The sequence below is a fragment of the Arachis ipaensis genome, chromosome B7, assembly GCF_059453495.1.
Source record: "Arachis ipaensis isolate K30076 ecotype BB chromosome B7, ASM5945349v1, whole genome shotgun sequence".
In the NCBI taxonomy this organism is placed as follows: Eukaryota; Viridiplantae; Streptophyta; class Magnoliopsida; order Fabales; family Fabaceae; genus Arachis; species Arachis ipaensis.
In genome coordinates this window covers 26,894,151-26,966,239 of record NC_142442.1, presented here as the reverse complement: position 1 = coordinate 26,966,239, position 72,089 = coordinate 26,894,151, and the positions used below count along the sequence as shown (strand labels likewise).

Below are 72,089 nucleotides of genomic sequence, written 5' to 3'. Positions count from 1 at the left end.
ACTCATGTCAAGCTTCAAAGTTGTGTCAAATCCACCATAACTCTTGTTCTTCAAAAAGTGTATGCATTCATGAGTCACCAGCACGTTATTACTGATAAGCCTTCTCTAGATAAACATACTTTGGTTGTCGCTTATGAGTCGACATATCAGAGGCTGCAATCTGTGAACTATTACCTTAGATATAATCTTATAGAACATTGTGCTTAGGTTGATCAGTCTTATCTCTCCCATGGTCGAAGCATTTTGAGTCTTTGGAATTAGACATATCTGAGTGTGGTTGAAACTTTTTAACATTTTACTTCCTCCAAAAAAACTCTTGACCACTTTACATACATCAATCTTCAACGTCTCCCAGTAAAATTGATAGAACTTTGTAGTGAACCCAACATCCCCAGAAGCAGCTTCGAGGTTGATGGAGAACACTGCTCTTTTAATTACTTCTTCACTAACCGAACATGTGAGGTTTTGGTTATTAGCTGAAGTCACCTTCTGATCAAAATCTATTAAGAGATGAGATAGATTTTGAGGAATTTTTGTCTTGAAAATCTCTTTAAAATATCTCTGGGCTCTAGCTCCAATTGTTGTTGGGATAGTACATCAATGACCTTTTTCATCCTCCAATATCTACAACTTGTTCCTCCTATTTTTGTCTTTATTTTTTGAGTGAAAAATTTAGTACTTTGATCCCTCCCAATTCAACCACTTGACTCTAGATTTTTGTCTTGAAAAGCTCCTTAAAATATCTCTGAGCTCTAGCTCTAATTGTTGTCGGGGTAGTACATCAATTACTTTCTTCATCTTCCAACATTTACAACTTGTTCCTCCTATTCTTGTCTTTATTTTTTGAGTGAAAAATCTAGTATTTTAATCCCCTTTCTAATTCTTTCATATTATAGGCATTGTTCAATTATTCCTCTTTTTTGCAGAATTTCCTCCCTTTTAACATTTTCTGGGTTTTCTTTTGCTACTCTCAATTTAGTTTCTAGTGTATGTTTCAAACATTCTCTTCGAGTTACTGGCCCCTAAAGCTTGCCATTTCACCATTTCAGTGCTGTACCATTTTAATTTTTGAAACAATTGAAACATAAGATAGCCTTGAATGTTCATATGTCATGCTTCCTTCACAATTATATTTATCTGCTCCTCCGCATGCCACCTTTCTTGAAACCTGAACCGTCTCTCAGTTTTGAAAGATTTAGGGTTCGATTGAAGTAGTAAGGGTTTGTGGTCTGAGTCATTATCCTCCAAGTGAGTAATGGTAGCTATAGGGTATTTCTCCCTAAGTCTGATCGAAATGAGTGCTTTGTCTAGCCTCTCACGAATTGCTCTCTCTCGATAGCTTCTATTCCACCATGTAAATTTGTCCCCTATAAAACCCATATTTGCCAATCTGCCTTGATTAATAAAATTTTAAAACTTCTACATAGATTGAGGAAACTTTTCCCTCACTCACTTCTTTTTCATGACCAACCATTATAGCATTCATATCCCCAATAACCAGATATCTATCCCCAGCTCTCCTTATTAAGTCCAATATCCTTATATATTGATGATCTCTAATCTGATTGTAGTTATTTAAGTGCACATTTATCATATCCTATTTAATTTGCTTCTCATATTCCTGAACATTAAAGTATATGAAAAAATTATGGCAACTTTTAATTTCTACTTTAACGTCCTCCTTCCATGCTAAAGTCAGTCCATTACTTGTGCTATTGGGGTTGAATCAACACACTATTAGAAAATCACATTTCCTCTTCTGAGTCTTCACAAACGAGTGTTGATTCTTAGTTTTGCATAAGAACAAGAACTCGAAAAAATGGGAATTCTTTATCCCTTTAATGTTGTGAACTTTCAGGAGTTTTTGTAAAATCTGGTAATTCATTATCTTCATGACCACTGGGGTGCCAAATTTGGGCTGGCACTCTCTAGCCTTTCAACACCTCTACTCTTCTGTTTTTCTACTTCCATACTCTCCCTTCTTTCTCCAAAACATCTGTTTCACGCTTATTTTCTGTTATTTTGTTGTATAAATCAGTTTCAGCTCCTTTTCTAACTAGATATTTAAGCTTCTATCTCTTAGTACCTCCTCTTTTTACTTCCACTTTGCTGTCCATGTGAAAGGATCCAAAGTCACCTAGCTAGCTTGATTTCCTTTTCTGCATTTTTTAATATCATTGTAATAAATTTTTAGTGATAATAATATAATAGCTACTATATGTCTTATTTAATTTATATTTTGTGACAATTATATATTTGTTCATTGTTATTATATCTTATAATTATAATTATATACTTTTTGTAACTATTAAAAAGGTCTTTGCTAATAATTATGTAATTGCCGCTAAAATCTTTTAACGACAAAATATAAAACAACTAATGTCCAATTGAACAAAACAAATTAACAATAAAAACTAAAATAGACAACATTTTAAATTTTATTAGATAAAAAATTAAGAACCAAAAACAAAAGATAATTGTTTATAGCGAGTAAACTCTTATTAAGCCAGTTGTTTTAATAATTTTGGATCTTAATTATATACTTTACTAATTTTTTCATCTAACAAAAATCCAAATTGGATCTTATAATATGGAGATATAGTTATTTTATTTTATGAAATTATGTAGACCGAAATTAAAATTAGGCGAGTTCCAAGTATGGAAAGCCTTATCTACTAAAGGAGGAAAGGGCACATCACATGTGGTACCCTGCGACAGAGAGTGAGATAGTACTTAGTAGAACCATTTATCTTGTCTCCCATGTTTTCCTTTATGCTCAGGATAAAAACATAAAACATTGTTAAATTTTAAAATTGTGGTGCACAACAAATTACTGCTAGACTTGGGTCCTGGCTAAGATATGTAGACAAAGAAGTTAGAACGATGGGAACATGTATATGAATATGATGAACCCACGTGTATGTATAGATTCTAGAGATATATTTACCTAACATATATTTAGTTTAAGCTTATCCTTTTTGTCTTGTGATCAACTTTTATTATTTATTAATATATAACGCTTATGTAACTTTTATGAATTTTAAAGTGCATTATATTCTTCCTGAACAATTATTGAGTTTGTGAATCACATTAGTTATGAGAGTAGTGAGCCCAGCAAAGTGGGAAATACTGTTGTAAACTTTTCTCTTACTGACCATTTTGACCACTCTTGCCGCGGAAACTTAAACCTTTGAAGTGGTGTGTGTTATACTAAAATTAGATTAGCTAGATTTGTAACATAGATCTTAATTTTAATTATAATTATTTAAAAAAGCCAAACTGAATTAAAAATTTTAGTGTTACGTTGTATTTATTGAAAAAGTATTAGATGGATTGCACTTTTTAATTTTAATGGTACTATTTAAATATTTGATTTAGTTTAAATTTCATAGAAATTAAAAAAAAATCATAATTATTCTGTACCAATTCTTATATAACAATATTTTTAGGTGTTTGTTACGGTACGATGATAAATGCATACGTATCGATGCGTTTAAAATATGGACAAATAACAATAAGACATGTGGAATTTATTTTCCACGTCAATATTTAATTTTTTCTTTTTTAAATATATAGTATATCACCATTTTTACTAAAACACCATTTTAATTAAATAAAAATAAAAAACATTTATTTATTTAATTTTATAAAAAGACTTAAACATCCTTCCTTTATTTGATTAGACAAAAATACCCTTTTAAATTAATCAAATTTTAGAATTCAATTAATCCTAATTTTATAGTTTCAAATAATTGAAACAACAAAGCAAAAACATATTAAAAAAAAATCAAAATTGTTCTTCATCTATGTTAAACATATTAAAAAAACAAAAAACCAAAATTATTCTTCATCTGGGTATCTCGGTTCAGAAACCTTCTCGTTCATGCCTCATCGAATACATAAAATCAGTGCCGGCCCTCTCCTCTAAGATCGGCAACGACTTTGACACCTTGTCCGTCAAAGAAGTTGGAGTTGGCAACCTTAACTTCGTCTTCATCGTTCTCAATTCCACAGGTTCTTTTGTCATCAAGCAGGTATATATATATATATATATATATATATATATATATATATATATATGGAGAAAAAAACTTCTCCCCACTGATCCAAAAATCGTGGGAACTCGCAAATTTAGTTTATTTGGTAGCTTTCAATTCAAAGTTCGATTTTTTTATTTTAAGGCTTTGACTTATATTCGCTGCATTGGGGAGTCATGGCGGATGACGAAGGAGAGAGCATATTTTGAATACTTGGGGCTGAAAGAAGAGGGTCGCTTGAGCCCTGAGCATGTTCCTGAAGTTTACCACTTTGACTGTTGATAAACCACTATTTTATGATTCATCTTGTGCTCAATTGAGTGTTTTTATCAATTCTTCACCCACTTATTTATAAAATTTGTATGGTTTTACAATTCCTTCCTTATTATATGATATATGTGAAAACATGTTTCCTATGCCTTGAAAATATTAATTTTAATTATCCTTTATTACCATTTGATACCGTGATCTGTGTGTTAAGTATTTCCAGGCTTTATAGGGCAGGGATGGCTTAGAGGACAGAAAGGAAACATGCAAAAATGGAAGGAAAGCACAAAATGGAGTTTTTGAAGAAATAGCAGCGATGCGCACGCATGGACGACGCGGACGCGTGCCTCGCGCAGAACACAGGTGACGCGCACGCATGGACGACGCAAACGTGCGCCAAGCAAAAAGCACAAGCGACGCGTACGCGTGACTGACGCGTACGCGTGACAAGGAAAAACTCCAGATGACGCGCACGCGTGACGAACGTCACGTGCAGAAAATTGCAGAAGTCACCCCAGCGATTTCTGGGCCCTTTTTCGGTCCAAATCCAAGCCCAGAAACACAGAATAGAAGCCAGAGAATGGGGGAATCAAAGCAACAATTGATACAACATTCATAATTCATAATTTTAGGTTTAGATGTAGTTTTAGAGAGAGAGAGGCTCTCTCCTCTCTCTTAGGATTTAGGATTAAGATTTCTCTTAGATTTTAGGATTAGGATTCCTTCGTTTTCTCCAATTCCAGGTTCAATATTCCTTTACTTTATGTTCTCTTCTACTTTTATTTACTCTAATGCTTTTACTTGTTAATTACTTATGTTGCCAAATTGGCTTATAAACTCTTCATGTTAGATTTGAATATTCTATTTAATGCAATTTGAGGTATTTCAGACTTAAGATTGTTTTCTTCCATTTATTATATAAATAATTTAGATTTTTCCCTTTTGTCTTTGGTTAAGTAATTGGTGACACTTGAGTTGTCAAACTCAGCGGTCGATTGAGAATTGGAAATTGCTGATTGATTTGGATCCCTCTAAAGCTAGTCTTTCCATAGGAGTTGACTAGGACTTGAGGAATCAAGTTAATTAGTCTAATTGACTTTCCTTTATTTAATAAGGGTTAACTAAGTGGGAGCAACAACAATTCTTATCACATCTGATAAGGATAACTAGGATGGGATTTCCAGTTCTTATACCTTGCCAAAAGTTTTTATAATTATTGATTTATTTTTCTTGCCATTTAAATTACTTGTTCCCTATTTCAAAAACCCAAAAATACACCTTTTTCCATAACTAATAATAAATCATACTTCCCTGCAATCCCTTGAGAGACGACCCGAGGTTTAAATACTTCGATTATAAATTTTATTAGGTTTTGTTACTTGTGACAACCAAACTTTTGTAGGAAAGAATTCTTTGCTGGTTTAGAAACTATACTTACAACGCGATTATATTTGTGAATTTCTTTACTAGCAGAAATCCCGATCGTCAAAATGGCGCCGTTGCCGGGGAATTGCAATTGTGTGCCTTATTATTGGTTATTATAAATATTTTCTTTTCCCTGTTTATTTGTTTTTATTTTCGTTCTTAATTTTTATTAGCTACTATGAGTTCTCACCCCTATCGCTTTGAGTTTGGTTCCAATGCTGTTGAAAGGAATGTAAGCTATAACAGGAACATGCATCAAGGTCAAAACAATCAAAGATGGAAGGAGCTACGAGGATCTGATCAATCCTTTAGGCAACAACACCTTCCAAGATACCATGGACGACGACCATTCCACAATGCATGCCAAGATAATAGTTATGGTGGACCCTTTCGTGACAACCGACACCCACCAAATTACTATGGTCAAGAGCCATTCCGAGGTGCGTACCAAGATGATAGATATGATGGACCCCCTTGTAGTTACCAACAAGCCCCATCATATGCCTACAAACCACCTCCTCAACATAGCTTTGAACCACCACACTCACAAGCCACCTACCACCATTCATCCCCGTATGACCCTAACCTATATCCACCCCAATTCCAATCCAATTACTCCCAAGAACCACCGCTTTTCTATACACCATGTCCATATCCATCAAACCAAGAATCAAAGGAGCGTCTCAAGGAAATAGTGGAAAAATTTCATGCAACCCTTCACTAACTGGAGCAAGCGATCAATCGATTACCTTCCCGACGTTCAGACACTCAAGGAACCCCCATGGCTTCATGTGGACAATCTAACGAAGAACGTAGCATGAAGGAGATACTAGAAACTCCGGTGGATAGTAAGGAGCATGACTTTATACTGGAACAAGTGGAGGAAGCCAAAATTATTGAAGAAGAAGAATTGGTTAAAGACTTAGGTGATGCTGAACCTCCATGGGAATCCAGAGTTTTGGAAAATTCCATCGAGAAATCTGCAATCAATGCTAAGGAGGATAGTGCACAACCCCCAAAGCAGGTATCCTATGAAGAACTGGACGGAACAACTAAAGAAGCGAGTTTCCTTGATAATGATAATCACGAGTCAAGTTCTCCTAGTAATGAACTTGCATCCGCAAGTGAATTCTTTGAGATAGAAGAATCTTCTTCAAGTGAATACAAAGATGATGTGGAGGTAGACTTTTCTCAGCCTCCAACTTATGACTTGAGTGATGAGGAAGAAATCGAAGACTTTGATCAAGACGTGGTTGCAGTTGAAGAATTTTGCAAGGACGTGGAGGAATTCACAGAAGAATACAAGGGAACAGAGCTTGCAAGACCATTGGAAACACCTATTCCAAGGCCATTACCACCCAATACCAACTTCAAGTGGATAAAATCCTTAGCCTTTGTCTTTACTTTTTCACTTGAATATGGTTTGCTTGAAACAGATGGCCAGCTTAGAGCTCTCTGTGGCTTTAAGAGTAAGAGAAAAATGGTTAGCAATCAGAGTTGGTACGCAAGATCCAATAAGATTCCACACTTCAATTTGAGGTGCAAGGATTGGTGTAGAGTCCGATTGAATGGGTCTCGGAAACTGTTTGGTCATTTTAGTGAGAATTTGAATTCCGTACCACTCAGCTGGAAAAATGCAGATCAAGACAAAAATGGGTGTAAAAGTAAGGTCTGGGACCCCGGAATTCATTCTGGCAATCAGCACTCTTGGGACCTAGTCATCTGCTTTAACTTGCTTAAAGGCTTTATGTGCCTAGTTTGGGATCCGGAGGCCATTGGAATTACAAACATTGGTGGAGATTCCTGGATGAGTTCAAGCACAAGCCACCATAACAAAGGACTCCCCAAATGTCCAACTTAAGGACTTTAACTAAAAGTGCTAGCTGGAAGACAACCCACCATGGTATGATCATTTCTTTTTCAATTCTAATTTTATTTTGTTTTGTTTGTTTTTAAGTTTTATTTTATTCTATTTTATTTTATAGAACCTGGAATTATTCATAACATCCATATCAGGATTGCTTTTTGCATTCTGTATATAAAAATAAAGCACCCCACGCATGCACATGGACCACGCGTGGGCGTCGACTCAAGATCGACGTAACAATCCAATGCCCAGAAAGTTGGGCTGGAATCCTGCAGCTGGTATGTGTTAGGCACAATTTGGGCCACGCGTTCGCATCAATGACGTGAACGCGTCACTTTCACTTCACACACACCACGCGAAAGCGTGGGCGACGCGTACGCGTCGCATGGAAATTATTGCCCCCTCAATTGAAACAAAGAGTTGTGCCAAAACAACATTGGAATTGTGCGTTTAGCACAATTCTGAGCAACGCGTACGCGTGCTCGACGCGTACGCGTCCTTTTCATTACCCCTCACTCACGCGTTCGCGTCAATGACGCGTCCGCGTCATTACTTCTCCGCTTCAACCACGTGTTCGCGTGACCCACGTGTTCGCGTGGATTTGAATCCACTTACCCCCTTCGACGCGGAACCCTAACCCCTTTTGAGTCCCAATTTTTCCCACCATCTCCTCCCTTACAGCCCTCTCTTCTCCCTCTTCTGCAACCACCACAGCCTAAACTGCCCCACCCCATCACCGACCCACCACCGCGCCACCTCACTAGAACCGCCGGCCACCACGACCCCCACAGCCCCCCCTCCTCGCCCCCTTCTCATCTTCTCCCCTCCATACCCCTCTCTCTTCCCCAACCACTGAACCGCCGCCCTGCCTCCATCCAGAACCATCGCCGTGCCACCTTCTAGCGCCGCTGCGTCGCAACCACCACTACCACACCACCACCATCTCTCTGAGTTCAATCTATGTACCTCAGCCCACCACCGAGACACCAGCAGCACATCTTTTCGGAGATGACACTTCTTCACACCCAGCTTGATTGACCATCGAAGACGATGCTATTATTTAAGTGTGGGGAGGTCGCCATCTCTGGCGAATCTTTTTGGTGAACTACTTTTAGACTCTTCTATCTTATTTTGCTTATTTTCTATATTTTTACTTTATTTTATCTTATCTTATTTGTCTTTCAGTACTTGCACATTTTTCTTTTGCTGTATTTTTACTTTATTTCTACATTTTGTACTTTGGACTGTATATATCTTAGATATTTAGCTTAATTTTCACTTTTAGCTTACTAGTTGTGATATAGAAAATATAGATTCATTAGTTTAGTTTACCCTTTTAGCATATAATAATTTGGTTTAATTGAAAATAAAAAGAGTAAACTAGAAACTTTAGTGTAACAGAATCACAACAATCCACACACTATATATATAGCAATAAATGTTGGTTAATTGACAATATTTTTTAAGAAAAATACTCAATTTTATAAGAGCCATTCTAAGATTCACATTGAGTTGAATGGGAACCCTTGATTTCTACTTGCATGATATACATAACTGATATATAGTTTCTGAGCCAAAGAACACACAATCCGTGAGTTTTTGAGCTTAATTGCATGGTTACATTCAACCATAAATTGTATTCCTGTTTGTTTCGCCCTTCTTTTCTATGCTTGCAATCTTTACTTTGTTTCAGTCTATACGTCCAATATAGAATATATTTACATACTTGCATGTGATTGAGGCCATCATTTAAATTTTTGCTCACTTATCCCAAATAAGCCTACCTTTTACGTCACCCTTGTTAGCCCCCTTGAGCCTTTTAATCCTCATTTATTCTGTTCTATAACCACATTACTAGCCTTAAGCAGAAAAATAAATTAAAAATTCCAAGTTGAATCCTTGGTTAGCTTAAGATAGAGATTGTGTATCAACTAAGTGTGGGGAAATTTATGGGAACATGGGATGATAGGAAAAATGTATTAAGTTGATCAAATTATTTGAAGTTTGGGTATATGCTCATGTGAAATCAAAATAATTAAAATACCATGTGCATTGATATATTGTCTTTATATTTCAAAAAAAAAAAGAAAATAATAATAATAATAATTTAAGTAATTTAAATAAGGGGACAAAATTACCCCAATGCAAAATTAAGTTGATAGAAGAATCAATGCACATGGGACAAAATAAAAAAAAATTGGTGCATGAGTATGTAATACAAAAGTGGAAAAATTGGGTAGCTAGGCAAAATTTCTAAATTATATAGAGTATGTATATGTTAGGTGAGATCTTAGACTAATCAAGGATTCAATTTATAGCTCACTTAGCCTTATATATATACCATCACCTTTACCTTAAGCCCCATTACAACTTTGAAAAAGACCTCATGATGTTTGTATGTATACATTAAATATTTGTTGATTGGTTAGATGAAGAACAAAGTTTTAGAAAGCATGACTAGAAAAGAATAGAGTGATTAGCCCCAAACACTGAGTGATTAGAGAGTAAACACAAATCCAGTGAGGGTTCAATGGCTCAATTCCATATATCCATGCTTAATTATTAGTTATCTTGCAAGTTTGTGAACTCTTTTAACTCAACTCAATTGTGAATGTGTTTTAATGTGGTTTGGCCTTAGTTATACATATATGATTCCTTGAAAATATGAATCAACTTAGCCACATGTAAGCTTTATATATATAAGTGAATAGTAATTAGAATTGCATGATTCATTTAGGTAGCTTGCATTTAGAATAGATTACATTGCATAAGATTCCACTATTCTACCTTCATTCTTTCCTCTTGAATTAAGCATGAGGACATGCTAATGTTTAAGTGTGGGGAGGTTGATAAACCACTATTTTATGATTCATCTTGTGCTCAATTGAGTGTTTTTATCAATTCTTCACCCACTTATTCATATAATTTGCATGGTTTTACAATTCCTTCCTTATTATATGATATATGTGAAAACATGTTTCCTATGCCTTGAAAATATTAATTTTAATTATCCTTTATTACCATTCGATGCCGTGATCTGTGTGTTAAGTATTTCCAGGCTTTATAGGGCAGGGATGGCTTAGAGGACAGAAAGAAAACATGCAAAAAGGGAAGGAAAGCACAAAATGGAGTTTTTAAAGAAATGGCAGCGTCGCGCACGCATGGACGACGCAAACGCGCGCCAAGCAAAAAGCACAAGCGACGCGTACGCGTGACTGACGCGTACGCGTGACAAGGAAAAACTCCAGATGACGCGCACGTGTGACCCACGCGCACGCGTGACGGACGCCACGTGCAAAAAATTGCAGAAGTTGCCCCCGGCGATTTCTGGGCCCTTTTTCGGTCCAAATCCAAGCCCAGAAACACAGAATAGAAGCCAGAGAATGGGGGAATCAAAGCAAAAATTAATACAACATTCATAATTCATAATTTTAGGTTTAGATGTAGTTTTAGAGAGAGAGAGGCTCTCTCCTCTCTCTTAGGATTTAGGATTAGGATTTCTCTTAGATTTTAGGATTAGGATTCCTTCATTTTCTCCAATTCCAGGTTCAATGTTCCTTTAATTTATGTTTTCTTCTACTTTTATTTACTCTAATGCTTTTACTTGTTAATTACTTATGTTGCCAAATTGGCTTATAAACTCTTCATGTTAGATTTGAATATTCTATTTAATACAATTTGAGGTATTTCAGACTTAAGATTGTTTTCTTTCATTTATTATATAAATAATTTAGATTTTTCTCTTTTGTCTTTGGTTAAGTAATTGGTGACACTTGAGTTGTCAAACTCAACGGTTGATTGAGAATTGGAAATTGCTGATTGATTTGGATCCCTCTAAAACTAGTCTTTCCATAGGAGTTGACTAGGACTTGAGGAATCAAGTTAATTAGTCCACTTGACTTTCCTTTATTTAGTAAGGGTTAACTAAGTGGGAGCAACAACAATTCTTATCACATCTGATAAGGATAACTAGGATGGGATTTCCAGTTCTTATACCTTGCCAAAAGTTTTTATAATTATTGATTTATTTTTCTTGCCATTTAAATTATTTGTTCCCTATTTCAAAAACCAAAAAATACACCTTTGTCTATAACCAATAATAAATCATACTTCCCTGCAATTTCTTGAGAGACAACCCGAGGTTTAAATATTTCGGTTATAAATTTTATTGGGTTTTGTTACTTGTGACAACCAAACTTTTGTACGAAAAGATTCTTTGCTGGTTTAGAAACTATACTTACAACGCGATTATATTTGTGAATTTCTTTACTAGCAGAAATCTTGATCGTCAACCGTACAATGTCATTGATCGGCATACGTTACTTGGAACCGCCACATATAATATTAAGAAAAGGGTCGATAGCTGGAATTCAGTACCCTTTGCTTACAGAGCACATGGCTGATTTCATGGCCAAGACACTCTTTTTCACTTCTCTCCTTTTCCGTACAACTTCCGAGCACAAAAGGGATGGTATGTGTGAGCTTTCCCGTTGTTACTCTTTTCTTTAGCAATTGTTGATTAATTCACACTCCTCAAACTCATTTTTTGGACAATTCGATATATTTGTTAATCGGAGAAATAAGAAGATTGTTTATTTGTCTTCACTGATTGATAGTATCACCTTTATCAATCTATTACTCTGCTTCAAAGTTGATTGAGCTAAAACTGGTTATTTTATTTCAGTTTTGCATTAGAAAAAATATTTCCCTTCCCTCGTTTGGTTGCGTGTGCTTTGCTTATTCAGTTATTTGTGCTTGTGGAAGTTTACCTCTGTAGTTTATTCTCCATTTGAAAATGAGTGATAAGTGATAAACTGATATTCTACTTGTGAGTATGAGGAACGTTGTTGCATATTGATGTTGCCTTAAGCTGAATTCATGCTGGCTCCATGCAGTTGCCGAATATTGTGGTAATGTGGAGTTATGCAGACTCACTGAGCAGGTCATGTTCTCTGACCCTTATAAAGTTTCTCAATATAATCGTTGGACTTCCCCTTATCTCAATCGTGATGCTGAGGCTGTTCGGGAAGACAATCTGCTGAAGCTTGAAGTTGCTGAGCTGAAATCCAAGTATTATGACCAACACACTTCTTTTACTACATTATGTGTAGCAATTGTGATGTTAGGCTTTTTATACTTTATAAGAATGTACATTTTTGTAAGTTCTGTGAGAGGGCCCAGGCTCTAATACATGGAGATCTACATACTGGTTCTGTTATGGTTACTCGTGAATCAACACAAGTTATTGATCCAGAATTTGCATTTTATGGACCAATGGGTTTTGATATTGGAGCATTCCTGGGAAATTTGATTCTGGCTTACTTTTCTCAAGATGGACATGCAGATCAAGCAAATGATCAAAAAGTAGGTTTCCTTCTTTATGTATATTGGTTGTGTACTCTTGTGGCTCTTTGTGACTTCTGCACTTAGCATAGTCCAAAGTTTTTTATCAGAAAAAAAAAGAAGGAATGAAACAGAAAAACACACAAGCATACACACCCCTATTCTGCATAATCTAATTTAAACGCTTTTGATTCTCTTTGGTTCTTTTCGGAGGGCAAATCTGTGCATTTTTACAGTTTTGAAATACCTTGGACTGTTCTGTTGTTTTGTCCTGCCTTGTCTTGTTTGTGTAGTGCTAGTGACTTTGCCTTATTATACTAATGAAGAGAAGAATTTTCTGGTGTGCATGTGCACATTGGTGAGCTATCAGATTTATATCATGTGAAATCCAAGAAGTCGTAGAGATAGTTTACAGAAATATGAGCTGTAGTTATAAAACAAGACTTGGTAGGATGCCAATTATAACTATCATTTTCTTTTGCTGTATTATTTCTCTTCATTTTGCTGGACTTGTGGCTCTGGTAATGTTATTGCTTAGGACTGCAGCATCAATGACAAGTTGGGATTTGTTATAGTTGTGCATTTAGTAATAATTGTGAAGACCGTTGATTGCTGGGGCTAAAGTGTGTTGTTTATTGTTTGATATATACTGATATTTACATTATGCAGGCGTACAAGGAGTGGATTCTTAAGACAATTGAAGATACCTGGAATCTTTTCCATCACAAATTCACTGCTCTTTGGGATGAGCACAGACATGGTGCGGGTGAGGCATATCTTCCAGCTATATATAACAATCCTGAGGTTCAGCTGCTTGTACAGAAGAAATACATGACAGATTTGTTTCATGTTAGTCTTGGGTTTGGTGCTGCCAAAATGATAAGGTGAAATTGCTGATCATCATTTTTAACTAGAATCCTATATGTTTAATGGGACTTATTTTGTTAGTTAGATATAAAACTATTTGAGAACTTATGCTTAAATTGGGCAATTGACTTGATCAGACACTTTTTGACCAAAATGGCGACAATTTTGATTGTAGTTTGCATTCTTCCTATAAAAAATATGGAATGGTAATATTAGAATGTGTCTTTTGCATGACTCTAGTCTAAAGTGCTCGTGTGAGGAAACATATTAGGTATAAAATTCAGTGACAATGTTGGAATTGCTCTCTACTTTTTAATGTGTATATAATCATTTACACTGATGTTTAGTTGAGGAACTTGTGATTCACAGTTTAGTCCCTACAATGTTCTGAAAGAAGGCATATACACTTATTGGGCTCCAGAGGAGTATCAATCAAGGTGGATATTATACATAGATCTTCAAGAACTAGTATCCTTTAATGTTCTGCAACTACAAGAGCCTATTCAAATGGGACAAAGAGTGAGTGAGTTTCGCCTCGAGGCATTGCAACAAGATGGTGTATGGAAGAGAGTTACAAATGGCACCACAATTGGATATCAGAGGCTTTTGTTGTTTCCAAAAGTAAAATCTCAGCATTTGATGCTTGTTATTGACAAGTCTAGAGCTAATCCACTGATCTCATACTTGGGGATCTACATGGATCCAGTTACCATTTGGAGCAGCATATATGATGATACAATATTAACAAGCCATTTCAATGCCATTCAAGTTATTCATATTATCACACAAGACAACTCTCATACTCCTACTTCAACAGCTACAATGTAAACTTGCTCAGTTATTTTTCTTGTAATTGTATGTTACACGGAAATAGAAGAAAATTTTTTGCTCATTTATGTATGTGTGAATTGGTATCTGTTTTTCTCCCCATGTATTTTGTAGAATCTTGTAGAGGACTCGTCTCTCAATAAGGAGAGCAGTAATCTGTGCAAATTGCTGTGTAATTTACTTTCATAGTATCAAGAACAAATCTTCCAAGTTCTAATAGTCATTAACTTGCACGCATTGGCCTTCAAAATTCCTAAGATAATTTTTTTTTGTTGACATGTTTATTAATAAATCAAAGAAATTAATAAGTTCAACAATATGTATAAACTAAAACTTCAGTAAATTAAAAAATGAACTAAGTGCAAAACTCATTCTTTTACTTGTTCTATTTTAATTTGCTCATATCATAATATCCTTTTTAATTGGATTTTATTTATTTATTCATTATTTTCTTAGTAGATTGGAACTTTAAAAGGGTTGATAGAGATATTCATAGTAATTGAGGATGGAAGCAGCAATGATGGTAATCTTCTACCCCCTTCATTTGGAATTTGGATTATCCAAGCTCTCAATGATGTAGAGCGTGAATATAGAATTTATACTGTGAAAGATTCCTTCTCCCCCCCCCCCCTTTTGGGTCCTGGCGTCCTGCATTCAGCTTTGAACCTGGTTTGTATCTGCAGGTGTGACTGTAAATGAGATTCTGGAGGGAGAGATGTTCACTATGACTCTAACCAAGCCCCTCAATGGCAATGCTAGACATCTAAGGCTTGCATCGGCTGTTCCTTTGAGCTCTACATTTCAGCCCATCATTAAGGTTTTAAGAGAATACTACACATCATCACGTACTAGTTCATAGTCACAATTTTTTTGTGTAAAAATTTTAAGTGAAAATTATTTTACAGTGGCATAATTAACAAGAAGGTGGAAAATCAATGATAGTTATTTTCATTTTATGTTAGCCATGATTCATGAGAAAGAAATATTAGCTCCATTTAGTTTACTTGTTTGGATGGTGTCTCCATACTGAAAACTCTCTATTTCATTATACAGCCTTTGTGTGTGATTTTTAGTCCTTTTTTTTTTTAATATCTGTGCCAGTTAATGGCATGACAAAGTAAAAGAGAAAAGAAAAAGATCATTCACTGAGGATCATGGCATCATGCTGAACTAACATATTTATTCAAAGATTTATTTCTAAATGAATAAAATCAAATACAGATTTGCGCACAATTTCAGGGATAGTAGTAGAAGCTAGACAATCCCAAATATTATGCATGGAGCCATGCCCACAAGTTAATATGATCACAAGCTATGCCTTGTTATTTTTGCTTTGAGTCCATCATTTAGGAGAGACATTAGCTCCACTCTTTTTCGGTGTTAGTTTCCCTTGCATCCAGTTTGTTAGCATCTGAAGTGCAGCTTTTGGTTGATCCATGGGAATCATGTGCCCAGCTTCATTCACCTGTTTTTTCACAAAATAAAGTTATCAAAAGTGGATATAACAGTGTCAGCTCAAGAACACACCCTTGAACACAAACCTTGAGGAACGCAAGAGGTCCATGGCTTTTAAGAGTCCCTGCTGCTGCGCCATCTACAAAAAATGGGACAGTAGAAGCTGCTCCAAACTCCTTTTGACCTGACCACTCCATTGCATGAACCCACCTTGAATTCCCTGAGCAATGAGAAACAAAAGCATTAAGAATATTGATCATTGCACTTCTTTTTTTGTCCTTCCGACACAACCAACTTTAGCTTCAAATTAATTGAGTTGGCTGCAAAAAGCTTACCAAGCCAATTGCATATGAGATCTTCTTCTCCAGCATATACAAGAACCTGGATTCCATCCTCAAGAAGAGCCAGGAATATGGTGATAAGTCTTCAAAAACCCTGCAATGAGATTGCGAAAATGTTTGCTTCCGGCAGGTGGCTCGTATGGAAAATAAGAACTATTTTTTAAAGTGCTTGCAAGATAAGCTAAAAAAGGAATCTTCTCATCGGCAACAGAATCATCCTCAAAGGACAAATCTAGAGAGCTGCTGATCCCTTGAAATCCATTTTTAAGAAACTCAAAAATAACTTTGATCTGTCATATACAAATGGATTTTGCATCAATTTCCTTCAGGGAACAGATATTATCTTCTTGAAATATCAAGCTTTAGAAAAGCACCCACTTGGGTAGGATTACGAAGTTGACAACTGTAAACTGATAAAGCATGGGAAATTCTGCTCCAAAGTGTTTCTCAATCATCCCTTGCAGCGCAGCTCTGAACCATGAAACAAATATTTACACAGTTGGCAATGACACTATGTTCTTGAATTCCAATATTTCCATCCACTCAATGCTGAAACATTCATCACATCTTCTAAGAATTTCCTTCACAGCCTTAACAGAAAGGTATATCAAAGGCACATTGAATGAATCCACTTTTTCTTCACTAATCACTCCCTGCATTAATGATAATTAATCAATCAATTTGTTTCACTCTTCATTAGTAATCAAATAATCATTCAATAAAAAATTAAAACATAAAACATTCAAATATTCAGTAATCAAATAATCATTGAACATGGCATAAATAAAAAACGCAGAAGAAGTTAGCAGTGAACTGACCGTCGAAGTCTAAGGTTTTTTTCTTGGTTGAGCTTCTGCTCTCTGAACTCGAAGGAAGGAAACTGGAATGGAGATGGGTTTTTCTTCTAAGCAGTCTGAGAAGAGGGGGGCAGAATCGTAACGGAGACAGAGGCCAGGCGACGAACACAACTCAGAAGACGGTGGTGGGTTGGAAGAATCTGCGACGACCAGACGAAGACGATGGTGACTGAGCGCCCGACGGACGGCAGCAGGAGCGCGATGGAGCAGATGAATACCAGGAACTGACGCGCCGAGCTCGAGGAAGAAGAAGCTGCGATTCTTGAAGGAGGAAGAAGCATGGACGACCAGACGACGATGGTAGTGCCTGAGAGCGACGGACGGCGACAGTCCTTGCGGCAGTGGTGGAGAAGCTAGGGTTTCCTGTTTCAACTTCCTTTTTTGATTTGGGGAGAAGCTGTTAAGATGGGGGTTTGGGATGAAGACTGAAGGTAAGGGGAAGGAAGGTCATCCGTGCGGGAACCAAAACGACATATTTTAATCCAAAACGATGGCGTCTTGCATGCGACGCACAGTGAGACAGATGAGAGAGATTAAGGAGAAGAGAGACGAGAAGGTTTCTGAACACAGATGAAGAACAATTTTGGTTTGTTATTATTTTAATATGTTTAACACAGATGAAAAACAATTTTGATTTTTTATTTTTTTAATATGTTTTTGTTTTGTTGTTTCAATTATTTGAAACTATAAAATTAGGATTAATTGAATTCTAAAATTTCATTAATTTAAAAGGGTATTTTTGTCTAATCAAATAAAAGAAGGATGTTTAAATATTTTTATAAAATTAAATAAATAAATGTTTTTTTATTTTTATTTAATTAAAATGGTGTTTTAGTAAAAGTGGTGATATACTATATATTTAAAAAAAAAAAATTAAATGCTGACGTGGAAAATAAATTCCACATGTCTTATTATTATTTGTCCATATTTTAAACGTATCGATACGTATGCATTTATCATCGTACTGTAGCAAACACCTTAATATTATTACTAACATCCAATAGACGACACTGACATGCCTGTTAGATTTTTTTTTCTAATTTTTTTTTTTATATATTTTGCATACTTATTACTAATTTAAAAAATAAATATTTTTATAAATTTGGCCAACTGACAGTAATTTGTGATGAAATACATTAGACATCCTAGAAAATTAACATTTTTAGTAAAAAAAATAGAAAATTAATTAACAGTAATAATAGAAAGACAAAAAAAAATTAAAAATTTTATTTTATTTAGTATTTATTTATTATGGAATACATTAAATAAAGACAAAAATAATAAGTTTTGATAGGTTTTAACTAATATTTTTAAGTTACGAAATATTTTTAATTAATAAATATTGATTTAAAATATGAGATAACTATATGGAGAAAAAAATATTGGATATCAAATATTTCTCATAAATATATATGATTCCAAAAGAAAATTCAATTAAGAGATAAATATCAAAAGTAGTAACTAGGAATGGATCTATGTATTTTGTTGTGAGAGCAAGTATCCCACCTACAATTTGAAAAATTTGTTAGTGGTATATGATAATAATATCTATTTATTTTCATTAAATAATTAAATTTGATCCCACAATAAATTTTTATTCAAATTTTGATTTTTAATAGTTAATTTAAGAATTTTATATTAAATGTCTATTAGAATGATTAATTCTCAATTTAAATAAGATTGATATTTTTTTTAAATTAACTCGAAAAAATATTATTTAACTTTTTTTGAAATTTTTTCAGTAAAAACTGCATTAATTGAAAGTATTTTCTCAACTATAAATATCAGTAAGAGTTGACTACTAATTGTATGAGAAGTAAATTTTTAAATAATTATTTAGTGACATATATAGAAAGACAGATATTTCGATTGTATTGTTAAGTAAAGGATTACTCAGTTTTTTTAAAATATAAAACCTAAAAATAAAATTCTAAATTAGATGTTATTATTTAAATTATTATTCTAGTGTTTTAATTTATAAATTAGATATTTTAAAAATTAATCATATTTTATAATAATAATTATTTGTACATAAAAAAAAGTTGTCTATATAAAATATATATTAAAATATAAAATACATATTAAAAATAAATTAAATAATACACATATTTATATATAAATATATAATAATTAATAGATAATTTAATAACTGAGTTTATATACACGTTATAGTAGTTTTATTATTATAAAAATTCTTATTATGTTATATATATTTTACTTTTATTGTCAAAATTTTTTGAATCTCTCACTAATAGTAACAATATATTCTAAGATCATTAATATAGCATTATCTTATTATAAGAAAACAATAAAATGGAGCCAAAAATATTAAATGTGGTCTAAAATGTCTTTAAAGATGAAATTAAGGGGGAATGGATTAAAATGGTAAACGATAATATATATTCAAATGAGAATCCATGAATGTAGTATAAAAAATGAGAATGCATGTAGACAATTCGAACCAATAAAGATTAACGGAAGAGATTTTCTCTATATAAATATAGGCATAATAATTATGGATCATCGATCAATTTGACTACGAAAATTAAAAAAAAGTAATAATTAAGAGTCTTAATTTATTTTTTAATATTTAAAATTATGAAATTTTAAATATATATTACTTTTTTATCCCAAAAAAATTATTATTCTTTTAACTTTTAAATAAAAATTTTGAGCTTTTTATTTGTTTGATGTTTTAGAAATATATATATTAAAATTTTTACATTTTTAAATATTAAGAGAATAAAATAAAAAAATTAGAAGTTCCATTTATTATCTTTAAAAAAAAAATACAGTTGGAATGGTAAATACCACTATGTCCAAAATTAAAACAAGGAATAATTTGTCATATTTTCTATAAGCATATATAGGGGTGCTTCTAGAAGACATAGTGATAAGCAAGTATTCATAAAGTAAGTGACATTGATTTTTAGATTTGTTGTTGCGTGCATGATACTTTTACCTGGTGTATATTTCCATTCTTATTAAAGGATTAAGTTTCCTCTTTTTTTCTTTTTCCATGTCTGAAGACAAGATATATTTTAGCCTTTTGAAAAAAATTAGACGAGTACATGTAAAAAATACTCTGATACTTATGTTATTATCAGTATGAGAAGTATATTGGATTTTTTTAAATAAAAAATTTTTATTTATTAGAATATACCGTTTGTAACATTTTTACTAAAATTCATCATATCTTTTATCTCGTTTATAATATAAACGAAATAAAAATAGACATATCTTGTTTATGCTGTAAATGAGATAAGACCCAACAAGGTAGATGTGTATATTTCGTTTACATTGTAAATGAGATACGTGTATTCTTATTTGTTTACTCTTTAAACAAGATATATATATATATATATATATATATATATATATATATATATATATATATATATATAATGTTTACAGTATAAACGAGATACGTTTCGACAAATTTTTAGCAGCTATAAAAGGATGTGCAGCCTTTTCTATTCTCCACAAACATTTCACTTCTTCTTCTCTTCCATTTTTCTTTTGAAAAATAAGTCAAAATGTCTAGTAGTAGTGGATATGTGGTTGTAAATGTATATCCCAATTGCCATATGAGAAACAGTGATACTGGCATGATATTTGAGTGCCAGAATCCCATTCTGTTGCGTACCCAGTGAATAAGTTCTTTATCGGAGTTGAAAAGTCTGATATTGGGTAGTATTGGTGGTAGCGGGAGAAAAGAGATTGGAAGGATGGGGTATTAGCACAGATGAAAAATTGAGTTTTTCAATTTTGTCTATTTTGCCTCCATGGCAACGAGCATGTGCACCTCATGTTTGATATCCATGGGAGAATCATGGCAGAACAAGTGATGGAGCTTTCTACGGAGGTAGGTGAGATATTGGTGGCGGTAGATCTGGCCAATCGAATTTTGTGCAAGACGACCCTCCTCTCGCACCACCACTGCTACATGCAGTGGAAGACATGGACATTGATGGTGGGATTCTGACGAGGAGTATGTTGCGGATAACAACGACAGTAGTTTTTCTGAAAACCATGTATGTGTTATTTCGTTAGGGAGGTGCATAAGGTTGGAGGAGCGTACAAGTGTTTAGCACCCACCCTGTCCCAAGACCATCGACAGTTGGACAACAGTCTCATCTACAGTGTCATCCTGCCGTTGATACAATCCAGCCCATCCGTCAATATTTCTGTTCTACAAGATGTAGTTAGGCAAAGCTATCACTTCAAACCCTCATACAAAAAGGTCTGGATGGCAAAGTAAAAGGCTATTACGCAGATGTATGGTGATTGGGAGGAGTCATACAATAAGGTGCCGAGGTTGCTGCAAGCACTGCAGAGTTGTTGTCCCAGAACGATATGTGAGTTTAGGGCTGTACCGTACTATGATTGTCACCTTTATGGTGCGTGATAGTAGCATGTTTGATAAAGTATTTTGGGCCTTCCCTACCTGTGTGGAGGCTTTCAAGCATTGCAAACCATTCGTCTCCGTCGATGGCATGCGTTTGTATGGCAAATATGCTGGTGTTTTGCTCATTGCAGTGGCACAAGATGGTAATAATAATTTCCTTCCTGTAGCATTTGCAATTGTTGAGTTTGAGACCACCGAGCCTTGGTCTTTCTTCCTTACTAATCTGAGATGACATGTGACTCCATAAGATGGTCTGTTAATTATTTCTGATAGATCCCATGTTATCAAGGCTGCACTGAGAGCCGATGATAGTGGTTGGCAGCCTCCTAGAGCGTTTCATGCTTATTGTGTCAGGCACATAGCGGCGAACTTCATGTCTCATTTCAAGTCTGCCAAGGGAAAGACATATCTCATAAATGCTGCTTATAATCCAAACCAGGCTGAGTACAAGTGGTACATGGATGCCTTGAGAGGTTTGTCGCGAGAGATAGCAGATTGGGCTGGTAGGTTCAACAAAGAGATCTGGCTACAATACTGCAGCAACGGTCGAAGGTTTGGGCACATGATAACAAATCTCTCCAAGTGCATGAATACAGTACTTAAGGGTATACATTATTTACCTATTTCAGCCATTGTGCGACGCACCTACGAGAGGCTGCAGCAGTTGTTTGTCAGGAAGGGAAGGGAGGCACATGCACAACTTGGGGCGGGGAATAAATTTTTTCAATGGCTGATAGCTGCTGTTGAGAAGAACAAAGAGGGGATATTGAAGATCCGCGTTACTCACTGCGACAGACGGGCTTCAGTGTTTGTGGTTGAAGAGTTAGAGCCTTTCGAGGATTGGTCGCAAGGTTCATTTCGTGTTCGGTTGACGGCAGGTATGTCTGATTGTGGCCTTTTCCAGTCACTCCATTTCTCATGTTGTCATAAATCAGTCGCGAGATACGTATAAACCAGTCGCACAGGATGGACACCACTGGAAAAATCTCTAGTATATCCAAGAGACTAGCAGCGGAGTGCATTCTACAATGGCTGTGGTGGCTCAACATGATGCAGAGTATAGGGAGTGGTATGTCCATGCAAGCATCACGGAATCCCAAGATAAAGAACGACACTTCAGAAAGTCATCAAGTAGTGGCAGCCACCAGAGATGGACCTGATTGTTTGACTTGTCAGTCATCAGGTAATTCCTAATCATCAAAAGTATGTAACATGTCGTGTATTGTCAGAGGGTGCCTGGATCATCGGTATCGGGCATCTGTCGGAGTCGCTCTTGAAGCCGTGTCAGCTTGAGGAAGAAAGATTCCTTCCTCTGTGCACCCTGCTGCTGAACTGCAGGAGGTTTGGTACCAAGTAGCCGCTCCACCAACTCCCAGGACTTAGTCCTATACCATGTGTGAAAATCATAGAAGCACGCACCCACCGACTCTCCATGCGTACGTAACTCGAGGTGGTACGTAACGTCTTGCAGGGTGATGGTGCACTCACCCTATGGTAGGTGAAAAGTGTGGATCTCAGGACGCCACCGCTCCACGAATGCCGTGATCAGGGAGTTATCAAATACGAAGTCTCTGAGTAGCACTGTGTGGCCAAAGCCAGCCTCCTTCAAGTAGGGGACAATGACATCCAATAGTGGGGTAAGTGTGTGACTCACTCGCTTGGAGAGAAGTTGGCGAGACCTTTGATAAAAAATAAAAAACTGAATAAGAATTTATAAAGCTATAACCTATCAAATTTAACATAAAAAAGACTTCCAATAACATTCACATCACAAATTAATTTAACTGATAAGTAAAAACAAATTTAACAAATAAGTAAAAATATTTACTTAATAAATTAGCTTAAATAAAAATATTTAATTAATTATTTATTAACAATATTTACTTAGGGTATTTTTATAGAACTAGTATACAACACATATTTAATAACAATATATTCATCTACCAAACATGTGTTTTATACTAATTCTATAAAAGTACCCTAAGTATGGCTACATATACATGCTCTAACATAAACAGAAAAAAAATAACACTAACCTCGAAGTCGACTGCCTCCGCGATGTGTCATGTCGTGTTCAATTGGTTGATATCCGAATCATGTGCATCTGCACGCGCCATGCTCGCTGAGTAAGTCGGTAATATGGTTAGAAGAGGGTAGAAGTTGGAGGAAAGTTGAAGAAATGAATGAAAAATCTATTCAAAGAACATTGTAAACGAATTATATATATGGGTTGCATTTAGCATTCTCTCGTTTATAGTATAAATGAAATAAGATTGTACGTATCTTGTTTACATTATAAACGTGATAAGACCGTTACACATCACGTGTACAAACATGATATGACCACATCGTATTGTATCTTATCTCGTTTACAGTGTAAACGAAATACATGCAATTTTATTTCATTTACACTGTAAATAAAATAAGAAATATGATGAATTTTGATAAAAATAATACAAATTATATATTTTGGTAAATAAAATATTTATTTATTTATTTAAAAATCCGAAATATATTAGAACTGTAAAATTAATTTAGAATCTAAGACTTTCAGAGGTAGACATTAGGTGAATATCATTGATGTCACGACTGATCATTAAATAGGCAATAATAGTTATTAATTTACTTGGTTACAATTTACAAACTCATAATTAAGATAAAATAAAGTTGAGCTATGACTTATAATGTACAATAAAGATCGAATTATAAGATTGCATTTGTTTATAGGGATAGGACACTGAGACAGAGATATAGAGACACAAAATCATGTTTGACAGATGAGAGATAGACATAGACAGAGATATTGTGTCCAAAGATACTGAATTAGTGTATTTTGTATCCATTCTGACAGGAAGGACACCAGAGACACTAACAAAGAACACAACTTATTTTTTATTTTTTTATTGTTTTTGTTAATTTTTTATAATTATATTTTTTATTATTATATTTTTTTCTCAATTTTTTTGAATGAAAAAAATGAAAATAAATTAGATTTTCATAATTGGTTCTACTTTATCACTAAACAGAATATAAGAACACTAAATTTTATGTCTGTGTTCTTTATGTCTTGTTCTCAGTATCTTGTCTTGTCTTGTTCTTAGAAAAAAACGTAGCCTAAAGTAACAGATCACATTCTCCAAATTTTTTTTGCCAATCATATGATCTTTTTTGGCTAAGCTTAGAAAATAAAATAAGTTGTAACTCGGTTAAAAGATAAGTTATGGTGAGCTTCCAAAGCTTAGTTAGATTCTTATGTTGACACTAATAAAAAATAAAAAATAAATAACTCTATAATGAGTTTTATGTGCTGAATTAATTGTGAAATAGGTATTTTATCAACTTATAATAAAAGACCAATAATTATTTTTTGCTTAAAATCTTTAGTTTATGAGTATTGGTTTAATCAAAAGATATTGTGACATAGATTATATAAATTTAAAAATAAATATACATAAATTATAGAATATGAAAATAAAGTAAATGAATCAATTATTCATATGTCAATATTTTGAATTAAGAAGTTCTAAAAAATTTCTTTGAGTATAATGGCTAGAGCCATTTTGTATTGGAGAATTTGAATTTATGAATTCGGTGCTAAAATTTTATATGTAAATTCATAAAGTTATCATAATAAGATTCATTGTTAATAAATGTAAATGTTTATGTAGATAGATGATGGCTTGAATCCACCACTTTGCTTTCTTTGCATTTAATTTCAAATGTTATAACAAGAAAATGGAATAATAATAATTCAGTTAAAAGACATTGAGATATTATAGTTACAAGTTACCATATTTAATGACTTTTACTTCAAGTCCTTTCAAATAGGAGTTCTACTAGGAATAGTAGATTTCAAGAATTGATATAATCAAAAAAGAAGAAATGGTTAGCCATGAGAGAATAAAAAATGTATAAAAAAATTATTCGTAAAGCATATATAGCTCAAGAATAGTCCTTAGTAATTGAAGCTGAATTTGTCCTTGTTTAGGCAATATAGCCATGTGTGCTTGATAAGGTAGTTTAGTTAATTGTCGGATTGATTAAAAGTCGAATTTATTTTCGAATTGGTTTATTGATTGATTATGACACATGAAATATTATCATATACAAAAGCAAAGAAATTCAAATATATAAAGTATATACTTTATAAGAAGTTATGATGTATTAAAATTTGATAAAAGATTTATATAAATAAAATAGATTAGACATGGTTATACCAAGATATAAATGACTTAATAATTTTATCTATTAAGGTCATTTGCCTTTCATTTACCTATAACAGTTAAACAAAAAATTATTAGAATGAATAATAATAATAATGGGATTAATATAATTACTTTGAGCTATTTCATTTAGTTGTCTATCTTTTGAAATTCAAAAAAAAAATTTATTAGTCATTTAATTATTGCTCTCGACTTAAAAGAGCAAACCAAATACTACAAAAGAAGTAAAAAAAAAATAGATATTCTATACTACTTATAAAAATGTCAAGATTAATCTCTAGGTCATGAATGTTGGTTTTATTAGCATTCACTCCCTCCTCATGTTTGGTACTTACTTGAACTTATAATAACAAATAGTAATTTTGGCTGAGACATTATGATGTTAGTGCAAGATGATATTAAATTTTAGTCTATATATTATCTGAATTTATTTTCATAAATATTATAATAAAATTAAATAGGTTACAAGATATTAACGATAAATTATTTTCTAGATTTAGGTCAAGTAACCCTTAATTGAGGACACAAAGAATGACGATGATGATTTGATCTATGAGGAACTATGTCAAATAATGGCAAAGTAATATGGCATATTAATGGTGGTATTGTTCTTTTGCCCAAAGAATAAAAACAGAACAAACAAACTAGTGGAACAAAAAATTTAAAATCATTATAAAATTTTATTGTGTGAAATTGTTTGGTGACAGCATAAAGTAAGAGTAAACTATCATTTCTATCCACAAAAGTTGTAAAGGCTGACAAATCTACCCACGAAATAATGAAATTAAAGTTATACCCATTAAAGATGAAATTCGTACAATAAAACTATCAAAACCTTAAAAAAACTACTCAAAAATCCAAAATACCCTTCTTCTAACCTTAATTTCCTTCATCCCTTATTCCCCCTCTCTATCCCCACTACAAACAGAGAGAGTGAGAGAGAATGGGTGAAAGAAAAGGTTGAAACGGAGTGAGTAAGAGAGAACGACAAAACGCGAAAAGAGAAAGGAAGAGTTGTGCTGTCGCTGCCGAAGCTTTCCTCGGTGTCACTACTGTCAGAGCTACCACCGAAGGAGAGGGAATAAAGAGAGGGAGAACTCGGGTTAGCCAGAAACTCTGTGCACGCACGCGGCATAGAATAATAGACTCCCATGCGAGTGGTAGTTCAGGGTTTGTGCTTGCTAATGCATTCGAATCTTTAGTTATTTTTCTTGCTTTAATTCATTATTTTCTTAGGTTTAATTATAGTTTTATATGCTAATCTTATCACTTTTAAGTATTTTGTACTACTAAGGTATTTGCTAAGTGTTTTCAAGAAATTATGATTAAAAGAAAGGCAAATCAAGCACCCAAAGGAAGGATGATCAAAGAAGCAACAAAGAAAAAATCTTGAGGAAACAGGAGGTGTGCGCACGCACACAGAGGAGCTCACGCACCAATCAGGGAGTGATTTTCGTTGCATGCATACGCACACGCCATGTGTGTTCGTACAAGCCCTATAATTTGAAGGGGGTGTGCCACGCCCTATAATCACCCAAAATTGAAGACTTGCCAAGCTCAAGAAAGCGTGCCACGCTAAGCAGGGCATGCCATGTGATAAACCATTATCTTATGGTTTATATTGTGTTTAATTGTGTGGTTTTATCAAATCTTTACCCACTTATTCATTAAATTAGCATGTATTTACAATTTCTTCCCAAAATTACCCCATGGTTGAAAAACTGCTTCCTAGAGATTTTTAATTATGTATTTTAATTCTCCTTTATTCCATTCGATGTCGTGATCTATGTGTTAAGTGTTTCAGGCTTTATACGGCATGAATGACTTGGAGATTGGAAAGGAGGCTTGCAAAAATGGAAAAAACACAAGAAATTGAGGAGATGACCAGCGAGAAGTGACGCGGACGCATGACTCACGCGACCGCGCGAAATAGAGGAAATTGCAGTGACGCGTCCGCGTGCCTGACGTGAACACACGGAATGGAAACTGTACAAGTGATGCGAAGGCGTGAACGACGCGCACGTGTGGCAAGGCAAGACGCTGGATGACGCGAACACGTGGATGACGCGATCGCGTGACGTGCGCGATCTGCAGAATTTGCTGGGGGCGATTTTGGGCCCTGTTTTGACCCAGGTTTTGGCCCAGAAAAGTATACTAGAGCCAGAAAACATGCAGAGACCAAAAACAACATTCATTCTGCGTAATTTTAGTTTTTAGATCTGATTTTACTCCTCCTCTAGGTTTTCTCTCTACACATTCATAGTTCTTAGGATTTTTGATTTTATTGCTTTTCGGATTGGGATATTGAGAAGAGTTATTACCTCCGTCAAGACTTCATCATTCTAGTTTGTTTTCCTTACTTGTCATTTACTCTTTCATATCCTCAACTTATTCAGAGTTACTATCGGATTATCTTTAGAATTTATTAATACAAGAACTACTTTTACTTTTTTATTAATCCTTTTTTATTATTATCTATCATGTCTTTCCTTATTTCCCTTTCTTATTTTGCAAAATTTACGTTCATAGTGAGCGAGTAGTTCCATAACTTGTTTAGAAGTTGATTGAAAGGAAGGCCTTGAGTTGGATGTTCAAGAGTAAAATTATAATTGGGATTAGCGTTGGGTCGCCTCTAATCACTGACACTAGTCCTTCCTAAGGGAGAGGATTAGAACTTGTGAATAAAAACTGACCTCCAACTTGCTCGACTTTCCTTTATCTGGTAAAGGATAACTGAGCAGACAACCTTCAATTATCAATTAATCTTGAGAGAACTCCATCAAGGATAGGGCTTCCAACTAATCTACTCCCGGTCAAGGTTTTTTATTTAAATTACATAATTTCTCTGATTTAATTTCCTGTTTATCAACTCAAACCATTTTAGAAAACATCTGATTAATAAAATAGCACACCTTTCTGCAACTCGTTGGGAGACGACCTGGGATTTATACTCCCAGTATTTTAATTGTAATTTTGTGACCACCCTTTTAAATTGATAAGCGAAATTTTGGTTGGTTGAGAACTATACTTGCAACGCATCTCTTATAATAATTTCTTAACTCGCCAATTTCTGTCACGTCAATTTTTGGCGCCGTTGCCGGGGAGTTGCAATAGAGTGCTAAGTTATTGATTGGAATTTATTTATTTGCATTTTATTTTATTTTTGCTACTATGAGCTGCATGTTTCTTTCGTTAAATGACGCGTTCACTTCCTGATCCAAGCTTGCCAGTATTTGATCCTGAGATTGAAAGAACTATTTCATGTATAAGGCAAGCTCGGCGTCGGTTAGTCCTCCCCGAGGGTGAATCTGAAACGTCACGTAAGGAAGAAACAAGCTCACTTTCTACTGATTCAGTTGATTTACGTGCAGGTGACATGGCAGCACCCAGAAGAGTTACTATCCAGGAGGCTGGAGCCCCTGATTTTACAATGCAACCGTTTCAAGCGCATCACCCAGCGGTGGCTACAGACTTTGAAATAAAGACTGCACTGCTCAACTTGATGCCTAAGTTTCATGGCTTACCTGCCCAAGAGCCTATCAAGCACCTTAGGGATTTTCAAGCAGCCTGCTCTACTGTCAGGTGTGATGCCGCAGATAAAACTTCTATTCTGTTGAAAGCCTTCCCATTCTCTCTTGAGGGAAAGGCGAGAGAGTGGTACTACACTCAACCCGCAGCAACTGTTTCTGACTGGGATATACTTAGAAGAGAATTTTTGGAAAAATTCTTTCCAGCTGAAGTTACTGATAAACTGAGAAAAGACATTTCCATGATTGTTCAGGACGAGTCTGAGACTCTCTACGAATACTGGGAGCGCTTCAACAATCTTCTGGAAGCATGCCCCCATCATATGATTGACAAGATAGTGTTGCTCGACTACGTCACACAGGGCATGAGGCCCCAAGATAAGACCAGATTGGAAAGTACTAGCAATGGGTCTATGAAAAAGTACAAGACCACTGATGAGGCATGGCAATTGATCAGCGACTTAGCTGAATCTACTAGGAATCACAGGCAGAAACAAAGCCGGTCAAAAGCTGTTGCGGAAGTATCCTCTAGCAGAGAGACTGCTACTCTAACTCAGAGTATCTGTGAAATGACCAACTTACTGAAGCAAATGCAGTTGAGTCAACAACAAGCTCAGCAAGCTCAGCCCTTTCCACCACAGCAAAGCCAACAGTTAGTCCCATAGAGAGTGTGCGGGATTTGTGCTGATTATAGCCATTATACTGATGAATGTCCGCAGCTCCAGCAGGAAGACAACACTGTAGCAGCCACTCATAACTTTTATGACCGTCCCAATCAAGGATACAATCAAGGTGGTAGCTACAACCATGGATGGCAGGACAATTCAAACCAAGGTTGGAGAGATAATTCTAACCAGGGCTGGAGGGACAACAATAACAGAGGAGGCAGAGACAATCAGGAAAATTAGAGGTGAAATAATAACAACAACAGGCAGCAGAACCAGAACCAGCCTTACAGAGCACCTCACCTGAGGTAATTCCAAGGACCACAATACAACCAACAGCAGACCTCTCAGATCACTTATCCCTCTTCATTTTCTAATGATGAGCTACTACAATCTATTGATCGAAGACAGCAGGCCATGGAAAACAACCTTACTTCTACTCTAAATGGTCTGAACTCTACCTTGCAAGCTCTTGTATCACAGATTGGATCACTAAATAACCCCAACAACCAACCTTTGAGCTCCAGTGGAATCTCCTCTCAACCATTGCCCAATCCAAAGGGTGGCATCAATGCCATCACCCTAAGGTCCGGAACCACACTGCAAGAGAGGGATCAGGAGGAGCCAATCCCATCAGAACACGCCTCAGCTGAAGAGGTAGTGGAAGTAGAGGATGCTGAAGAGGAAGAGGACATACAAGACATGGTTGAAGAAGAAAAAGCTCAACCACAGAAGGAAGCACCAAAGGAGGCAGACCCTGCAAGAAATACCCTCCCTATTCCATTTCCACAAATTGCAAGGAAGCCCAGGAAGCAGATGGAACTTGATCCCAAAATGGTAGAAATATTCAAAAAGGTTGAGGTAACTGTTCTCCTTTTTTATGTTATTCAACAGGTACCTAAATACGCAAAGTTTCTAAAAGATTTATGTATACATAAAGACAAAATTAATGAATTAGAAACTATTCCTTTAGGTAGTTCTATATCTACTTTAATGGGAGGTATACCTGAAAAGTGTAGTGATCCAGGTCCATGTATGATTAATTGTACTATTGGTGGTATGATATTTTCTGACTGCATGTGTGATTTAGGAGCATGTGTTAGTATAATGCCTTTGTCTATATATGATACTTTGAGGCACCCTCCCTTAAAAAGGTCGGCAGCTCGTTTTGTGTTAGCAGATAAAAGCATAATTACAGTGGTAGGAATTGCTGAAGATGTATTAATGAGCATTAAGGGGCTCACATTTTCCATTGACTTCTATATCCTGGAAATGCCCCCTAATGACTCAGGAAGGCCATCATCAATCCTTCTTGGAAGACCATTCCTGAAGACTTCAAAGTTCAAGCTAGACGCATTTTCCGGAACTTATTCTTTTGAAATAGATGGCAGAATAGTGAAATTCAGTTTAAATGGAGCTATGGAGCACCCTTTGGATGACCTTTCTATCTTCCAGTGTGACATCATAGATGAAATCGTGGCTGAAGTTCACCAGGAGGAGTTAGAAGAGAAGTACACAGGACAAGGTCCAAGTGTGGGGACACTTTCAGAGGACAATGAGGGTACTTTGCCACTATCACCAGTCCCAGATAATCCGGAGCCTGACCATGAGCAGAAATTAGAATTAAAGCCCCTTCCTCCACACCTCAAGTATGCTTACCTTGAGGACAAGCATAAGTTTTCAGTTACCATTGCAAGGGAACTCACTTCCCAACAAGAAGCACAGCTACTCAGTGTGCTGAGGAAACACAGAAAAGCAATTGGATGGAGCTTGGCAGACATAGAAGGCATTAACCCTCAAGTTTGTGAGCACAGAATATTTTTAGAAGAGGGAGCTAGGCCTGTTCGTCAACCCCAGAGAAGATGAATCCCACTATCTTAGAGGTTGTCAAAAAGGAAGTGACCAGACTACTTGAGGCGGATATCATTTATCCAATCTCAGACAGTGAATGGGTAAGCCAAGTACAAGTGGTACCCAAGAAGTCTGGAGTCACTACAGTGAAGAATGAGCATGGAGAGCTCATAGCAACCAGAGTACAGAACGCCTGGAGGGTCTGTATTGATTACAGGCGCCTCAACCAGGCCACTCGTAAGGATCACTACCCCCTTCCATTCATTGATAAAATGCTGGATCGCCTGTCAGGTAAATCATATTATTGCTTTTTAGATGGTTACACTGGCTATTTTCATATTCATATAGCTCCTGAAGATCAGGAAAAGACTACTTTTACGTGTCCTTTTGGGACTTATGTTTATAAGAGAATTCCCTTTGGCTTGTGCAATGCACTAGCTACATTCCAAAGGTGCATGATGAGTCTTTTCTCTGACCTTATTGAGGATTGTATGGAGGTTTTTATGGATGATTTTAGTGTTTATGGTGATTCCTTTAGCATTTGCTTAGATAGTTTATCTAGAGTATTAGATAGATGTGTCAGTACAAACCTTGTATTAAATTTTGAAAAATGTCACTTTATGGTAAGACAAGGGATTGTACTAGGACATGTTGTGTCTAATACTGGCATTTCTGTAGATCCAGCAAAGGTGGATGTTATTTCTAGTTTACCTTACCCCTCCTCTGTGAGGAAAGTCTGTTCGTTCCTTGGCCATGCAGGTTTTTACCGGAGATTCATCAAAGACTTTAGTAAGGTAGCACTACCCTTATCCAGACTACTGCAGAAAGATATTAAGTTCGAGTTCAGTGAGGATTGCAAACAAGCGTTTGATAAGCTGAAGACCGCCCTGACTCAAGCTCCAATCGTGAGAGGACTAGACTGGAGCCAGCCATTTGAAATCATGTGCGATGCTTCCCACCATGCAGTAGGAGCAGCGCTGGCTCAGCGTGAAGGTAAGGATCCTTTTGTAATTGCTTATGCGTCTATGACTTTAGACACAGCTCAGTCTAATTACACTACTACTGAGAAAGAGCTTCTTGCTATTGTTTTTGCTCTGGATAAATTCTGAGCCTATTTACTTGGTACTAAAGTAGTAGTGTACTCAGACCACGCAGCTCTAAAGTATTTATTAGCTAAAAAGGAGTGCAAAACAAGGCTTATACGTTGGATACTGCTACTACAAGAATTTGATTAGAAATTAAGGATAGGAGTGGTAACCAGAATCTAGTGGCAGACCACTTGAGTCGCCTTGAGCACATTAAGGATACCGCCACTCCTATAAATGATAATTTCCCGTTTGATAACTTACAAGCAGTATCTGAAGTAGTCCCTTGGTATGCGCCTGTAGCTAATTATCTAGTTAGCCGCACTTTTCCTCCAAACTTTACTAAGCATCAAAGAGACAAACTGAAAAGCGAGTCCAAATATTATATATGGGATGACCTATATTTATGGAGATGTGGCGCTGACCAGGTAATTAGAAGGTGTGTGCCTGAATCAGAATTCCAGTCTATTTTAGAGGCCTACCACTCATCTGAGAGTGGAGGACATTTTGGCCCTCAAAGAACAGCTAGAAAAATCTTAGACTGTGGATTCTGGTGGCCTACTCTTTTTAAAGACGCTGCTGAATTTTGTAAATCTTGTTCCCCATGCCAAAGGTTTGGTAATATATCCAAGAGGGATGAGATGCCTCAACAGACTATGCTTTTCTGTTAAATTTTTTATGTTTGGGGCATTGACTTCATGGGTCCATTTCCAAATTCTAATGGTCATTTTTATATATTGTTAGCTGTAGATTACGTTTCTAAATGGGTGGAAGCAATTCCTACCCGCACTGACGATGCTAACACTGTTGTTTCCTTTGTTAGAAACGACATTATTTGTCGCTTTGGATCACCACGAGCAGAAGACTGAGCTAGTGGAGTGTCCAACTTAAGGACGTTAAAGCAAAGTGCTAGGTGGGAGACAACCCACCATGGTACGATCGTTCCTTTCCTTCTTCTTCTTAGCTCTATTTTTCAATAACTCTTCTCATTATTAGCACATTTAGTTTGCATCTTCATCTACATATTGCATAAAAAAAAGGGGGAGTAGCGACGCGACAGCGTCGCCAACGCATCCGCGTTGCAGAAGAGTAAGAAAGCAAATAAATCGAACAGAGAGTCACGCGAGAGCGTGGCTGGAGGCATGCCTTTGGCACAAATCACCCCACGCGACCGCGTCGCTGATGCGTCCGTGTCATATGGGAAACATGCCTCCCACGCGTCCGCGTCACCCACGCGGTCGCGTGACCTGAAAATCGACGTAAGACAGGGTGCATGACCGAAAGTTGTGCTGGAGTGGTGCTGGAGTGGTGCTGAACGCACAAACCTTACCACGCAGACGCATGGCTCACGCGTCCGCGTCATATTCGATTATTGGCCACCCACGCGATCACGTCCACCACGCGACCGCGTCACCCTGGAATTTGGCAATAATGAGTTTTGAACAGAGAGTTGTGCGAGCGCGAGGTTGCCCTCGCGCCAGTAGCACCGCACGAGTCACGCGTCCGCATGACCGACGTGACCGTGTCGATTCATATGAGCGCAAGTCGCGCGAACGCGTACCCCACGCGTCTGCGTCGCTTGCGCCGCACAACTTATCCTAATTTGCCAAAATATCTTATCTTTCTCTTCCCCAAATCCTACTTTTTCTTTTCCTCCTTATTTCTTTCTTCCCCTTTCTTCCTTCTTCCTTTTTTCTCACTTTCTACTTTCCCTCTCTCACCACCATTATCAAGGTTTTTCTTTTCGTCCTCCCTCCTTACTTTTCTATTCTTCTTTTTATTTTTATGTTTTCTTCTCCTTTTCTTCTTCTTTTTACTTGCATTATCCATGTTTTCCTTTTCTTTCTTTTTCTTTTAATTGGTGTTGGAAATTTATTAGGGTCATTATTATCCTTATGATTTGCTTATGGATTGTTAAGGACTTGTTTGGCAATTATATATTTATTTTTAAGGGTTGCTTGCATGTTCAATTTATTATTTTCACTATCTTTTTATCATGCATGCTATGTGTTTGTGAAAACGTCGATATGGCATTGTGCACTATTTTTTTATAGATTTCTTTTAATCTATTACTCTATATGCTTGCTTTTCACAAAACCCTTTTTTATATTTTATTGGTTAAATATAATTGTTAATACAAACAGATTGTTAGTATGACAGATTTGGTAATCTAACTTAGACATTGAATGCTTGATCTATGCTACTCATGCCTTTGCCTGCATGCCAATAAACACCTTACATTTAATTGTCATCAGATGCACTTGCTATTTTCCGTTGATAATTTATCACATGTAGTCATGACCATGTGTTAACATCATTCATATCCTAATGTGCATTGATTACCACCTTTCCTGCCCTCTTCCTTGCTCCAACCCTTGACATTTTAACATACTTTTTCTTTTCTTTCTTTTAGGATGGCCACCAAGAAAGGCAAGGAAAAAGCCACTCCCAAACTACCCGCAAGAAGAGGAACAAAAAGAGCATTAGTGGCAGAGCCATCTTCAACTGCAGTTAAGCCCTCAACAAAAAGGATTAAGAGGATTATTAAGGTTGATGACAAAGAGAAAGCCTTCCCGGCAAAGGACACTGCACGATTTATCAATCGCTACTGTGAGCAGATGTTCCCCATCCTGGCAGAAAGGAGTTACAACAACGAATACCTTCTTATCCTTCCAACCCGTATTGCTGAATTTGTTGAGCCGCAAATTGAAAGAAAACAATGGGGTTTCCTTCAGAGACAGCCACGGCAGGTCAATCTTTCCTGGGTAGTCGAGTTCTACTCTAATTTCCACCTGCCAACCCTGCAGTCTGTCTACGTCCGTCAAAAACAAGTCCCCATTACAGAAGAGGCCATTCAACGAGCTCTAGATCTCCCCCTTACTCCAGAAGGACTGGACGCATTTCAAGAAGCCTCACTCAAGCGCCAGATGTACCAATTTGACTGGGACGCTGTTCTCAAAGTTATCGCACTACCTGGTAGCAGATGGATCTACGGATACCATCGTTCCCGACCTAAGGGAATATCGGCTTCTGCACTTACCTTGGAGGCTCGCGTATGGGCACAGATTATGTCCCATTACGTCTTTCCGAGCACTCACGAGTCCTCCTTCACTGCAGACATGGCCGTTCTACTATGGTGCATCCTTACAGACCAGCCTCTGAACCTACCAAGACACATCTGGAATGCCATGGGACACGAACAAATTGCGGGCAACTTACCTTTTTCCGCCTTGGTCTCAGATCTTGTCTCAGCAGCTGGAGTCTCCTACAGAGCTGGGGACACCAAAGCCATGCTTCCACGGGATGATCAATACGTCCCTCACGGGAAATATATCAAGTCTTCAGCCGTAACTACAAGCTAGCCCACTGAACCGGCTGAAGACATTCCTCCTTCAACACCACAAGCACCTACAACAAACCAACTGCTCCACCAGATACTTGAGAGGTTGGATCAGCAGAAACACAAAGCAAAGCTGAGAGAGCACCGTAACAAGCGTCGATTCACATACCTCAAGGAGCTACTTAAAGGAAAATACAGAGACTTAGACACCCTGGACTCCACTTCGTTTACCAGCACAGGGAGCCATGACGGTCCCGACTGTGGAGATACTGCTACCATCCCACCTTTGTTCCTGACAGATGGCACCGAGGACGGTACAAAGCCTTAAGTGTGGGGAGGTCGGTCAGTACCTGACTTCTGGAGGTAATTTCTCTTCCTTAACACCAATAAAATAGGATATTTAGTTAGTTTTTCTTTTATAGAATAGGATAAATTGCATAGTAATAGGATAGTTGCATGCATGTTCCACTTTATTGAAAAGACAGTAATCTTCTTCTAAGACCCTATTTTTAGAACGCAATTTCACTAATTTTAATGAAAACTTTTATGTTAAATTTGCTTGAGGTTGTATTTGGAACATCATTTTTGAGCTAAAGAACACACAACCTGTGAGACTTTGAGCCTAAATACATGGTTACATTATTTAGCCATAAATATTTTATTCTTGTGTGTTTACTTCTCTATGATTGTAATCTATATTTTGTTTCATCCTATATGTCCAATGTTTAATATATTTATATGCTTGCGTATGATTGAGGCCATTATTTGTTTATCTCACTTATCCAAATTAAGCCTACCCCTTAAGTTACCTTTGTTAGCCACTTCGAGCCTTTAAATCCCATTTATTCTTTATTTCACCACATCACTAGCCTTAAGCGGAAAAATAATTATATATCCCAATTGAATCTTTGGTTAGCTTGAGATAGAATTGTGTGTTAATTGGGTATGGGAAAATTGTGGGAACAAAAGATAATAAGGGAATGTGTCATGATAATATAATGGGAATTTGGGTACCTACTCATGTGAAATTATGAAAGAAAAATTAAAATTCTATGTGCATTGATAAACTATGTTTATTTTAATGTAAAAAAAATCCAAAAATATTCAATAATTAAATAAGGGGATAAAATTACCCCAATGCTAAGTTAAAATTTCAAAGATCAATGCATATGTGATAAAAATTAAAATAAAAGTTGATACATGAGTATGGAATGTGAAAGGAAAAATTTTGGGTAGCTAGGTGTGAAAATTTAAGTTACATAGAATATATATATATATATATATATATATATATATATATATATATATATATATATATATATATATATATATATATATATATATGTGTGTGTGTGTGTGTTAGGTGAAAGCTTGGGATAATTAAAGATTCAATTTATAAGCTTACCCAGCCACATATATATATATATCCTTACCCTTACCGTGGCCCCATTACAACCTTGAAAAGACCTCATGATGTTTGCATCAGTGTATTAATTGTTATTGATTGGTTAGGTGAAGAACAAAAATTAGAAAGCATGATTAGAGAAGGATAGAGTGATTACCCTATACACTAGAGAGATTAGAGCGTACATACATCACCAGTGAGGGTTCAATGCTTAAATTCTATGTTCCCTGCTTTCATGAGCTACCTTCTTGCATTTTTGTCTGTTGTTCCTGTATAAGAATTAAATTAGTAAAATTTGATTTGTGATTATCTTGAAGAGCTTATTTACTTTTGACCAAGTGGACAAGAATCATATAGTTGCATTCACATATATAGGTTGCATTGCATTACTTGAGTTTTACATGTTCCTACTCATTCATTTTATCTCCTTCAACTAAGCATGAGGACATGCTAATGTTTTAAGTGTGGGGAGGTTGATAAATCATTATCTTATGGTTTATATTGTGTTTAATTGTGTGGTTTTATCAAATCTTTACCCACTTATTCATTAAATTAGAATGTATTTACAATTCCTTCCCAAAATTACCCCATGGTTGAAAAACTGCTTCCTAGAGATTTTTAATTATGTATTTTAATTCTCCTTTATTCCATTCGATGCCGTGATCTATGTGTTAAGTGTTTCAGGCTTTATAGGGCATGAATGACTTGGAGATTGGAAAGGAGGCTTGCAAAAATGGAAGGAACACAAGAAATTGAGGAGATGACCAGCGAGAAGTGACGTGGACGCATGACTCACGCGACCACGTGAAATAGAGGAAATTGCAGTGACGCGCCCGTGTGCCTGACGCGAACGCACGGAATGGAAACTGCACAAGTGACGCGAAGGCGTAGACGACGCGCACGCGTGGCAAGGCAAGACGCTGGATGATGCGAACGCGTGGATGACGCGATCGCGTGACGTGCACGATCTGCAGAATCTGCAAAATTCGCTGGGGGCGATTTTGGGCCCTGTTTTGACCCAGTTTTTGGCCCGGAAAAGCAGACTAGAGCCGGGGAACATGCAGAGACTAAAAACAACATTCATTCTCCGTAATTTTAGTTTTTAGATCTGATTTTACTCCTCCTCTAGGTTTTCTCTCTACACATTCATAGTTCTTAGGATTTTTGATTTTATTGCTTTTCGGATTGGGATATTGAGAAGAGTTATTACCTCCGTCAAGACTTCATCATTCTAGTTTGTTTTCCTTACTTGTCATTTACTCTTTCATATCCTCAATTTATTCAGAGTTACTATTGGATTATCTTTAGAATTTATTAATACAAGAACTATTTTTACTTTTTTATTAATCCTTTTTTATTATTATCTATCATGTCTTTCCTTATTTCCCTTTCTTATTTTGCGAAATTTACATTCATAATGAGCGAGTAGTTCCATAACTTGATTGGGAGTTGATTGAAAGGAAGGCCTTGAGTTGGATGTTCAAGAGTATAATTATAATTGGGATTAGCGTTGGGTCGCCCTCTAATCACTGACACTAGTCCTTCCTAAGGGAGAGGATTAGAACTTGTGAATAGAAACTGACTTCTAACTTGCTCGACTTTCCTTTATCCGGTAAAGGATAACTGAGCAGACAACCTTCAATTATCAATTGATCTTGAGAGAACTCCATCAAGGATAGGGCTTCCAACTAATCTACTCCCGGTCAAGGTTTTTTATTTAAATTACATAATTTCTCTGATTTAATTTCCTGTTTATCAACTCAAACCATTTTAGAAAACATCTGATTAATAAAATAGTACACCTTTCTGTAACTCGTTGGGAGACGACCTGGGATTTATACTCCTAGTATTTTAATTCTAATTTTGTGACCACCCTTTTAAATTGATAAGCGAAATTTTGGTTGCTTGAGAACTATACTTGCAACGCATCTCTTATAATAATTTCTTAACTCGCCAATTTTCGCCACGTCACCATGCTCTAAGGAACAATCTCAGGGTGTGCGTACGCACATGCTTGTTGTAATGACCCCATTTCTGACAGGATCGGATCACTGCCAGTCATCAGGTGTCACTTCTCAGTAACCCTATAAAACTCTAAACTCGATAATATTTACTACATATGAGCCTTTTTTACTACAGAATCACGTATATAAGCTTATTTTTATCATATCCTTTTTCTTAATAAAACCGTTAGCAACAAACAAAAATATTATCAGAGATATACAATATAAAATAAATAACAAGCTAACAGAAAAATCAAATAGCAACGAGATTATAGAAAAACTTTCATACCTATATTCATCCCAAGTTAGTTTATACAAACTCAACATGCTTAGATATATACACATATAGACATATATACAACTGATAACTTTCCAGATACCTAGTCCATATAGAAAACTCCTAAGCTGGTACCCAGACTAAGAAAAGAAAAGAAAATATCAAGTCCTATCCCACAAAAATACTACAAAAGTCTAAGAAACAAAGACCATCTATCCTACATTCTTTCCACTGTCGACATACAAGTCTGCAGACATCATCTCAGGACTAGTCTCGAGCATCTCCTGTTGGGTCCAGAAACAGGGGTTACGAAAGTTTACAAGCTTGCCAGAAAAGTCAAACAGTAAAAAACAAAGCTTAATTGAGAAAATAAGACTTGTGCGTATGCATCACCCTCGTGCATATGCCCAAATCAGAAGAGCTTCCCAGCTTGTGTGTATGTATGACCCCTGTACGTACACACAATTTTCGAAATTTCCAGGCGTGCATACGCATACCCCTCGTGCGTACGCATGAGTCTTTTCACTTGCTCTGCCCGGTGCGTGCACACAACCATGTGCATGCACACACATATCAGAACTTCTGATTTTTCTGCAAACTCTTAGATTTTAGATTTTTATACCAAATTTTGAACTCTCATAACTTTGTCCACAAAATTTTGTTTTCCTTCATCCTTAAACCATTTAGATATTTTTACTAGCTTTAATTTAAGACAAATTTCATTCGATTCCGAACTCCTAGCACCAAGTTATGTCCTGTCGAAGTTGGTCAAAAAATGATTTTTACCAAATTTCACTTAAGTGCCAAATTCACTAATTCTCAATTCAATTCACTCAAAATTAACCCAAAACTATTCTTAGGCATCCTCAACACATAATTCTCAATTTTCTATCTCTCCTAACGATTCAAGACTTAATTAACTCAATTTCAACACCATCAATCAATTCTAACATTTAATCCATCATTAGTGAAAACCAAACCATCAATTCCATAACAATTTACACAACACCAATTTATCCAATATCACAACCAACTATACATCAATTACCTCACAACACTTACCATATAGGATATTTCTCACCCTATCCCGGCCTCCGGCCCAATTTTTGACATCAATCCTCATTATAAACATTCATACCACTCAATCCACAATATTGCAACCAATTAAATCATGCAGACACACACATACCTCCATTCAACTAATCACGACAACAACCAATTTTAATCCAATCCTATCCTAGGGGCAATTAACCTAAGGTTTCACATAGTGTTACATGGTGCCTATCCGAAATTAAGACCCGTACCTTAATAACAGTAGTTTAAACCTTGAAAAACTCTTCTCCGGTAATTCTAACCTCCACCAAAACCTCATCACTTCGATCCGTAACTCAACTCCGCACCAAATCAACGCCAAAACTAATTCCAAAAAAGCCAAGATAATCCACACAATCTAATCATAACAATAACTCAACATTCATACTAGAGCTTGACTTAGAATCATGAATAACGAATGATTTGAGCCTTGTTATCATATCTCACACAACTTTGGGCTGAAAGTCCATCAAAACTCAAGGTTGAACCTTCCCTAAACATTGAAAAACCGAAATTCTTCAACAACTCAATCCAAAAATGAAAATTGAAAGAAAACAGAGAATTGGGCATGAAATTCAAGATTTCTTACCATAATACTTAAATAGAATTGAAGATGGATTGAGATGAATGTGTGGCCACAAACGGCTCATCAATCAGAACTCCGAAGCTAAAGTTATGGACAAATGAAGATAGTGATGAATAGTGTTAGGGTTGGGTTTTCGCTCTCTTCCCTCTCTTCTCCGTCAGCTGCTCTCTCACTCTCAATGGGTGAAAGTGGCTTAATTCACTAAGTTTGAGGGTTATATACTTCAAGCTTGGACCCAAGTGTGCCCCAACTCAAATTCTTAGCCCTTTGGCCTAACTTTGGGCTAAAACCTTTAAAATATGTGCTCGGACTTTCGTTTTAAATATTTTTCTTCGTCAATTTTTTTTTGCAATTAATTATATTATTGCGCTCAATTTTATTTTCTAAATTAAATTCTCACCGGTAATTCTCCAAATTATAAATTTTTAATTTCCTAATTCATTTTTACTTATAATTTATTTATTAACTAATTATTCAATATTTATCGGGATTTTACAGCTAAATTCTAAATTATATAATGAGTAAAAAACCTAAATAAATCAATGCCAACCCAAATTTACACAAATCGCCTAAACGAAAAAATGTTACGTGCATATCTCAAATCAACATTTTTATGTAAATCGAAACATCCATATTTGAATTAGCATGCTAGTAGTGTTCAGTTTGTCAGTTCCCGAACGGGTCAGGTAAGCAAAGCGAGTGAGATAGGGGAAATCTAGATCTGGGTTGTTGGTGAGTGAGCGGACCTCTCGGGTTCTGTGTTCAAGGATGGAAGGTTGGAGCCTCGCGACCTCCCGAGTTGGTGTGGTGAGAAAGGGGAGCTACCTGCAAAAAAGACTTCGACGCTCAAGTCAGAATCCGTACAGATGGCAGAAAAGGTGAGGATATCATGACGTACCTCGGGGAGAGGTAGGGCCCTCCCCTTATATACTCTGCAACTAGGGCGGTCCCACAGGAGCAGACCCGCCTTCCAGGAAGCTTCCTTTCCCCCCAGGTGTCATGTGCCTTGCTGGAGAGGGGAAGGTGTGGGGTCTTCCTCCCGGTTTGGGCTTGACATGCCCGTTAGGTCGGCCGCCTGGGCCGAGGCATTGTGCCTGCTGGGCCGGGCCAGAACAGTGCCCCCAACGCGCCAACTATGGCTGTGGGTGCCGTTGTTGGCGCGTTCTGGTCTCCTTTAGTCATATCGTCGCTGGGTCGGCCACTCGTGATAGGGGCGTGCCTCCTACGCGCGAGTGGCTTTCACCATTTTGAGGGAATGTCATTCGTCACCTCGTTCTCTGTGCTGGGCATTTAATGCTCTTAATTGCTGATTTCATCCCTGAGTAAAATGTCCATTTTGCTCCTGTCTTTCGCACTTCTAGGCGTCCGTTACTGTTCAGTTTTCATTGCTTTTGCGTTTCAATTTCCCACTCCAAAATTGCTATCACGCACTCTTCCTTTCCTTTCCACATTCTTTGAAATTCTTCATTCCTAATCGCCCTTGATTCGTCCAAATCTCTGCGATACTCCCTAGTGTCTTTTGATCATCATCATCATTCTAGTAAGCCCTTTCTTTCTTTCATGCCTCTTAGCTTTGTTGTGTGCTTATATGCTGTTTACATGCTTTCCCCTGCTCCTGCCTATTTGGATTAAGTGTTGGATTTGCATGTTTGAGTTGTAACAACGTTAGGTAGATGTTGAGGGGGTTGCCATTTAGGTTCCTAATTTTTGCTCTTTATTTAGCTATAGATTTAGCCTTAGCTTAATTGTAGATAGGCTAACTGTAGCATTTAACATTAGTTCCTGTTTTCCCGACCTACCGACCTTATAGTATGACCTTGAGTGGTGTCCCCACTCTAGGTATGGCGTGACTTCCTCTTTTGAGGCTCCATGTTGACAGATATGCTTTGGTCACCTCAGATGTGAAGGATACTCGTTCGTAAATAACTCTAGAAGAGCTCACGGAGTTCTATCTTTGCGATCAACTGTGCGGGGGAGGTGACGAGGAGGGACACTGAGGCATTCGTTCCCACCAACCACGAGTGCATATGCCATCTTAACCTTAACACCCCCAAATCGCCGACTGAATTTGGATGTATAAGGCGATGTTCACTGTCATGGGGTTCGCATCCCCTTCTCTCCTTTTCAAATGGCGCTCGTTAACCAGTGCGACGTGGCTCCATCACAACTGCACCCAAACAGTTGGGCCGCCATCCGGTGTTTTGAGATGGCATGCCAATATTTAGACCTGCCGGCCTCTGTGGAGTTATTTCTATGGTTGTTCGTCTTGACCAACCCTTCTAAAGAGGAAAGGTACAAAAAGGGCTTTATGTCTTTCCGGGTTGCCCAGGGCAGACGAATCTTCGGGATATTCGAAGATTCATTTCACGGTTTCAAGGACAAGTTTTTTAAGGTCCGACCTGCCGAGGGACATCATCCTTTTTGGTTAACCTTGGAGAGGGAGCGGCAGATTCCGACCTATTGGAGTTTCGGGGCCGGGTCCAATGCTTTCATGAAAGTCACCTATAAGGGCTTGACCCAGCGGGACAAGAACATTGCTGATGTGTTGCTTGCCATTTTTCACAAGAATAACATCAACCCTCATCCTTTGATGGACCAGTTTCTTGTTAGGCATAGTGAGGATAGCTCCGTAACCCAGTCTGCCGAGCATCCATCCTCCCCTAACGCCGAGGCACAATTAGCTCCTCCTCCTTCCCCTCCAGGGCCTACCGGTCCCGTCGTAACGACTGGTCCGAGCAGCAGCGGAGTGGTGCCTCTTGAGGTAGAGCCGGCCAGAGAGGGTCTCCATGTCGCGATAGTCGACAATCCTCGCAAACAGAAGCCGACCTCTAGTCCTGAGGGAACACTCACTATTATGGAGAAGAATTTCGACGCTGGGGGTTTTATTGACTCGCAACTCATGTCTGACATTGAGGAATTCTTTCATGATGGGGATCTAGGTGCCCAGGCTAGGTGGATCTACCGATGTATGCTGAGGGCCGCGACCATTGCGAGGAAGTCCGAGCCTATCCTTACTCAGGCTGGGTCTTTAGATAGGAAGTATTGCCAATCTCTTCGGGAGGTTGATAGCTTGAGATCGGAGGTCGGGGTCTTAAAAGAGAAACTAGCTGAAGACCTCCGATGAGGCGGTGGCCCGGCTTACGGAGCGGGAGATGTCCTTGGAGTCTCAGCTCAATTCTGCCCGTGGTGAAACTGCCACAGCCCAGGCCAAAATTACTGCTTTGGAAGCCAAGCTTGAAGAGGCCGTGAAGTCGGTAAAAAGTGCCAAGGATGTGGTCACTGGGCTGAAGGGAGAGGTTGCTGGCCTAAAGAAGAAAAATAAGGACACGGTGAAGAAGGCAAGGGAGGTAATTAATGGGATCGATGAGGTGATTAAGGCCCAGATCAAGCTGCTTTCTCCCGACTTTGACGTCTCTACGATTGGAGCTTTTAAGACTATTCGGGATGGTCAGATTGTGGACATCCCGAAGAAGTGATGTAATTTTACTTTGTTGTATTTTGCTTTGAATTCTGTAATGGTTCGTATAGGCCTCCGAATTCTTGAGTAGTTTCAATGAACTTATTTACTGTTTTGTTGGTAATTGATGACTTGTTTACCATTTTCTTATCTGGTAATTAGCTAATCGTTTACCATTTGTTGTTATTAGTAATTGGGAAAGCCAATTCGGGGTTCTTGTAAAAACGAATTATGGCTTATTTTCATAGCCGCGTAGTCATAGATGATGTCGTTGGCTCCCGGGGTGATCAGTCCCGTGTAGTCGTAGTCGCAGTGGACCAGTTAATTGGCAAATAAATAAAGATAAATAGAAATAAAGTGAAAAAGGAATATACTAAGTGATTGGCAAAAATTAAGAATTAACAATAATTCAAAATTCAACACAGAGTAAAACGGGCGTTACAGAATCGGTGGGGCAGGTAGTCGTTCTGGATTCTAGGAGTAGAACCTAGTCAAGTTTGCCATGTTCCATGTTCGGGGTACCTCTTTCCCGTCTAGATGCTCCAGCTTGTATGCCCCGTTGCCGATCACTTCCTTCACTCTGTATGGACCTTCCCAATTAGTCGCCAGCTTGCCTTCCCCGGGGGTGGGGAGAACTACGTCGTTGCGTCGTAGGACCAGGTCGTTTGGCTCAAAACTCCTCCTTAGTACCCTAGTGTTGTAACGAAGTGCTATTCTCTGCTTTAGCGCCGCTTCTGACAAGTGCGCCATTTCCCTGGTTTCATCGACCAAGTCCTTCTCCACAGCCTCCTCAACTCCACCCAGGAGTAGTCGTGGGCTTGGCTCCCCGACTTCCACAGGGATAACTACATCAACCCCGTAGGTAAGTCAGAAAGGGGTTTCCCCAATGGAGGATTGAGGTGTTATTCTATACGACCATAAGTCTGCCCACGCCCCCTTCTTCTGGTCAAGTCGCCTTTTGAGGCCCTGGAGAATAACTTTGTTCGCTGCTTCCACTTGGCTGTTAGTCTGTGGGTGCACCACTGACGAAAACTTCTGTTTTACACCCAGGCCTGTGAGGAACTCCCTGAATTTCTTGTCCACAAATTGCATCCCGTTGTCCGATATCACGACCTCTGGGTTCCAAATTTGGAGATTACTTGCCTCCACATGAACTTACGGCAGTTTGTAATGAAATGCTGGCCAGTGGCTCCGCTTCGACCCACTTTGTGTAGTAATCAATAGCCACGATCAGGTACTTAACCTGTCCAAGGCCTACCGGAAAAGGTCTCAAGAGGTCAATCTCCCACTGGCTAAAAGGCCGGGAGGCCATGAGCAGGCTTAGCTCGGATGCCGAGGTCTTATGAAAATTAGCGTTTTCCTGACACTTCTTGCACCTCTTGACGAATTCTTGGGAATCTGTCATCATTGAGGGCTAAAAGTATCCGGCCATTACGGGCTTCTGGGCCAACGCCTTTCCCCCTATATGGTGGCCGCAACATCCCTCATGGACTTCCCTTAGCCCGTAGTCCGTCTGGTCAGGTCGTAGGCACTTCAACAGTGGTTGGTTCAGCCCACTCTTAAATAGCTGGCCTTGTATTATAACGTACTTGGCCGCCTCCCTTCTCAATGCCTTTGCCGCCGTGTGGTCGTCGGGGAGCTTCCCGCTTTCCAAAAAGTCAATGATTGGGTCCATCCATGAGGGGACGACATCTGCTTGGGTCACGCATAGGGCAACTTTCGGTTCTTTCACTAGTCCCTGGATCAAGGAGCGGTTTCCCGTTTCTGGCTTTGTACTAGCCAGTTTCAATAGGAGGTCGGCTCGAGTGTTCCTTTCCCTTGGGACATGCTGCACCATGACCTCCTCAAAGTCCTTGCTTAGACCTCTAACCTTTTCCAGGTATTTTTTTAGCAGAGGATCTTTGGCTTGATAAGCTCCATTGATTTAGGAGGTAACGACTTGAGAATCGTCGTTCACCTCTACTCTTGTTACCCCGACTTCTTTTGACAACAGCAGGCTACCAATTAAAGCCTCGTACTCCACCTGGTTATTGGAGACCGGGAACTCAAACTTGACTGATTACTCGTATACTATCCCTGTTGGACTCTCGAGGATTATCCCTTCCCCCCTCCCCCCAAACGTCTGGTTGGAAGCTCCGTCAACGTGGAGTTTCCACCGTATGCCCGAGGTTTCATGAGGATCTACCGTGACTTCTACCAGAAAGTCTGCCATGGCCTGGGCCTTGATTGCATGTCTAGGCTCATATTGTAGGTCATATTGGGATAGCTCGATTGCCTAGGTCATCATTCGTCCCGCCAGGTCGGGTTTTTGCAAGACTTGGCGTATTGCTTGGTCCGTTCTGACGATCACCCGATGACTCTGGAAGTATTGTCGCAACCTTCGAGATGAGGTCAAGAGCGCATACGCTAGCTTTTCCAGCTTGCTATACCTTAGCTCTGCCCCTTGCAGTAATTTGCTGACAAAGTAGACTGGCTCTTGGGTTTTTCTTTCCTCTCGTACTAAGACGGCCGCCAAGGCTTCGTCTGTTACCGCCAAGTACAAGAACAATGTCTCACTATCCTTGGGTTTGCCGAGAACTGGGGGTGCCGAGAGTATGCTCTTGAAGTGGTTGAAAGCCTCCTCGCATGCTGGGGTCCATTAAAAAACTATTCCTTTTTTCATCAAGTTGAAGAATGGGAGGGCTTTGGCCGCCGACGCTCCGAGAAAAAGAGATAGGGTCATGAGTCTTCTGGCCAACCTTTGTACGTCCTTAATACACCCCGGGCTTGTCATCCGCAAAATTGCTTCGCACTTCTCAGGGTTGGCTTTGACTCCGCTCTGGGTTATCATGAAACCCAAGAACATTCTGGCCTCCATAGTGAAGGCGCACTTGAGAGGGTTAAACCTCATATTGTGTCATTGGAGGGACACAAACACAGTCTTTAGGACCCCAATTAGGTCTTCCAACCGGCTGATCTTTACCAGTGTATCATCCACATACACTTCTACTGACTTCCCGATAAGTTCGCTGAAGACTTTGCTCATTAGCCTTTGATAGGTTGCTCCCGCATTCTTTAACCCGAACGGAATTACCCTGTAGCAATAGGTGCTACTTGGCGTTATAAACGCCATTTTTTCTTCGTCTGGTTGGTGCATCGGGATTTGGTTATAACTAGAATATGCATCCATAAAACTCAAAAAGCGATATCCCGCGGCCCCGTCCACTAAAGGATTTATGTTGGGTGAGGGGGAAAAAGTCCTTAGGGCATTCCTTATTGAGGTTGGAGTAGTCTACACATATCCTCCACCTCTCGTTGGCCTTCTTAACCAGCACTATGTTCGAGAACCAGGTCGAGTAGTCTATTTCTCGGATGAACCCTATTTCTAACAAGCTGGCCGTTTGCTTGGCCACCTTGTTAGCTCTCTCTTGGGACATCTTCCTTCGTCTTTGGGCTACGGGCTTGGTGTCTGCCTTCACGGCCAGGTGGTGCGACAAGAACTTGGGATCGATCCCCAGCATGTCGGCTGGTGTCCAAGCAAACAGATTGTCGTTTGCTCGAATCATTTCCATCAAAGGCTCTTTCAAGTTGTGGGGGAGGTTTCTATTCAAAAAGGTGAACTTATCTTCTGAGTCGCCGACCCTGAACTTTTCCAAGTCTCCTTCAGGCTCTGGCCTCGGTTTGTCGTCCATCCTAGCGTCCAGGTCGGCTAGGAACACCCCGGATGCCTCCTTTGACTTCTTCCTTAGGGAGAGGCTGGCATTGTCACACTCGACAACCGTTTCCAGATCTCCCCTGATGGATCCTACCGACCCATTGTCGACTACAAACTTCATTGTCAGCAGCTTGGTACATATTACCACCCCGAACTCGTTGATCATCTTCCTTTCCAAGATAAGGTTGTAAGCCGTGGCGTCCCTCAGGACGACAAACTCTGCCATTAGTGACCTCTTTCCTTGGCTTCCCCCAATGCACACCAGAAGGGAAATTATTCCATCAGGCTTGATGAAATTATCCCCTAAGCTGACCACACCGTTCTGGTGAGTTCTTAAGTCAGCTTCTCGGAGACCCAGGGCGTCAAACACGTTTCGGAACATGATATGTGAGTCAGCTCCGGTGTCAACAAGAATTCGTCTGACCAAACCGGTTCCCACTCTTGCAGTGATTACCATGGGAAGGTTCTCTAGCAGGTCGTGGAACCATTGGTCCTCCGGTCCAAACAATATCGTTGGAATTCTCCTAGGAGGAGGGTCCTTGGTTAGCTGACGACATAGCCAAGACCTTAACGTCTTTCTTTGTTGCTGACTTAGACCTTGGTGCAACGTCCCTCCCGACTACGACATTCACGATGGTGAGGCCACGGTCGTCATCTTCGGGCTCTTGCCTTGGTTTCACGGTGCGGCTCCTGTCATCGCCAAATCGGTCGCGCTCTCGCTTTCTGCATTCTCTTATGAGGTGAGAGAACTCTGCTAGCTTACCTTCCCGGATCGCCTGCTCCAGGGTGTCCTTCAGGTAAAAACAATCTTGGGTTTGTGGCCGAAGCCCTTGTGGTAGTCGCAGTAGAGGTTCTAATTCCCTTCGGTTCTGTCCTTGAGCTGGCGAGGCTTCGATAGGATGCCTTTGTCGGCTATCTGCTGGTACACCTCAATGATCAGGGCCGTCAGGGGGGTGTAGTTAGTGAACCTTCCTACCCGGGGGAATGGCTTGAAGATTTTAGCTGGCCCTCCATCCTTGGAGTGCTCCTTGGGCCTTTCCCCGTTACCAGCTGACGAGCAGGGTGATAGGCGGGTTGCCGCTTGTTGGCTGCCACAACTTGGCTGACCTCCTCGTCGTTGATGTACTCTCTAGCCACATTTTGGATTTCTTGCATTGTCCACACAAGCTTAGTGGTGAGGTGTTTTCTGAAGTCTTCATTCAATAGCCCGTTTGTCAGACATAAGCTGGCCACTGAGTCGGTCAGGCCGTCAATCTCCAGGCATTCATCATTGAACCTATCCAGATACTTTCTAGTCGGTTCCCCGCTTCTTTGCGTCACCCCCAGCAAGTTGATCGGGTGCTTAGCTTTGGCAATGCGCGTGGTGAACTGGGCCAGAAAAGCGTGGGTTATGTATGCAAAGTCATCACAGAGCCCTGAGGGAGGGCGTTAAACCAGCGGATTGCCGGTCCCGCCAAGGTCACGGGAAAGGCGCGACATCTCACTTCATCGCCTATACCTTCCAGGTTCATCCTGGCCTCAAAAGTCGTTAGGTGTTCCTGGGGGTCCTGGGTCCCGTCGTACCTCATGTCCGTTGGCTTGTCGAAATGTTTCGGTAGTCGGACCTCGAGGATGGAGTGGTGAAAAGGGGTTGCCCTCATGATTACGGGGTGTCGCCGCCTCCTTGGTCTCTCCCCGCTATCTTCTCGGTTTTCCTCGTCTGCATGTCTCGCTGGAGGTCAAGTGTAGATTATGGGATCTTGCTGCCTCCTCGGTACCTCCCTGCTCTCCCCTTGGCCATCCGACTCCGCGAGGGTCGAGTGGGATCGGGGGATCGGTGTGCGCCTGGAGCAGTCTCTCCGGGGGCTTCCTCCTCTGGGTTTCCCTCTCCTTTGAGGAGATCGGGAATGAGGTCCACTCGGAGGGGCTGATAATGCTCTCTGTTTGCCAGCTCCCTCTCAAGGTTATGCACCCTGTGGCGCAGCTCTTGCATTATTCTCGTGCTGTCGCTTCCCGTTCCCCCCAAAGGGATGCCTTTCCTGGGAACGGGAGGGAAGCTCATTTCGCCGGAGAGGGGACCTCGTGCGTTCACGTGAGGAAGCCAAGGAGGGTACCCTACTGGTTTGGTGAACCATTTCCTCCCCCCGTAGTTCGCCTCTATCCCCTCCTTCCACTGGACCCAACAGGAAATCCACTCAGGTTAGATTTCCCATAGACGGCGCCAATGTTTGGTTTGTTGGTTCTCGAACGGGTCAGGTAAGCAAAACGAGTAAGATAGGGGAAAATATGGATCTGGGTTGTTGGTGAGTGAGCGGACCTCCCGGGTTCGTGTTCAAGGATGGAAGGTTGGAGCCTCGCGACCTCCGGAGTTGGTGTGGTGAGAAGGGGGAGCCACCTGCAAAAAAGACTCTGATGCTCAAGTCAGAATCCGTACATATGGCATTAAAGGTGAGGAAATCGTGACGTACCTCGGGGGAGGGGTAGGGCCCTCCCCTTATATACTCTGCACCTAGGGCGGGTCCCACAGGAGCAGACCCGCCTTCCAGGAAGCTTCCTTTCCCGCAACTGTCATGTGCCTTGCTGGAGGGGAGAAGGTGTTGGGTCTTCCTCCTGGTTCGAGCTTGACATACCCGTCGGGTCGGCCGCCCGGGGCTGGGCATTGTGCATGCTGGGCCGGGGCGGAACAAGTAGTAAATCGAATAAGACTGATTTGATTTAATAGGGAGACATACAAATCGAATGAGATTGATTCGATTTATGCATGCATGGTTAGGTTTCTAGTAAATCGAAGGAGTTCAATTAGATTTACCAATAGACGTAACGTAAGCAATAAATCGACACACTCCAATTCGATTTATCATGTATTTATCAACATATATAAATGGATTTATGTTAATTCAATTTACTATGGTGCAAACGTATATAAAGAGGGTAAGAGTATATTTAATAATACATGTAATGAATACAATAATGTTGGGCCAACCACAGAGAGCTCTCGATCATCGGGGAGACTTCGAGGAGGAATCAAGCGAGAGAACATAAGATGAGAAGATACCACATCCAACTCAAAACCTTAAGGTGTCAAGTTAATGGGTATCTCATCTTATAAACTCCTCACTCTTCCTTGCTTTCTTTGATGTGGACTAACTTCAACACTCCTCACACTTGCAACACTAACAATCTCCCCCTCAAGTGTGAGCCTCCACATCAAGCATCAACTCCCCCTCTTCCATCACAACGCCACAAAACACCGTGGGACACGCCGCCCGAACCACCTTTGTCGGGAAGACTTTTGATGCTTCACCTTGAATACCCCTTAAAACCAGACCGATTAAACCATCGGCTCTGATACCACTTGTTGGGAAAACCATGGAGAGCTCTCGATCACCGGGGAGACTTCGAGGAGGAATCAAGCGAGAGAACATAAGATGAGAAGATACCACATCCAACTCAAAACCTTAAGGTGTCAAGTTAATGGGTATCTCATCTTATAAACTCCTCACTCTTCCTTACTTTCTTTGATGTGGGACTAACTTCAACACTCCTCACACTTGCAACACTAACAAATAAAGAGTACATTCAATAATAAATTAAAAAAAAAAATAATAATTATAAATATTTCCTATAAATTATTAAAAATTTTATTATAAATTATAAATAATTATTTATAATTCTGCTGATCTTTTAGCATTTTTAAAAAAATACTAAGGATTAACACTTTTTATCAATATTAGTTAATATTTTGAGTTAATAATTTATTTTTATATTATTAAAAATTATATTTTAAATTTTAAAATTTAGAATTTAATCTTTAATATTTAAAATTAGTGAAATATTTGCCAAAAATATTATATTTTGTTGGTCAATTAGCATGGAATCCATTGACTACAATAATATCCAGCTCACGTAAAAATATTTTATTCTATTTTGCATTTAATTTTGGTAAAAAATTAATTAATTTTGAATTTAGTTATGATGTATTCCAACTTCTAAAAATATATGCTAAGATTGTTATTAATAAAAATTTTAAATTTTTATTTTAATAAATGCTCAATAAATCATTAAAAATTCAACTTTATAACTCTACCAAAAAACTTTTTTAATTAAAAATTTTAATTTTACCAAATTTATCTTATTTAATATTTATTAATTATAACGTTAATTAATAAATGTTAAATAAAATAAGTTTGAACTATTTTAACTAAATTTTTTTTGTCTTTCAAATATTATTATTATAAAATAAAAGGTACATTATAAAAATAATTATATAATGTATAAACAAAAAGTAATATAAATTATATGTGTGTTATTTATGGAAAATACATTGCTAAGACTAGTTAATAATTAATTACTTATATTTTATTTACCAAAAAGGCAAAAATATATTTTGATTAAATTAGTTAATAAATGATTATTTATAATTTGTAATGAGATTTTCTAATAATTTATAGAAAATATTTATAATTATTTTTTTAATTTATTATTGAATGTACTCTTTATTGTATTCATTATATGTATTATTAAATATATTTTTTATTGTACTCTATATATACTTTTGCGCCATAATAAATTAAATTAACATAAATTCATTTATATATGTTGGTAAATACATGGTAAATGGAATTGGAGTGTGTCGATTTATTGCATACTGAACTCATTGAATTTACTAGAAACCAAACCATGTATACATAAATCGAATTAGTCTCATTCGATTTGCATGTTTCCCTACTAAATCAAACCAGTCTCATTCGATTTACTACCAAAAATGCTAATTCGAACATAGCTGCTTCTATTTACATAACAATATTCATTTGGGATATGCACGTAACGTTTTTTTGTTTGGGTGATTTATGTAAATTTAAGTTGGCATTGGTTTATTTAAAATTTTTACTCTTATATTATTGAATTATTAAACTAAAAAGATTGAGTTAATAACTAAAAATAATAATAAAAAACAATAAATTTTAATAATTTTTTAGTTTTTTTAATATATTCTCTCTTCATTAATTTCATAATTTCGAACCTCTCTTTGTTCTTTTATTGTACCATCTCTCTTCATTAATTTCAAATTTTAGTATAGCTTTCTTTGTTGAAATTAGAAACGTGTTTCCTTTTGGTCTTTAAGATTTTTCAAAATTATTAATTTATTTTTTAAATTTATATTCTAAAAGATAAATTACTAAAATAGCATCTAAAAATTTATATTGATAAAAATAATTTGAGTAAATTATTAAAATAATACTCAAAAGATCATATCATTAAAAAAAAATCTCAAAAAATATTAACGACAAATAAGTTGCCAGAAAATTTAAAAACGCGACAAAAGGAACTGATATTAAATATATATTCTAAAAAATAATTTTAGAGATTAAATTTTGACGCAAATATTTACAATCATTATTAAAAAAATAAGATATTTTTATCCTTAAATTTAGTAATTTTTTGTCAAGTGAAATTTTTTCGTAAAAATAATTTATTGTGAATGACCACATTTTTTCAAAAATGAAAAGGAAAATCTAGAGATCAAATTTTATTCTGAATTTTTTTGTACACCTTCTAAATATTTATTCAAATGTTGCCAAAAAATTTTAGATCAAATAAATAACTTGTTTGTTAATTATTCAGTGGTTATTTTATTAATAACATCTTTTAAGAATTTTTTTTTGTTAGCAGTTGAATCTTTCAGGTACCAAATTGGTAGTTAACTCAAATAACTTTTAAAAATAAGATCAACAAATAAGCCATGAATGGTTAATCCGTCGTTGATTGGAAACATATAAGAGTTTATCGTTGATCAATGAGTTACTGTATACATAAGATGAGATTTGAATCTCCCGATACTTGCTTAAGCAGACTAATAAGTTAACCATTAGACCAACCCAAATTAGTTAAGTCCATGAATAGTTTGAAAATATAAAAAAAAAATAATCAATGAATAGTATATATTTTATAAGCAAACAAAAAAACTTTTATATTTAACAAACTTATTCATTTGATTTAAATTTTTATAAAAATATTTAAATAATTATTTAAAAAATGTACGTAAAATATTAGAATAAATTTTGCTAACCAATGTTCTAATAACACTATTTATAAATACATAAGTGGGAGAGTTTATTTAAAAGATAATAATTAAAAAAATTAAGTTTCAATGACAATGATACTACTGAATGCTTTTTTTTATTTGTATTCTTACAATGTTCTTAAAATTATTCATTTGGTAAAATTCTTAGTTTTTACTTAGATAATTTAGGATTCAAATGATGAGTAAGTTATTTGAAGGCTTAATTATTTTGAAAGTTCCTATACTTTTATTAAGTTTTTATTATATAGTTTAAAAATTTAATTTATAAATGAATTCCTATACTAAGAAAATTCAATTAGGTTATTTTCAATAATTATTTTTCATTAAAAAAAATATTTTTTAAATATTTATTTTTATGTTTGATGTAAGATAAATTATATAGAATGTTATAAAAATAAATAATTCTAAAATTATTACTTTTTATTAAAAAAATAACTAATAAGAATTTAATTATAAATTCAATTGCAAATGTTTAAACCCTTGACTTACAATGGTAAAAATATTGGTTTCTATTTTAAGATGTGACCAGCGATAGTTAAGCCATACATATAAAAGGAGTAAATTATTATTTTTATTTAGGAAATAGAGGTAATGACCAATTCGGTACTCGAAAGATTCAAACACTGATATTTTGGTACTTGACTATTGTTATTGACAAAATGGTACCTGAATATTTTTAAAATTTGCCAACCGTGTCCACGTGCTTGCCGGACCATAGCTCCGGTGAGTACGATGCTTACGTGGACACCGGTCTTTACTAACAAGAGGAGTGTTATATGAGTTGAAATGTGTAATTAAAAATTTGATTAGCCTACATAGAAATTAATTTAACCTAACCTAGTTCAATTTAATTTTTTTCCAAATTTAATTTTTTCCTAAAACCCAATTAGCAACTGCTGTTACTAGTTACTGAGTTACTGTGACTTAGTGTGTCACTACTAGTAAAACTCAAAGGTCACATAGAGAGGGAGAGACGTTGCTCTGGAAGCTTGGCGCGAAGAAGAACGAGACTAGGCGAGAGACATTGTCGAATCAAGGGTAACCGTTTTCAAGTGGCATCATTGGCTCACCATTCTTCGCTAGAAGCAACCCTACGAAGAGGTACGTTCTGCTTCATGTTCTTTGTTTAAATAATGGCCGTTATTGTAGTTTATTTTCTGTGCTTGTGACATCTTGTTTATTCATTTTATCTTTCCTCTACTATTTCTTAGATGGATCGTGTAGTTACGTTTGTGTATCATCACATGGGTTGCTTGAAAAGGGGTAGAGATGGTAATGTGAGATACAAAGGGGATTTAGTAACTGAGATACACAAGGTGAATGTGGAGACATGCAATTTATTTTTTGTTGAGGGGTTATTTTTAGACCTGGGTTACCCTGGATATAATGAAGCGTATTGACTAGAACCTGGGTTCGACTTAGGTAAGGGTCTTAGAGTGCTTAGGACGGATGCTGAAGTGATGAGGATGTGTGAGAGTACGATAAAAAATGACAATACTGTCCATGTCTATTTTGATCACCCCATTGATGCCAACCCTGAAATCATTGATGACGATGTGGTGTCTGATAGTAGCAGTGAGAGTGTGGTTGAGGTCAATCCACCTGGTGATGAGAGGGAAACTGAAGTTGTGAATGAGGCCACTGATGAGGTTAATCAGTTGAATAAGGCTTTGATTGTTGTTGTGAAGGAGACTTTAAATGAAGTTGTGATTGAGGAGGCTGTTGATGTTAACGAGTCAAACAAATGTGCGGGTGGTGTTATGAATGAAGATGTGAATACCTAAGGCTTAGAGACTATCTGAATGAAATCATGAAGGCTAATCCTGGGTCAAGAGCCAACATGGGGACTACTCCACAGCCGGAAGGGTTGCCTAGGTTTAGGAACTTGTATATTTGTTTGGCTGCTTGCAAGCATGGATTTAAAGCAGGGTGTAGACCCTTTATAGTGTTGGATGGGACGTTTCTAAAAGGTTACTTTGGAGGGCAATTACTAACAGCAATTGGTCAAGACGTGAACAACCAGCTTTTTCCAATTGCATATGGGGTTGTGGATGCAGAAACTCGAAAAAATTAGAGATTATTTCTTGAGGAGTTACATACTGACATAGGGGACTACAATGAGAATGCCTGGGTTTTTATGTCCGACCAGCAGAAGGTGAGATGCACTGTAACCGCTCACTTGTATTCTTATATTCTTATTTGAGTTACTTAAATCTATTAATGCTAACTGATGAGGTTACCTATCAATGCAGGGATTGATACCAGCATTACAGGACGTGATGCCAGATGTGAAACACAGATTTTGTTGTATGCATATGTGGAGAAACCTGAACAAGCGATGGAAGGATAAGGAACTTAAGGGATCATTCTGGCAGTGTGCAAAAGCAACTACTGATCAAGAGTTCAAGGATGCAATGGCTAATGTGAAACGGATCAATAAACAAGCGTGGGAATATTTGGACAAATTTGAGCAAGAACAGTGGTCGAGAAGCAGGTTTTCAGAGTGGCCAAAGGTTGACAGTTTGACAAGCAATAACTGTGAATCATTTAATTCAACCATTGTAGGTCTGCGAGGGAAAAGCATATTGACAATACTTGAGGAGCTCAGGTTCTATATCATGAAGACCATGGCAACTCACAAGGATGCACTGATGGCGTACACTAGACAAATAGCCCCTGTACAAGTGAGTAGATTAGAAAAGGAGAAAAAACAAGCTAACTACTAGGAAGCACAATGGTGTGGTGATGATAAGCACAACGAATTTGAAGTCAGAAAGTGGCAACATAGAGTGAGGGTGAATACATGAGAAAGAACATGTTCCTGTAGAAAATGGCAGCTGACTGGATTACCATGCTGTCATGGGATTGCAACAATTCAGAGGAAGAATGAGAAGCCTGAAGACTATGTCCATCACAAGCTCACCATTGAAGCATACAACAGGACTTACCAGTTTCACATTAACAGCATACCAAGTCAAGAGTATTGGGAGTATCATGAAGGGTTGCCTTGTTTGCCTCCTCCATACAAGAGGCCTATTGGCAGACCTTCAAAGAAGAGGAAGAAAGACAGCAGCGAGCAAAGTTCTAGGAGCCAATACAATGCCAAGAGAAGATATGGCCAGATAACATGTCAAACCTGCAAGAGAGTTAGTCAAACAAATTCATTGTCTACTATCTACTTACATAATATCATTGAACTATTTCTGAATTTGATGAATGCTTATTTACTTTATTCATTGTCTGTCTGCAAGGTTGGGCATAATAGTAGAATTTGCCCTGAGAGACCAACTGGAGCAGCAGCTGAAGAAGAAGACATTGATGAGGATGAAGCTAGAGAGCAAGAAGCTAACTGGGAGGAGACCATGGAGGCTGCACATGCTGCACATGTTGCAGATGAGGAAGACCTCACTCAAAACCACCTAGAAAGCCAGCCTGATGAAGTAAACAATTATATTTTAGCCTACCTTATTATTTCCAAAATGTTGGACCTGGAACTGTGAAAGCCTTTTTTTGAAACTAATGATCCTATGGATACAGAACACTGTCCATCATGTGTCTACTACAACAACTGTTGCACCCCCTAATACAGCCACTACACCAGCAACCACCTCAGAACCAGCACCTCCAGTGCCAGCAAGGCCAATAGCATCAACACCACCAACGAGAGGCAAACCTACTTCTGTAAGGGGCAACCCAGTTCTGCCAAGAGGAAGAGGCAGGACCACTCGAAGAGGAACAACAACAAGCTCAACAACACTTCCCACTTCCACACAAAATACTGCAGCTGCACCACCACCCCCTGCTCAACCTAGAGTTGTCAGGCATGCTGTTGGGTCTAAATCTCAGATCCCACTCTCACCAACCAGTGCTACAGGACCAAGTAGTGGGTCTGGGTCAATGCCACAAGGTCCATTGGTTAGGCCCACTCTTCAAGCCCAATCTTCAACCACATTTAGGCCACCAAGTGTGACTAGGAAAACCATGGCAGCAGCGAGCCCAGCCACACAGAGCAGGTTCACAGGCTTCATGCCCACCCCATCCTTGAAGAAGAAAAAGCAATCTAGACCACCACTATCAAAGCAATCAGCAAATGACAAGAAGTGACCTTACTTTCTTGGATTTTCAGTTTGTTTTTAGTTTCATGTTGGACCTGATGTAGTTACTATGCACCTAAGTGCCATTATGGCATGTTAAGTGCTACCCAAGTTTTTTGTGATTTTGTTACTGTCATCTTGGGTTAGTAGTACTTCCTATGAACATAAGTGTCATTATGTCATCTTAGGTTTTTTTGGGGCTTGCTTCTGTTATTTTGGGTCTGAAGTATGTTACTCTAAATACATATGGATTTTAATTTCATGCTATGAGACATGTATTTTATTCAGATTGTGTTTATGGCATCCTTTCTTAAATGCTTGCCTATCTTTCATATAGCTTGCTCATTCAACAACAATAACTCAGTCACAGAACAAGAATAACATAGCATCCATTAACTCATCTCAATTACAATGAGGAGAACATTACAAAGAAATAAAATATCATTCTTAAACTCTTAATCTGTCCAAGTCTACCTACTTAGCCAAATACAACATACTCAAAGCCAGATTTAACCCAAACAATATACAGATAAAAATCAATAACAACTCAACCCTCTTCAGATGCTCCTTCATGTCATTCACCACAAATAGCACCATCATCATCCTATCGATTTTCTGGCCATCACTACACTCCAGATTGATTCTACTTTTCTTTTTTGGTTCTGATTTGCCCACCATATTGCTATTCTCTGAAGAAACTTCTCCTTCCACACATTGCTCTTCTATTTCATCCAACCATTGAAAATACCCACAACGTATTTGTGTGTTCTACCACGGCACAAAAATTTCATCGATCAGAGGGTGATTGAAAACTAAAACTGAATAAGCGGAGAAAACAAACCCAACAAGATTGCATTATTTCGTTAACATCAACATTCTAAGCTTACCTTCCACATAGGGCAACGTAGAAACCATCTATCCAGGTTGCTACTTGTCTTCGACTTCAACGGAACCACTGGAAGGGGACAAAAGCAACACCCATCGTAGGTTTTACTCACAATTCCTGAACCACCATCCACGTCGAAGGCTTGAATCGATGAGTGCTTTCTCTTGGTTGCAGCTTTTCCACGTGCCTTAGTTGCTTGCATCTTCCAGATTCGGATCCTGTACTACAGGTGAACGAAGAGAGCAAAATTGGGTTTTAGGGCAAAATTAAATTGGGGAAAAAATTAAATTGAACTAGGTTAGGTTAACTTAATTTCCATGTAGGCTAATCAAATTTTTTATTACAAATTCCAACTCATATAACACTCCTCTTGTCAGCAAAAACCGGTGTCCACGTAAGCATCGTACTCACGGAGCTATGGTCCGGCAAGCATGTGGACACGCTTGGCAAATTTTAAAAATATTCAGGTACCATTTTGTCAATAACAATAGTCAGGTACCAAAATGTCAGCGTTTGAATCTTTCGGGTACCGAATTGGTCATTACCTCTTAGGAAATATCAGAATGTTGATAAATTTATCTACAAATAATAAAACTATCATTTCTATTCATAAAAGATGGACTTTTGCTAACGAAACTATCCAAACCCTAAAAAATTTTTTGAAATCTCTAAAATACCCTCTAATATAACCTAACTCTAACTTCTCTTTTTACTCCACACTACCACTCTTCCAATCCTAAACTCTACCACCACCCGAATTCTTGCTCACCACCATTGCCATCACTGCCTCTTTATCTAATACCACGACAAACACAGAAATAAAGTGATAACAATGGTAGCTTTGTAGTAGTGATTTCAGTGACCTCCAGTAGCAGCAGCGGCAACAAGATATGAGTGTGGTTACAATTATGTTGTAGGAAATGGAAGCTTCAATGAGGATGTGCATCAAGCGTGGAACAATCAAGGATGGGAGGAGCGTCAAGGGATTGATCAACCTTCTTGGCAACAACCTCCTCCGGTTTCTTATAGGTATAATCCAACTCCTAATGCATATCAACCTAATGGCTATGGTGGACACCCTTGTGACTATCAACAACCACCACCATATGCCTATGAACCTCATCCTCATAATAGCCCTCAACCATACTCACAAGCCCCTTTTTACCAAACACCTCCATACGACCCTAATCTTTATCCACCATACCAACAACCATATGAGCCAAATGAACCACACATAGAACCACCACTATTCCAACCTCAATACCTCCAAGAACCACCTCCTCCATACTATTTCCAAGATGAACCACCTCCAATGTACGCGAATTTTTAACCACAAGATGAACTCTACTTTCCACCACAACCCTCCATGGAAGAATATTCATGTCCATCAATCCAAGAGCAATATGATCTTACTTATGTTAGCAAATTGGAACAAGAATCAAGGGATCGCCTCAAGGAATCAATGGATCGGCTTCAAACAACCATCTGTCAAAAAATGGACTCATGGAATTCATACCACAAGCAAAATATGTTCAAGAATGATTGTAGAGGAGCAACCAAAGAGAGGAGTATGAAAGAGAGCGTAGAATCTCAACTTGAGAGCAAGGGATTGGAGTGTGTTATGCAACAAGTAGAAAAATGGAGAGTGTTGAACCGCCATACTCCTACCAAGAAGAACTACCTTCCTATCATTAACCCTTCCTCCAAAACAATGAACCCTCATATCCACCCCAATCTTCAATAGATGAAACCCTTGATCCTATTCTTCAAGGGCAAGAACAGATGAAAAGGGAGGTACTAGAACTCACGGCCGCCTTGACCGAGGTAGTAAACCGGTTAGCCTCTCAATGCTTGAACACTCAAAGTACTCCCACGGCCACATGTGGAAAATCAAATGAAGAGCATAGCATGAAGGAGAGATTAGAAACTCTGGTGGAAAATGAGGAATGTTGCTTTGTGTTAGAATAATTGGAGGAAGCTATGACTGTTGAAGAAGAGGAAGAAGTGGTTGAAGACTTAAGAGATGCGGAACCTCCATGGGAACCTAGAGTGAAAGAGAACCCCTCCAAGAAGATTGAATTTGATGTTGAGGAGGAAAGTGCACAACCTCTAAGGCATGTTCCATATGAAGAATTGGAAGGGATAGAGCAAGAATTGAGTTCCCTTGGCAATGAGGATCAAGCATCAAATCTTCTTGGTGAAAAATTCTTTGAACTTGACGAACCTTCCCCCGGTGAATTCGAAAGTGTTGTGGAGGTAGACTTCTCTCATCCTCCCAATGATGGTTTTAGTAAGGGAAAAGAGTTAGATAAAATTGATGAACAAAGGGTTGAATTTGAGAAATCTTGTGAAGAGGTGGAAGTCCTTAGAAAAAGAAGGACGGGAGTTGAACACACTTTGTCAAGATCTTTGGAAGCTTCTTTACCTAGGTTGATGAAGCGTAAGAGAAGGATGTTTTGTGGTTGGTGTTGCAAATCAAGGCTCATTTTAGTTGACAAATCAAAGATGAGATACAAAGGTTGAAATAGTGCTCAATTAGATGGGTCTAGAAGGAGAGTTTGGCACTTCATTGAGAATTCATCTTCCTTTCCACCCGGATGGATTAATGATGATCAACTCGAAGATGGGTGTAGAAACAAAATTTGGGACCCGGGAATACATGAGGATCAATTTTGGGAGCTCTTAGCTTGTGCGGAACTCCATCAAAGCTAGGAGTTATTAAATATGAATGATGGAGCTTATTGGAAGTCCAAGCATTGGTGGGGATTCAAGGAAGGATTCAATCACAAGCCAACATGACAAGGATCTCACCGAGTGTCCAACTTAAGGACAATAAATAAAAGTGCTAGGTGGGAGACACCCTACCATGGTAAACTCTTTCCATTCTCTTGTATATATAATCATTTGAATGAATTGAGTTGCCATTGTTAGGTAGTTTTCTTCTTTTCATACTTTTGCATATCTTGCTTTGATTGCTAGGTTGCTTGTTCGGCTCATGCTTTGATTAGAATAGTTGTTTTTAAATTCCATTTTGCTTGAAGTGCAAGTTTTGTTTGTTTTATCTTTGAAAATTTTTGAAAAACTATAAGATTTTTGTTAAATTTGAATTTTGGTTGCTTTAGAGTGTTTATAGGTTAGGAGAGTGCCCTATTTCTGTTTTCTATGTTTTTTTAAAAAAAAGGGTACGCGTGGACGACGCGTACGCGTCGATTGCACTTCTGTAACTCCCAGTACAAAAACCCGAGAGTTGTGCGAGAATTGTGCTGGAAGTATGCCTATAGCACAATCTAGACCCACACATACGCGTGGGTGACGCTTACGCGTCACCTACACCTTCTACGTTCCATACGTACGCGTGGGTGACGCTTACGCGTCACTTGTCCCTCTTGCCTTCCACGCGCAAGCGTGGGCGACTTGTTCACACACTTTTCTTTTCTTCTCTTTTTTCCATTTCTTTTCTTCTTCTCTCTTCTTTTCTTTTATTTCCCTCCTCCAACCATCACCCACCACTATCATTCACCATCTACCATCTTCTCATTTAGTTAGTTAGTTAGTTAATTAGTTAGTTAGTTAGTTAGTTAGTTACTTCAATTTTCTATTTTGGTGCTAAGTGTTGGATTATTGATTTAATTTGCTAATTTTGATGTTAATTGCTGCTGATTACCCATGAGATGCTATCCTAGCATCATTGTTGTTAATATTCATTGTTGGAATCCTTTATTGAGGTTATAATTTGTCACTTGTTTTTGAGTTCTTCATGCTTAATTTTATGCATACCAAGTGCATGAGAATTGCCTTTCAAGCTTTCTAAATCTTTTGAACTGCATGTTGTAGCTAGCCAACATGGGATTGGAACTCTTTACTTTGACTAGGCAATTTCTTGATATTGGACGATGTGCATTTATCTCAATGCATTGTGTTGCTTGATCATATGCATCCATATGTTATGCTTATGCCTTATGGACATGTTGACCTTCAATTATTTAACTATGTGCTCTACACATACGTGAAACTAGTCATTTTGGCATAATGCCCCAATTGTGAATTTGGATTGTAAGCTCACCTAGTGACATCTTTTTGGAATTGTCAAGCTATATGGACCTTGCTTGCTATGTGATTGATTTCACCTCTAGTCTCTTTTACTACTTTGCATAGCATCCACTTGTCCTATTTTATGTCCACTAGGTGGTGGGAACCAAAATTCAAAGTGTGTCATTGGTTGATGTGTGATTTTCATTGTTCCTTTATCATTAAAGTCTCCTTGCACATCAACCAATATCCTTCATCTTCCACTTCACAATTGTTTGATTATCGCTTGAATGCTTTCATGCTTCTTTATGACTTGTTTGTTGGTCTTAACTTACAAGTTTCCTTTGAAGCATCTCAAGCACACTAGAATGAGTGAAGTACATGTTCCTTTTTGTGTAACTGTGACATAGTTCTTTATGTTAGTGTGTGTGTTCTAAACCGCGTGCAACTTAGAATACACACTTACTTTTATCCATGTCAAACATTGGGTCACTCACTTTATTCTAATGATTATTACATCATTCCAACAATATACGCGTCCTTGCTTTTGCATTTACTTGTTTTCTTATCTGGTTTTCTATTTTTCATAGAGGATGCACCATAAGCAACCAGGGAAGTAGAAGAAAGAATATGCAGCAACCGGTTGATCCACCAGCTGAAGGTGACAATCCAGAAAGTCACCATATCTCCCTTGCCCATATTTGAATGCACCGAGGACGGTGCAAACTTTTAAGTGTGGGGAGGTCATCCGACCGAAATGGTCGTTTTTGGGTGACAATTTTCTAATCCTAACACTTCCACATTTCATTTTTCTATTATTATTAGGTCTTTGAGAATTTTTAGATGCATTTTCTAGGTTTGCATATATGTATAATAAGCTTAGCTAAAATAATAAAATTCTCCAAGAAAAAACATTTTTAATAGGGCATTGACATCCCAATTGATTTGAGTAAAAAAAATTTTTCATTGAACTTGCTTGAATTATACATTGTGGAACATGTTTTTGAGTTAAGAACACAAGCATGTGAGATTTGAGCCTAATTGTGTGGTTACATCATATAACCACTTATTTTCATTCTTGTGTGTACGATTCTCTTTCTATGATTGTAATATTTGATTTGTTTGATTTCTTATGTCCATTATTCTATGTATACGTGCATTTATATGATTGAGGCCATCATTTTATTTTGCTCACTTACCCAAATAGCCTACCTTTTATCAACCATTGTTCGCCAATTTTGAGCTTATTTTAATCCCCTCTTGTTCTTAATTTTAGCACATTATAAGCCTTAAAGCAAAAAACAATAAATGTCCTTAATTTGGATCTTTGATTAGCTTAGGCTAGTGAGTGTGTGTATCATTCAAGTGTGGGGGAAACTTGGGACATTGGTTAAGGTAAAAGTATGTTTTGTATTTTCATTGAAGATCTTGGGAATTGGGTACATACTCATGCATTAAATGTTAAACCATATGCATTGATGCTCTTGTATATATTTTTAGTTTGAAAAGAAAAAAAAAATAATATATATATATATATATATATAAATGAAAATGAATGAAAAAGAAAAGAAAAGAAAAAGAAAAAGAAAGCAATAAAAAGGGGACAAAAATGCCCCAAAGTAATGTTCAATAATAATCAATGCATATGGGATGTGATAAAAAAAAAAAAACAAAAATACATGAGTGTGTGAAAAAGTGAGGAATGAGTAGTTAGGTTTGTATTTGAATTGTATAGGTTGTAGGTTAGGTGAGAGCTTAAGTTAATCAAAGATTCAAATTTCAAGCTCACTTAGCCATATATAACCTTACCTTGACCTTAGCCTCATTACAACCTATGAAAAGACCTCATGATATATGTATACATGCATTGAATAATTATTTTTGTTAGATGAAAAATAAATCTTAGAAAGCATGATTAGAGGAGAATTGAGTGAATCAACTCTATACACTTGAGCGACTAGAGCGGATACACATCTGGTGAGGATTCGATTGCTCAATTCTATGCTTCCACCTATGAGCATCTCTTTTCTTGCAAGTTTGTAAATTCTTTTTAATAACTCAATTCAATTGTGGATTTGATTTGATTGCTATTGCTTTAGCCCTTATGTTCATATATGTATTCTTGGAAGTTGATTTATTTTGATCAAGTAATTGCATGCATGTAGATAGGTTGCATTTAGATAGTTTACATTGAATAAATATTCATACTCCTTTCTTGTCTTCTTGGTTTAGAATGAGGACATACTATTGTTTAAGTGTGGGAAGGTTGATAAATTCCATTTTTAGGGTTTATATTGTGTTGAATTTAGAAAATTTTATTAACTTTTCCTACATTTATTCACTAAAATAGCATGGTTTTGTGAATATCTCCTAATTTGTGCTTAAGAGTAAAAACATACTTTTTAGGCCTTAAAATTAATAATTTTAATTCACTTTAATTCTATTCGATGTCTTGATATGTTTGTTGAGTGATTTCAGGATTAGAAGGCAAGGATTGGGTTGAAGGAATGAAGAAAAAGCATGCAAAAATGGAGAATTCATGAAGAAATGAGGATTTGCAGAAATCTGCCAAGTGACGCGTATACGTGGCCCATGCTTACGCGTGGGAGGGACATTTGCCAAATGACGCGTAAGCGTCGCCCAGGCGTGCGCGTGGGAAGCAGCACGTGACCAACTTAACAGAAAACACTAGGGGCGATTTCTGGACCTGCTGAAGCCCAAATCCAACTCATTTCTGATGCTTTTGAACCCAAGGATGGTGAAGGGAAGGGGGGATCATTCATACACTTTAGTTTTAGAGAGAGATGTAGAATTCTAGAGAGAGAGGCTCTCTCCTCTCTCTAGATTTAGGGTTGTTAGTTTTCTTCCTTTTAGATCTAGATCTCATTCCTCATTTGCTTTAGTTTTCCTTTACTTTTATTTGTTCTAGCACTTTTTACTTCTCTTGTTGTTTCCTTTATTTTGTCAATTTTATTTTATGAACTCTTTTGTTGATTTCCATTTCCTTTTCATGCAATTTATGATTTCTATGTCTTTTAATGTTTGCCTTGATTTCTATTATTGATTTCTCACTTTGATTAGTTATGGCTTCTTTCAATTCTTGCAATTTATGATGTTTACTTTTATTGCACTCTATGTATTTGATGAAATGTGTCTTTTAGCTATGAGCTAGGTTTTTCTCCTTTTAGCTTGACTTGAGTAATTGGAGACTCTTGAGTTATCAAACTCTTTTTTTGATTGATAATTGGAAGTTGCTAGTTGATTTGAATGCCACTAAAGCTAGTCTTTCCTTAGGGTTTGACTAGGACTTGTGGACTCAAGTTGATTGTATCCACTTGACTTTCCTTCAAAGTTAGAGGTTAACTAAGTGGGAGCAATAGACAATTCTTGTCACAATTGATGATGATAATGAGGATAGGACTTCTAGTTCTTATCCCTTGCCAAGAGCTTTCTTAGTTGTTAGCTTATTTCTTTTTGTTATTTACATTTCATCTCTTATTACAAAAACCCCAAAACATTCATTCATAGCCAATAATAAAGCACTTCATTGTAATTCCTAGGGAGAACGACTCGGGATTAATACTCTCGGTTATTTTATTGGCGTTGAACTAGTGACAACCATATTAAATTTGATTTGAGGATTCATTGATGCTTTAGAACTATACTTGCAACGAGAATTCTTTGAAAAATTTTATACCGACACAAAATCTGTCATCAGCTCCCCAAAACCTTGATGTGAATCGGGGATCACGGTCCGACACTATGCTCAATGGCACACCGTGCAACCTTACGGTCTCCTTGATGTACAACCTCGCCAATTCCTCCATTAAGTAGTTCACTCGAATAGGCAGAAAATGAGCAGATTTGGTTAAACGATCCACGATCACCCAAACCGCATCAAATCCCGACCTAGTCCTTGGTAAACCAGTCACAAAGTCCATTGCAATTCCTTCGCACTTCCACTGAGGAATCTCAACTGGTTGTAACATTTTTGACGGTTTCTGATGCTCTATCTTCACCTTCTGACACATCAAACACTTAGATACAACTGTAGCTACATCACCTTTCATCCCAGGCCACTAGAACAACTTCTTTAAGTCATAGTACATCTTCGTACTTCTGGGATGAATGGAAAACCCACTATTGTGAGCTTCCGACAACAAGTCTTGTCTCAGACTCCCAACATCTGGTATACAAATTCTCCCTTTATACCTCCACAATCTTTCACCATCCTTAGTGAATTCTTCATGTCTCTTCTTACCAACTGGTTGAAATAATTCCTGAAGCTTCTGCTTATCTTGCTGAGCCCTCTGAATCTCTGTTTTAAACATACCTGAAATCTGTAACTGATTCAAACAAGCTCTTCCGGCAACTTCACCAATGTCCAGCTTAAGATCCACAAACTTATCCACTAACTCCTCTTCCTTGATTCTCATCCAGACAATTGTCAAAGATTTCCACAATGCGTCCGCCACCACATTCTCCTTTCTAGGATGATAACTCAGTTCAAAATCATAATCCTTAAGCAACTCCATCCACCTCCTCTGATGCATATTGACTTCTTTCTAATCAAAGATGTACTTAAGACTCTTATGATCAGAAAAGATGCTAAACCTCACTCTGTATAAGTGGTGTCTCTAAATCTTCAATGCAAACACAATCGCCGCTAATTCCAAGTCATGAGTTGGATAATTTACCTCATGCAGTCTCAGCTGACGCGATGCGTAAGCCACCACGTTTCGGTGTTGCATCAACACGCAACCCAAACCCTTCAAGGAAGCATCACAATATACTTCAAACGATTCGTGCGGTTCCAGTAAAATCAAAACAGGCGCTGAAGTTAACCTTTGTTTCAAGGTCTGAAAACTTTCTTTAGACTCCGACGTCCACACAAATGGCACCTCTTTCCTTGTCAACTTAGTCATCGGTAGAGCGATCCGGGAAAATCCCTCAATAAATCTCCGGTAATATCCGGCTAAACCCAAGAAACTTTTGACTTCCGTCACCGTCATTGGTCTTTCGCATTCCATCACTGCCTCTACCTTAGAAGGATCCACCGCTATTCCTCCTTTGCTAACCAGTGACCTAAGAACTTCACTTCCTCCTTTCAAAACTTGCATTTGGACAACTTAGCATACAGTTTCCGCTCCTTTAAGATTTGCAACACAATTCTCAAGTGTTCCTCATGCTCCTTTGCCATCTTAGAATAAACTAAGATATCGTCTATGAAAACCACCACGAATTTGTCCAAAAAGGGGCGAAATACTCTGTTCATGTAATCCATGAATACAGCATGTGCATTCGTTAACCCAAAGGACATCACCACAACCTCGTAGTGTCCATAGCGCGTCCTAAACGCAGTTTTTGGAATGTCATCCTCCTTCACCCTTATCTGATGATAACCGGATCTTAAGTCAATCTTAGAAAACACTCCAACTTCTTGCAATTGATCCATCAAGTCATCTATCCTTGGCAGCAGGTACTTGTTCTTCACAGTCACTTTGTTCAGATGTCGGTAATCCACACAAAGTCGCATTCATCCATCCTTCTTCTTCACCAATAAAATTGGCGCTCCCCACGGAGATACACTCGGTCGAATGAACCTCTTGTTCAAAAGCTCTTCCAACTGAGTCTTTAATTCTGTCAGCTCTATCGGAGCCATTTGATATGGCACAATCGATACTGGTCCGGCTCCCGGCACCAATTCAATTGCAAATTCAATCTCTCTTTGAGGTGGAAATTCAGGAATATCTTCCGGGAACACCTCTGGAAAGTCTCTAACAACCGGAATCTGATCTAAGTTCTGGGCATCACCCAAAGCATTAGCATCCAACAAGATATAACCCTGACACTCTTCTCTACTACAGTGTACCATTACAGAGTTCAGGTAGTAACCCTCAGCTATCACTGCTCCATTTTCTCCTTCCGGCATAAACTGAATTGACCGCTCAAATCAATCTAACAAAACTCGATTCTTTGACAACCAATCGAACCCCAAAATCATCTCCAACCCAACCATTGGTAAACAAATCAAGTCATGCACAAAGTCTCTACCCTCAAGCTTGAAACCTACTTGTTTACAACCTGACCTAGTCATAACCGTCTGATGCGGAGTATGTACATGCAATTCAAATGCTAATTCTGACACTTTCAAGCCTAGTTCCTCAACTTTGTCAAATGAAATAAACGAATGCGAAGCTCCAATATCATATAATGTAACCAATATTTTATCACCAACTAAACAGTTACCTCTCATAAGAGGATCCGCCTTAGCAGCATCCTTGGCGTTCACAGCAAATACTCGCCCCTGATGTTGACTCTAACTCGCATTCGGGTTCTTCCCATGAGTGTGGTGCACGAAATTACAATCACACTTTTGCAACTCCGCACAACTAACCAGCAAGTGCACTGGGTCGTCCAAGTAATACCTTACGTGAGTAAAAGAACATGAAATAAATACTTGTTATGCAATAATGAAGAACAAGTTGAGGCTTTGGAGATGCTTTGTCTTCTGAATCTCTGATTTTCTACTATCTTCTTCTTCATGCATGCAAGGCTCCTTCCATGGCAAGCTTTATGTTGGGCATCACCGTTGTCAATGGCTACATCCCGTCCTCTCAGTGAAAATGTTCCAAATACACTGTCACCGCACGGCTAATCATCTGTCAGTTCTCGATCATGTCGGAATAGGATCCATTGATCCTTTTGCGTCTGTCACTACGCCCAACACTCGCGAGTTTGAAACTCGTCACAGTCATCCCTTCTCAGATCCTACTCAGAATACCACAGACAAGGTTTAGATATTTCGGATCTCAGAAATGACCGCCAATAATTCTAGCTTATACCACAAAGACTCTGATTTGAATCATGAGGATAAGAGATATGCATTCAGTCTAAGGTAGAACGGAGGTGGTTGTCAGGCACGCGTTCATAGGTGAGAATAATGATGAGTGTCACGGATCATCACATTCATCAAGTTGAAGTGCGAATGAATATCTTAGAATGGAAGCAAGCGTAATAGAATGGAAAACAGTAGTAATTGCATTAATTCATGAAGAACAACAGAGCTTCTCACCCCAACAATGGGGTTTAGAGACTCATGCCGTAGAAAATACAATAAGAAACATGTAGAATGTCATGAGGTACAATATGAATCACTGAAAGTAGTATTTATAGTAAACTAGTGACCTAGGGTTACAGAAAATGAGTAAGGTAGGGTGTTTATTGTAAAATTCCACTTCCGGGGCCCACTTGGTGTGTGCTTGGGCTGAGCATTGAAGCTTTCATGTGTAGAGACATTTCTTGGAGTTAAACGCCAGCTTTTATGCCAGTTTGGGCGTTTAACTCCAGCTTTTGTGCCAGTTCTGGAGTTAAACGCCAGAATTCTTGAGCTGACTTGGAACGCCTGTTTGGGCCATCAAATCTCGGGCAAAGTATGGACTATTATATATTGCTGGAAAGCCCAGGATGTCTACTTTCCAACGCAATTGAGAGCGTGCCAATTGGGCTTCTATAGCTCCAGAAAATCTACTTCGAGTACAGGGAGGTTAGAATCCAATAGCATCTGCAGTCCTTTTTCAGCCTCTGAATCAGATTTTTGCTCAGATCCCTCAATTTCCGCCAGAAAATACCTGAAATCACAAAAAAACACACAAACTCATAGTAAAGCCCAGAAAAGTGACTTTTATTTAACAACTAATAAAAACATAATAAAAACTAACTAAAATGTACTAAAAACATACTAAAAACAATGCCAAAAAGCGTATAAATTATCCGCTCATCACAACACCAAACTTAAATTGTTGCTTGTCCCCAAGCAACTAAAAATCAAATAGGATAAAAAGAAGAGAATATACAATGAATTCCAAAAACATCTATGAAGATCAGTATTAATTAGATGAGCGGGGCTTTTAGCTTTTTGCCTCTGAACAGATTTGGCATCTCACTTTATCCTTTGAAGTTCAGAATGATTGGCTTCTATAGGAACTCAGAATCCAGATAGTGTTATTGATTCTCCTAGTTAAGTATGTTGATTCTTGAACACAGCTACTTTATGAGTCTTGGCCGTGACCCTAAGCACTTTGTTTTCCAGTATTACCACCGGATACATAAATGC

At 37.8% G+C, this 72,089-nt stretch overlaps 3 protein-coding genes, 1 non-coding gene and 2 pseudogenes across 4 annotated transcripts; 1 reads left to right on the top strand and 5 right to left on the bottom strand.

Moving 5' to 3' along the window:
• Positions 1-15,868: 15,868 nt before the first annotated feature.
• LOC107609727 (serine carboxypeptidase-like) lies at positions 15,869-16,727 on the bottom strand (annotated as a pseudogene).
• Positions 16,728-29,666: 12,939 nt separating this feature from the next.
• Positions 29,667-29,774, bottom strand: LOC148550644 (small nucleolar RNA R71). Its single transcript, XR_015893671.1, has one exon. It is a non-coding gene; the product is annotated as a small nucleolar RNA R71 (small nucleolar RNA).
• A 14,283-nt stretch (positions 29,775-44,057) lies between these two features.
• Positions 44,058-44,688, top strand: LOC148550643 (uncharacterized; annotated as a pseudogene).
• Positions 44,689-46,620: 1,932 nt separating this feature from the next.
• LOC148550642 (uncharacterized) lies at positions 46,621-47,043 on the bottom strand. Its single transcript, XM_088494569.1, has one exon. It carries the CDS (start codon positions 47,041-47,043, stop codon positions 46,621-46,623), a length of 423 nt encoding a protein of 140 aa, XP_088350695.1.
• Positions 47,044-48,358: 1,315 nt separating this feature from the next.
• On the bottom strand, positions 48,359-49,357 carry LOC148550641 (uncharacterized). The gene has a single exon (XM_088494568.1). It carries the CDS (start codon positions 49,355-49,357, stop codon positions 48,359-48,361), a length of 999 nt encoding a protein of 332 aa, XP_088350694.1.
• Positions 49,358-59,532: 10,175 nt separating this feature from the next.
• Positions 59,533-60,146, bottom strand: LOC148550640 (uncharacterized). Its single transcript, XM_088492911.1, has 2 exons — positions 59,946-60,146; positions 59,533-59,826 (listed from the first exon to the last, which is right to left on the bottom strand). The coding sequence occupies exons 1-2, from the start codon at positions 60,144-60,146 to the stop codon at positions 59,533-59,535; spliced, it is 495 nt and encodes a 164-aa protein (XP_088349037.1).
• Between the last annotated feature and the right edge of the window lie 11,943 nt (positions 60,147-72,089).

Bases quoted from the DNA above. Each gene is read 5' to 3' on its own strand.
- LOC148550641 (XM_088494568.1), bottom strand. From the start codon at position 49,357: ATGGTAATCACTGCAAGAGTGGGAACCGGTTTGGTCAGACGAATTCTT.
- LOC148550640 (XM_088492911.1), bottom strand. From the start codon at position 60,146: ATGCAAGCAACTAAGGCACGTGGAAAAGCTGCAACCAAGAGAAAGCAC. The intron at 59,827-59,945 runs GTAAGCTTAGAA...GTGCCGTGGTAG, and splicing joins TACGTTGCCCTATGTGGAAG to AACACACAAATACGTTGTGG.
- LOC148550642 (XM_088494569.1), bottom strand. From the start codon at position 47,043: ATGGTGCAGCATGTCCCAAGGGAAAGGAACACTCGAGCCGACCTCCTA.